Source organism: Silene latifolia, chromosome X (genome assembly GCF_048544455.1).
Source record: "Silene latifolia isolate original U9 population chromosome X, ASM4854445v1, whole genome shotgun sequence".
Taxonomy (NCBI): Eukaryota; Viridiplantae; Streptophyta; class Magnoliopsida; order Caryophyllales; family Caryophyllaceae; genus Silene; species Silene latifolia.
The window spans coordinates 325,597,224-325,668,842 of NC_133537.1; the positions used below are offsets into that span (position 1 = coordinate 325,597,224).

At 40.9% G+C, this 71,619-nt stretch overlaps 7 protein-coding genes across 9 annotated transcripts; 3 read left to right on the forward strand and 4 right to left on the reverse strand.

Annotated features, from left to right (window-relative positions):
• Positions 1-1,344: 1,344 nt before the first annotated feature.
• On the reverse strand, positions 1,345-1,839 carry LOC141620759 (uncharacterized). The gene has a single exon (XM_074437548.1). It carries the CDS (start codon positions 1,837-1,839, stop codon positions 1,345-1,347), a length of 495 nt encoding a protein of 164 aa, XP_074293649.1.
• A 69-nt stretch (positions 1,840-1,908) lies between these two features.
• On the reverse strand, positions 1,909-3,669 carry LOC141620760 (uncharacterized). Its single transcript, XM_074437549.1, has one exon. The coding sequence runs from the start codon at positions 3,667-3,669 to the stop codon at positions 1,909-1,911; it is 1,761 nt and encodes a 586-aa protein (XP_074293650.1).
• A 5,581-nt stretch (positions 3,670-9,250) lies between these two features.
• Positions 9,251-12,325, forward strand: LOC141618259 (uncharacterized). The gene is made up of 5 exons (XM_074435361.1): positions 9,251-9,569; positions 10,083-10,284; positions 10,925-10,993; positions 11,114-11,246; positions 11,355-12,325. Exons 1-5 carry the CDS (start codon positions 9,338-9,340, stop codon positions 12,021-12,023), a joined length of 1,305 nt encoding a protein of 434 aa, XP_074291462.1. The 5' UTR covers positions 9,251-9,337; the 3' UTR covers positions 12,024-12,325.
• Positions 12,326-12,501: 176 nt separating this feature from the next.
• Positions 12,502-14,157, reverse strand: LOC141618258 (flotillin-like protein 3). Its single transcript, XM_074435360.1, has one exon. The coding sequence runs from the start codon at positions 14,101-14,103 to the stop codon at positions 12,643-12,645; it is 1,461 nt and encodes a 486-aa protein (XP_074291461.1). The 5' UTR covers positions 14,104-14,157; the 3' UTR covers positions 12,502-12,642.
• A 738-nt stretch (positions 14,158-14,895) lies between these two features.
• Positions 14,896-19,720, reverse strand: LOC141618260 (cysteine and histidine-rich domain-containing protein RAR1). Of its 3 annotated transcripts, none has more exons than XM_074435362.1 (5): positions 19,461-19,720; positions 16,303-16,385; positions 15,999-16,159; positions 15,304-15,524; positions 14,896-15,216 (listed from the first exon to the last, which is right to left on the reverse strand). In XM_074435362.1, the coding sequence occupies exons 1-5, from the start codon at positions 19,542-19,544 to the stop codon at positions 15,127-15,129; spliced, it is 639 nt and encodes a 212-aa protein (XP_074291463.1). In that variant the 5' UTR covers positions 19,545-19,720; the 3' UTR covers positions 14,896-15,126. The 3 variants fall into 3 exon arrangements, with proteins under 3 accessions (XP_074291463.1, XP_074291464.1, XP_074291465.1); XM_074435363.1 differs by having other exon boundaries at positions 16,527-19,686; XM_074435364.1 differs by having other exon boundaries at positions 16,481-19,645.
• Positions 19,721-21,647: 1,927 nt separating this feature from the next.
• Positions 21,648-24,762, forward strand: LOC141618262 (iron-sulfur cluster assembly SufBD family protein ABCI8, chloroplastic). The gene is made up of 2 exons (XM_074435365.1): positions 21,648-23,383; positions 24,261-24,762. The coding sequence occupies exons 1-2, from the start codon at positions 21,932-21,934 to the stop codon at positions 24,477-24,479; spliced, it is 1,671 nt and encodes a 556-aa protein (XP_074291466.1). The 5' UTR covers positions 21,648-21,931; the 3' UTR covers positions 24,480-24,762.
• A 20,319-nt stretch (positions 24,763-45,081) lies between these two features.
• On the forward strand, positions 45,082-45,923 carry LOC141618267 (CDGSH iron-sulfur domain-containing protein NEET). The gene is made up of 2 exons (XM_074435369.1): positions 45,082-45,388; positions 45,597-45,923. The coding sequence occupies exons 1-2, from the start codon at positions 45,189-45,191 to the stop codon at positions 45,697-45,699; spliced, it is 303 nt and encodes a 100-aa protein (XP_074291470.1). The 5' UTR covers positions 45,082-45,188; the 3' UTR covers positions 45,700-45,923.
• The last annotated feature ends 25,696 nt before the right edge of the window (positions 45,924-71,619 follow it).

A 71,619-nucleotide genomic window follows, 5' to 3' on the forward strand; every position in this document is an offset into this window, starting at 1 on the left:
TGATCACATAAATAAAATGGGTCATTTAATTATAATTTACAACATCTTGTAATTATAATTAACCATTCATTCATATCTCTATTGTTTCTCAAACAATAAACAATTTTAGTAACACGTCTTTTCAATTACTAAAATAAATCTTATTTAATCCCATTACAATAAGATATCAATATTCTCTCTCACAAATGAATTGTTCAATTTTAAGGAATTGATCAACTTGTATCATCATACAATTAATCAACTTTACAGATAAGGGCATCATCCTTTAGGTGTGACCTTAAGGGATCAATGACCACCACCACCCCCCACGAAAGAACGTCAAACTCTAGCAAGCCAATCGTTACCGATTAATGTTGATCAGGTGACTATAAAATGAATCATCCCTTACGTATTCTTAAAATGAGATTTAAACATGTGATCAATATGATCGACAATTGTGATCGCATTATTGTCGGAGGACACATATTCCAACAATAGCATCCCACACCCATTTTGCAACACTACAATCACGGAATAAGTGTAAAGACGACTCAGAATGAGAATGACAAAAATAACAAAAAGAAGACTCACCTCTAGTTCGAGCTGCTATATTATCCAAAGTTGATAAGGCTCCGCTACACAGTTGCCAGAAGAATAGCTTAATGCGAGGCCAAACTCGAACCTTCCACAACCGGTTCCACAGCCACCTCTCCCTTTCCCAATTCGAAGGACCCCCGCGTCATCATCATCCCCAACCAAGCTCGCATACGCTGTTTTAACAGAGTACTCACCATCACGCTCCAAGCTCCAGAACCACGCGTCTCTCGGCCCATTAGAGCTGAGACGAATATTACGGATGCGTTGTGCCTCAAAAGGCAAAAAGAAGTGTGCAAGATCCTCCTCGTTCCAATCCTTGCCATTCGGTGTGATCAAATCCGCCACCCTCAAATTTTCATTACCCCGTCCGCATGGTGAGATCACCAACCCATTACTGCTCAAATCGACCCAAGCCTGCCCCCACACTCTCGTGTCACAACCGTCTCCAATTCTTCGCCTCAACCCACGCTCCAAAACATGCCGAGCCCCCACGATACTCCGCCAAGTATAACTTGGCCTCTGACCCACCTCCGCATCCATAAACGAACTCGACTTATAATATCTGGCCTTCATCACCCGTGCCCAAAGACATTCAGGCTTGACAACAAGACGCCATGCTTGTTTCCCAAGGAGTGCATCATTGAAGACCTCAAAGTCACGAAACCCAAGGCCCCCATTGCACTTAGGCCGGCACAACTGTTTCCAAGCAACCCACAAAATGCCCCTCTTCCCTTCCTCATGTCCCCACCAAAAATGCGAGACCATCGATCAGAGAACATTACAGAAATTCGTCGGAATTTTGAACATACTCATCACATAGGTAGGGAGTGAATTGGCCACAACCTTTATAAGAACCTCCCTACCAGCCCTCGACAATATTTTCCCGCACCATCCCTGTAAACGTTTGCTTAGCTTGTCACGAAGGATATCAGTAAGAACCTTTTTGGAACGACCCACAACCGTTGGCAAGCCTAAGTACTTCTCCTGTGTCTCAACCTCTCGCACACCAAGCTGGGCAAGCACCCTATCCCTCTTAGCTCGTGGGACCCCTCTACTAAAGGACATTGTTGTCTTCTCCAAGCTAATCGACTGGCCCGAAGCAGCTTCGTATCTTCGTAAGATGTTTGACACCTCCACTGCTTCATCCTCCTCTGCTCTCACAAAGAATATACTATCGTCTGCGAAAAACAGGTGAGAAATAGTTGGGGCAGTGCTCGATATTCGCAACCCATGAATAGACCTGTGCTCTATAGCTCGCCGCATTTGGTTTGATAAAGCTTCGGCACAATGAATAAATAGATACGACGATAGGGGATCACCCTGTCGTAACCCTCACTCTGGTCTAAACTCATCCGTCTGAACTCCATTAATTAACACCGAAAAGGATACAGAAGAAACACACGCCATAGCACGAGCAATCCAGCCGCGATCAAAGTTCATAATCTTGAGCACTCTCCTGAGAAACCTCCATTCGACCCTATCATAAGCCTTCGCCATATCCAGCTTAACCGCCATAAAGCCATCGACGTGCCTCAAATTCTTCATATGGTGAAACATTTCAAAAGCTATGAGCACATTATCAGTGATCAACCGTCCGGGAGTAAAAGCACTTTGGTTTTCAGAGACGATATCACCAAGAAAAACCTTCAGTCTATTAGCTAGGACTTTTGAGACGAGCTTATATACCACATTACATAAACTAATTGGTCTAAAATCCCTAATTTTATCCGGCTCTTTCTTTTTCGAGATTAAGACTATATTAGTTTTATTAAACTCCCCTGGGTCCAGTTCACCTCTCAGGATACCTAACACGGTTTTGACGACGTCAGTGCCGATAATATGCCAAAAGGATTGAAAGAATAATGCATTCATACCATCCGGTCCCGTCGCCTTCAGAGGGTGCATTTGATTTAAGACATCAACAACCTCCTCCTCATTATATTCGGACCGTAGGCCAACATTCATTCGGTCTTGTACCCGCCCCTCCATCCCCACTAGCACCTCGTCAAAATGAGACGGTTGTGACAATGTGAACAATTGTTGGAAATAAGTCGTAGCCACAGCCGCAACCTCGTCATGCCCAGCTCGCTCCACACCCGAATCATCAACAAGCCTCCCTATATAGTTCTTCCTCTTCCTTTCTCCCGCCCTTGTGTGAAAGAATTTAGTATTACGATCGCCCTCATGTAACCACAACGCTCTAGACCGTTGCCTCCAATACTGCTCTTCTTGGCGCCGTAAAGCCGCTATTTCAGACACAAGCTTCTTTCTTTTTCGAACCACTTCCTCTGATCGATCACCTTCAGCTAACTGGGTTAGCTGCTTGCCTTTGCGCTCAATCATGTAACCAATTTTCCTTATGCTAGTCTTCTTCCAAGCTTGCAACTCCCGAGCATAACATTTAATCGCTTCACCCAGCACCCCCCCGCCTTTACTAACCCCACATCTAACGGCATCCTCACATCCTTCTTCGCCAATCCATATCTGCTCGAACTTGAAATTCTTCTTTACCTCCACACCCGTTACTCTTTTGTCAAAAAGCAATTTGATGGGGGCATGGTCCGACCACTCCCGCGTTAGATGTATGAGCTTAGCATAAGGAAAAATATCAAACCACGAACTCTTACCCATTGCTCTATCGATCATTTTCTGCCTATTAGCCTCCCCTGCTTGTCCATTATCCCATGTGAATTGGTACCCCTCCCACCCCACATCTTTCAGCCCACAATCATCTACAGCTGATTGGAAATTGTTCATCTGCCATTGTGCTCTGCTTCCTCTTTTCATCTCGGTCGAAAAAAGAATCTCATTGAAATCACCCACGCACAACCATGGTAGCTCGGATTGCCCGCTAAGGAGGCGCAACAACTCCCACGATAAGTGCCTATCAGTGACCGCCGGCCACCCGTAGAACCCCGTCACTTTCCACTCCCTCTCACCCTCACGGACCACATCATCGATATGGTGGACTGAGGCCGATTTAAAATTGCAGTCAACTTCTTTCTTCCATAAAAGAGCAAGTCCTCCCGTTCTCCAAATGCTATCCACCTCAACCCCAAAATACCCATCCAATTTTTCCCGAACCCTCCGCATCTCATGACCACACAACTTCGTCTCACACAAGAAAAGTATGGCCGGGGCTTCCTTTCGCACCAAGGCACGAAGATTATTTACAGCGTCGGGGTTGCCCAAGCCCCGACAATTAAGGCTTAGAAGATTCATTGGGCCCGGCGGGGTTGAGTGTCCTCAACCTCTGCCTCGGATATAAAGACGTCCCCGTCAGTAGTAACCTTTAATTTCTTTCCTCCCACTGCCATAAGCTCCTCCTCACGTGCTCTTTTCCCTCCCTCCGGCATCACTTCCCCACGGTGCTTCTGTATTACCTCCCTTGCCATCCTAGTCCATTTTTTGGACCCTAATCCAGGGCCTTGAACCTCCCCCAACAAATTACCCCTACCGCCATCATCATAAACCCCGTGCTCAGATTGAGCAAGTCCCAGGTCAGAGCTCACTACCTCCTGCACCTCACTCACCATCCTCGCCCTTTCCCCCTCTCCCAACAGCTCCCCCTTCTGTCCCTGCTCAGCCTTATCCCCCTGGGAATTAGCATCATGGCACACCTCCTCTCCCTACAAGGAATTCATATTCATCATCCCCATAGCCAGCCCCTCCTCTTTAGTTCGATGCAACCCAGCAAGCCCCCCCCCCCCTTTCTTCATCTTCAAATCAATGGCGATAGCTTGCTTGGAGTTTATCAATCATAGCAGCAATATCCATCTCCCTATTGCTCCTCCCCTCCACCTCAAACACAGTGTTTAAGTCCCTCCTAGCACGCCCTGGTCCCTCAGCCGAAGGTTTAGTCACCTTCCACGGAGAGGCACGCAGCCATTCACCAAACCTCAACTCACCCTCGTCGTACGGTCCATCGTCACAGTCCTTCTCGCCATGCCCTATCAACCCACACCCGTAGCAATAAAGTGGTAATCTCTCGTATTTGACATCAAAGTTTACCACCCTTCCTCCCCTCATCTTAATAGGCACTGTAGATTTCAATGGTTCACGGACATCATGCAACACCCTTATTCGTACAGCTTCTATCGATCTCACTAATAGGCCCAACATCCCTCGCAATATAGGTTCCTAACTAACGACGCCCCTATCTTTTGTAAATTCGACTCACTTGACCGCCCAACAATTGGTAGGTCGTAGACCCGTGTCCAAATAGGGAAGAAGAAGAGAGGTACGTCAGTAAGTTTACCTTCCCGGTTCGGCTCGTTGAAGCACCATAGAAACTTATCGAAGTGCCATGGTTGACCCTCCAAAACCCTAGCTTTATCACGTTCCGTTCCAAATCGAAAAACAAATATTTTCTCCTTGATATCAATCGCATTCCCTATCATTGGCTTTGAGGGATTCCACAACCTAATCATTGATTCAATCGCAGCCTTCGCATGAATTGATTTAGTCGCCCAAATTTTTCCAACCAGGAGCAATTGTTCGTTCCCACGCCTCTCATCAAAACCTTCCTCCCACTCGGAACCCCTCCTTCATCTGAAATAAATTCCCCCACCGGTTGCTTCCCTGCTCGAATTTGGTCTCGCGTTGAACTACCTACCTGGCCCTGCATAGAAGAAAACAAAGCAAACAAAGAATACTAGCAAAAGAAAACAAACCCACGATCGAAATCGTGAGTAGAGCCTCGAACTAGAGGATCGACGCTATGAGGAAGATAGACGAAAAAACCCTAGGAGACTCTAGACTTTTTGTTTCAAACTTTCTGATAAACTTATGGGGTTGATTTGCTACATTTATAAGATAAACGTATAGGGGTGATTTGCTATATTACCCCTAATTTTCTATTGGTTGGGTTTCATGTCCTATGCCAATTATGTTTTTTCCTCATATATCATATTACAACAGCGAATTGAATTTCCTAATTAAAAAGCAATGCATTGTAGATTTGTAGTTGAAATGAATTGAACCGAACTGAATTGAATTATGGAATTTGAATTGATCGTAAAAACAAAAATAACTTAGAGGATCTAAATTGAATGAAACTAATTGAACTTATAGTATTTGAGTTGAACTGAACTTACATGAACCTAATTGGAAGTAAATTGGAAATAAGTCTAAAAGACCGAATCTAAGTTGTACAAAGCAAAACTTTAGACTAGGAAAATACGATCATGAGATGTGAATTTAAAAGTTTACGATAATTATAAAATCAATAAAAAAGGTTATGAGGAGAAATAAAACGGAAACCCTTTACTACCTTCATTATTGGTTTTAAACACGTAAACAGTGACAAAATAATAATGCCTAATAACTAGCCCAAAACTACCCCACCACCACCACCACCACCGTCAGCGCCACCACCCTTGCAACATCTTATAACCAATATCGACGACGATGAATGGGTGTTTTTGGTATATGGGGTGGTTGTGGATTTCAATGGGTGAGGGGGTCGATGGGGGAGAAGAGGGGTGACCCCGACTAGTAATGGATCGTGCAATGAACAACCTTATCAGACCGTTTCTCAAAAGAGTGAGACAAATACTTGAAATCCGATGCTAACTTAATAAGTTTTTTAGGTTTAGGAATCTTCACGAAATTTGAGATATTAATGAGTTATAATGAATCAGACCCCAAAATAATTAACTTGACACCATCTACCTTGCCATCGTCAACCCCAACACCACCACTTTCGGCCGTAGAGCATCAACAAACAATAACCCATTATTGCCTCATTCTTCTCCCAATATCACCTAGATGATCCTGAATTACCACAATTGCGGTCATCAAAAGTAGTTTTCTCAAACATGAAAACAATATACAATATATGATATGTGAAAAATCTCATTTTAAATTTTCAAAAATAAAGTGTGAGAAGTGTAAAAAATAAAACACAAATCATCCCCTTAAACTAAAAGAATAAGAAAACTGAAAATTTTTCCGCCTAAATGCTTTTAACTAGAAATTGGGCCTAACTTTATTTAGATATGTATTGGACCTAATATATAGTCTTTATGTGTCAAAGTATCTTATCAAACACCGTAACTTTTATAGTTGGGCCAAATTTATTTTATTCATTATTATCTCATTAGTCAAATATATGTATTTTAAATGTCGTAAATTTTCTATTTAAAACATATGCATATTTTACTCATATTATTAAAATCTGTGTGTGCTTTTCACTTTTTTATTCTTTAAATTTTTTTTACTCCGTTTAAATTGTTACTCTGTATATTGTAACAAAAGTTACAAAAATAGTTATATGCTTCAAATGCGTAAAAATAAGCATAAGTTTTTGTAATTAAACTAACAATCTTCTTTTTTTTTAATCATAAACTTATTCTGAGTAAAAATGTAAAATTCGTTCTATTTTAATTCTTAGTATTTTTACACATTAACAATTGTAGATAATTAAAAATAAAATTCAAAGTTTATTTATATATTATTATTAGCTTTAATTATTAAGTTCTCTACACATGACATTCTAAAATACCGTGCATTCGCACGGGCACTATACTAGTCTTATATATATATATATATATATATATATATATATATATATATAACTGGGTTGAAACGCTGTGGATGCGCCACGTGTCCTATATAGCCTTAATGACAAGCATTAATTACAGCGAATCATTCAATATGGGCATAATAAATGCTGTATAAATCTCAGCAAAATATTAGTTATAGTTTAATAAATTTATTATAAAATTACATAAAAAAAATTACGGTAATTTGACTCTAAATTTAGTAAAAAATTATTTTTGATAAAAATTATAAAATGTAAATAATTACGTTCATTGCGAAAAATGCTTTCAATTGAGTATAATTTTGATTATATTTACTGAAATATTTTGATATTTTACATTTACGTAAATTTTTTTTTAAGAAAGTTATAAAACTTAGACCATTAAATCTGGTAAGAAAAATATATTTGGGAGAGTCATTGTATTTATTAAAAATAGAACTTAAAGAAAACTACTAAGTTACAAGTTTTTATAGTGTGACAATGAAAAAAATTATATTGCGAGAAATTGAATACATGTGAGATTTTGATAGGTTTAAATAGTGTGATAAGGAGTATGTATGTACACAGTAACACATTGATCGCGGGTATATTTAAATAATCAAAATAAAAGTAATGATTATTAAGTAATATAGTATTATAAACGCCATGAAAAAGTAGAAAACACGTACATTTTTCTTTAATATCTTCAATAAAATATGTATGCGTCAACTCCGTCAAGTATAAAATATTGATTATGATTAACTAAATACTCCCTCCGTCTAGGTCAATTGTTGTTCTTTGATTTTGGCACAAAGACCAAGGAAAGAGGAGGGGACCAATAACTAAATGAAAAGTGGAACAAATTGAATGAGAATGATCAAATTACTCATCAAGTTCATTCTTAAAAGAGAAAGGACAACAAATGACTGAGATACCCCAAAATGGAAAAGGACAACAAATGACCGGGATAGAGGGAGTATTACTTTTAGTTAAATATTTTATTTGTTATCTTTTAAATACTTTGAAGTTAAACCTAAAAAAAATATTTGAGAAAGTTCAACCTATTTTATTTACAGGTAATTTATTAAACATCATTGTATAAAAATAATATAATTGATAGTTGTTTAAAAAACAAAAGGTGTAAATTTCTTATAGACGTGTTTGACACATAAGCACCTGCAGCACACAATCAAAAGAATTGAATAAGTTGAGTTTGGACGCTATATGTTTGATACATAAATATCACACGTTATACATAAAAAAATATAAATTGCATAAAATTATATTCACATCATTTTGAACAAATATTAACTGGTTCGGGACATAATGTATTGTTAAATAATATAATGTGAGAGCTTAATGTTCATCGTTGCGTTATTCAAGTTTAATTAGGTTCACCAATAAATGGCAATTTTTGTAAAATGAAAAAAATAGACAAGGACAATATGGTAATTTCACAACTAAAAAACTTACTGAAAATGGAAAGGGGGAAGAAAATCCACAAATACTATCTTACAACCAGTTGTATAGTAGCATTGTACAACCGCCTCAAAGTTGTTGAGCTCTCACACAAAGTTGTTGAGCTATTTTACAAGTTATTGAGCTATTTTACTAAGTTATTGAGCTTAATAATTATTCTGTTAAGTTCAATAATTTTGTACCACAACTCGACAATTTTGTTAATAGAACTCGACAACTTTATAATAAAGCTCAACTACATTAAATAGGTTGTATATACAACCAGTTGTATTAACTAAAGAAAATCCGACTAGCTTCGAAAATGAAAGAGGGAAGAAATAAGCGACTAGGAAGGAGTATGATATTAGATAAGTAACAAATTTATTTATAAAATATTTATCATGCATAATTAATTATCACTTATTAGTTTTAATAATTAAAATTGTATGTATTTTATTTTGAAACATTAAAGTTAAACCTAAAAAAAATTAATTTGAGAAAAATTAATTTATTTTTATTTCTAAGTAAAAATATTAAAGATTATATATGAATTATATTATTTTTCTTCAATTAAAATAATAAAATTTTAAAATAGGCCGCGCGGATTCTTGTATACAAGTACAATAAAACCGTGTTACAAAACACAAGTTAAATAAAAAGTCATAACCCTGCTCGGCAGCTATAAATAAGAAGTGAGAAATAACAAACTTCCATTCCAACATACACAAATACAATCACAACCCCGCCGCTCATTCACGCAATTCCACCATCAAAACCACCATGAGCTCCAAGGTAGAGTCTGATAATGGCGACAATACCAACACCAATACAAGCGAATTATGCGAAGAGTGTAAAACTGTAAAGTTCAAATACAAATGCCCTGCTTGCTCTCGCCGTACTTGTAGTCTCACCTGTGTCAAATCCCATAAAAAATCCTCTGGTTGTACCGGCAAAAGGGATGCTACTGTTTTCGTCCCGCTTTCTCAATTTGACGATTCTACCCTTGTCTCTGGTATTTTCCCCTCTTTTCTCTCTTAAAAAGTTTCAATCTTTTCATGTTTCATTGTTGTTGTTTTTCGAGTTAGTTTTGCTTAAGTCCGTCTTTTAACTTTACCACATAGTCGCTATAGACCCTTTTAAATTAGCTACATATCGTGGTGACATGTATAATTGTTTACCTTTGATTAGTATTCTCTCCGTCCCAATCATTTGTTTACCTTTGATTAAAAAAACCCTCACAGAGATTGAAAAAGGTAAACAAATGATTGGAACGGAGAGAGTATATTATTTGATTCTGCAATCAGTCTCTCTTGGCTGCTAACATATAGAAAAGGTCCTGTATGTTCTTTATCGTGCCATTTGCAGGAGCCTTTGAGACACTAGATTGATGTTATGTAGGAGCTGGATTTTGATTAGGTCCAAGGCAATTTGGCATTTGTGTACTGTCTCCTATGATACTATGATACTGTTGTTGGATTTGGTTTTCTGTTTTCGGGATAGTAGTGATTTACTGTGGTTGGTTCAGATTATAATTTGCTGGAAGATATTAAAAGAGTAGCCGAGTCTTCCCAGAGAATGCGCACGCAGCTATGTGCATATTATCAGCATAGGTTACCTAGGCATCTTCAAGCTCTTCAAAATGCTGCTACAAGAAGAAGAACAAGGATTCGGTTTTACCCTCCTGGGATGTCTAAGAGACAAAAGAATCAAACTCGCTTTATTTCAAAGTAATATTTTCTTCATTCTAAATGCATTAAACAGACGTATTTGGATACTTCTGTTTTTAATTATTTTATATGATTTTCATTCTGCATGCTTGTTAGAAGTTTAGAATGCGGTAGTTTTTGGTTATGTAATTAGGCCGTATATGCAACAGTGGTTGATTGCACAAATAAAGGCATACTACTATTCTAGTGGTGTTTGGAAAGCAGTTAGGATGTACGACACCTTAGGGCTTACGTTGATTGAGGGTAATTGTTAAAGCGATAATGGAGGCAAAAAACAAACGAAAGTGGGTGGTTGCGGTGGTGGTGTTAGTGGTGGATAGAGGAAGGAGATGAACGGAGGGTAATAGATATCTAAGGCAGTTTATAGTTCTCTTCTTCTTCCCTTTATTAACCCAATCAATTCCCTTCTTTTATCCTTTTATTTTGATTTGCCTTGCCTTAAAATAGTTATTCTATACTCAAGTGAACTATTTGTCATTTAATTTTATCTTAATGTCGTCTATCACCATACATAATCGGTCATGACTAGGTGTTATGATCAATTTGGTGAGTCATATAATTCCATGGTCTTTTCAGTTTCAGACGAGCGGTCTAAAATTGACTCTTGATTACTGTTTCTACGTCTTATCAATTTCTGCAGGCCCAAATCTATTAAATGGACTATAGAATGGCGATTTCATTCAACAGATATTTCTTTGCTCGAACACATGTGAGTGGCTTCTCCATCTTATCTTTATCAAAAAATACCAACAACATATGACTGCAGTTTGATAATGAATCCATCTTATGCAAAATGACTCAAACCCAAAGCTATTCCAACGTTCTTCAGGGTGAACGAAAACTCAACATTGCGCTCTGTAGTGGGAAAGCATTTACAACCTAGCCCATGGAGGAATAAGCTGAGGAGATTCGCTGAAGAAACAGTTGATAATCTCAAGTGTTACATTCGAATAAATCAACAGGTTTGGAATCTTTTATTTATCATAGTTGTCCTTGGATGATCTTTGTTGATAATCTCGAGTCATGATAATTTCTTGAAGCTCTTTTTTTACTTCTTTTTTTTATCACAGTACGCCAATTCGTCCTACCGTGAACTTGATTTGGATACTCCACTAAGGGAACTTTTTTCGGGTTTAGTCATCTTGGAATACCCTATTATTCACATTTTTCTTCCTGCGGACCCCTGCAATTTTAAAGTTGTACAAGATGTGAAGCGCACTTTAACAGAGGTCAAGTCTAAAGAACCGATCACAGAAGATACATCAAGCCCTTTGGTTATTTGCTCTAAGGAGGAAGAAATAGTAGAAGATGAATCTCCAGAGCCTAAGATTTTCGATTTTCTTGACAAATCAATTAAAGAATTATCCAAGAACTCTCCAACCAAGGAACATGTAACTGAAGCAAAAATAGTAGAAGATGAATTTCCAGAGCCTAAGATTTTCGATTTTCTTGACAAATCAATCAAAGAATTACCCAAGGATTCGCCAACCAAGGAACATGTACCTGAAGCAAAAGATGTTCAGCGCAGTACAGAAGTAGAAATGTTGGACTCGAGCATAGATGATTTTGATTTCGACCAAGAGTTGATCGATGCATATTCATTGCTCATGGAACAGGGTAACCCGGATAACTTTATTGATTACAACCGAGAAATTGATGCAGGGGAACGTTTAAATGCTGATGTATTCTTTGCGGATTTGGAGGAATTAGAGGAAGGGGAGATTCCTAGTTCTGATTAGTTACCCTCCATTGGTATTCCTTCTAAATTTTGTTCTGTAAGTTGTGGCTCTGAGATCTTCTATACGCAGTTTTGTTTCAAAAAAATTGGTAGATGTGAATGTAGTGCAGCGTTCTTCCCTAAACATTGTACTCAAATCATCTCACTTCCGTTGTTGAGATTTGGTCAGTATTCGAGACAGGCAAGACAAGGGTCAAGGGGTAAATCCCTTCCTCCCTAGACCTATTTGTAGGGAATCGACATAGATTTGATTAAGACAGATGAACCATATATGAACGAGTTGATTCTTTCGGTTTGAGTGATTACAAGCTTGGTCAGGATTTCATTCCCCTCAAATTTACGAAGTGTAAGCTTATAACAAATGAGGATTAGCTCTGTACTGTCTCATGGTACGAGATTATCTTTTCTGATTAATTGCAATAAATGATATTCGGAGTAATAAACTCGAAGTTGCTTGTTATCAAACCATTCCTACAAAATACTGTAGAACATACATACTCCGTACTAATTATTAAGCAAATTAAGTAGCAGAACATAGATACTCCAAACTCCAAATTAAAGACTTAATATCTAATTATTAACTAAAACTAGACTTATTAATATCCAACTATGTTAGCAACTTAAGCAGTATCAGTGTCGGTCAACGTGCCAAGCCAGGTTGGTGGGAGCATCCCAGTCTGCTCATTTACAGTCTTCATAAGTGGTGGTAGCATACTATATATCCCAGCTATGTCCTTCATTGAGCCACCAGAGCCGCTTCCTCCGCTCAAACCGGCCCCACCCAGTCCTGACGACCAGACACTGATCTTAGGCTGCAAACCCTGAACAGCATTAGCATTGATCTTAGCCATCTCTTGGTAAACACCAGAGTTGATCATCATGTAGTCCCTTAGAGCAGGGTAGTTTCCATCAAGAGACTTAAGAAGGGTAGAAACGTAAAATCCTTGCGCCTGAGCTAAGGCCACGATACCCTCTGCCTCCTTCTTTTTGGCATAGACTTCAGCATCGGCTTGTTGCTGACGCGAATAGAATGACGCTTCTGCTTCCGCCTTTGTTCCCTCAGCTTGCATCTGCTTCTCATATAAAACTGCATCTGATTCTTTCTGGTTGTTGTACAGATTCCTGTTCGCTTCCTGGACCTTGATGTCATATTCAACAGTAGCCTTACTGAGAAGCTCGGCCCTAAGTTTCTCGGTCCTAGAGATAGCATTCTTCTTCTCCACCTCACTCTGCAGCTCAGCCTCTCGAATGGCTACGGCCTTCATGGCCTCGACCTCTGCAAGCTGAGCAGACTGGGCCCACCCAGCCTTCTGAGCCAATAATGCAGCATTGGCTTTCGCCACGTCAGCTTCCTTTTGGTTCTCAAAAATCTTAACTTCACTTTGGACTTTGATTTCTTCCTTCTTTCCTTCTCCTTGCCTTTGTGTAGCAATAATCTTAGTCTCAGCATCGATTTTCGCAGCGTTTTGTGTTGTTTGGCCTTCCCTCAGCTTTGCTCCAATCTCTCCTTTCATTCTTGCTTCAGACACATCTATCTTAGCCTGATTAGCAGCATCCATCTGAGTCTTCTGACCCAAATAAGAAAAATATTCGTGACCCGGAACATCAACAAGCTGCTTAACATTAGCATTATAAATTTTCAAACCAAATTGGTTCAACTCCAACTGCACCTTATCAAAAACCTCCTTCTTAAATTCCTTAGTCCCTTTAAATATCTCCTCCATCGTCATGGAAGCAGCGAGTACACGGGTTTCACCCTCAATGATCCCCTGTACGAGTTCATTCACGTGCTTCGAGTGCATCTTGTGAGGGGACATGAGTTTTGCGTACAAGATAAGTGACGCGTCATCCTCGACTTTCGGTCCAATAGTGAAAACTGCAGGGAGCAGGAAGGGGAGTTTCTCCGCACTCATTGCTTGAACTTGAAACGTGTAGTTTTCAGGGGAGACGACTACGCGTACGTAGCGTTGGCCAGGGAGGATTAAGGCCTTTTTAGCGAGCTTAATGTCGGTGATTTTCCATCCTGTTATGGCTATATATTCTGACGGTCCTGCAACTACGTAATATGGTACTGGCGCCATTGTTGTTAATGGTTTTCTTCTGCTTGTTTTTTTGTGGGTAAATAATGAGAACACATGAGACGTATATTTATAGCCTAAGATAGACTCCTTACCTTCACCTAAATTAGGAGGAGACCATATTATTATCAAATACGGAGTACTACTCTCCTGATATCATAACAATAATCATACTGTATTATAGTAATAAGAGATAATATGAGACTCCATGGTTGATTGAATACCGACTACTCAAATTACTAATTATATTGAAAGACCGTCTCACACCGGTCATACTAAATAATCAAACGGGTACGCAGCAATAAAATTATAGTTTTATACAACCATTTCATCCCTGCCTATTAATTCAAATTTGTTCTACATTTTTTTTTTTTTTTGATAAGGTAAGAAAACTCAAATTTGTTCTAGACGATAGTCCTAGAATCTAACGGTTATTGCATACTAAAACAAAATGATAAGCTGTAGCCAAGTTTAAATACTAAAAACGTATTCATAGCAAATCAAAACCGGTAACCATGTAAATACTAAGGACGTAAACAAAATTGTTACTATATTGTCTCATACAGAGTTCAACATATTCCAGAAGCAAATAAAGCGGGCACAAAACCGTTTAGCTATATACTTCTGTATGCACACGATAAAAGTTTTGCTTGATCCAAATGTGACCACAAAGACGCTCTTTTTACGAGCTCTATTGTTATCAATTAACGTAATTATCATTATTATTTTTTCTCGTTAACCATTTTTCGTGACAAGACCAAATACAAACGAAAGTGAACGAAATCTAGCCGCCAGTTTAAAAGTGAACCTATACGCCATCAGCCATGAACAATTATTATTAGGAAGGCAAAAATAGGGAAATACAAGGTAGCAGTTTGACAGCAAGAGTCACGAAGATGCCTTTTCAGTCACAAGAAACACGAACAATCGTCTCTCGTATAACTTTTGTAATTGTATTTCCACTACCCCACATGATCAAAGTTTACTCATCAAGTCATCAATGAAACACCAAGTATCTGCCTAGGATTAAGGATCAGCATTGTGCCATCCCTTAGTGCAAGGTGGAATGCTCATGAACTCATCGAATTCCTTTACATGAACATCGCAACAGTTCCACTGCAAGCCAAGAAAGCCGCTCATTAGCATTTAAAATCAGCACAAACACAAAAGTATAGCACATCAAGGTGTATATAGGCATCTCACCCCTCTCATCCTGTCGTGAAAAACAGCAGGCCCTGGGTGGTAGTTGCATGCATTTTCATGATTATCGATCTCCTTAAAAGTTTGTCCACATCCTTTGTTCTTACATGTTTGAGGCTCATTTATACCGACTATTTTTCGTGGTGGAGCATTGACAATAACAGGCTCTTCAGAGACAACCGTAGTCACTTGCGTATCGACTGGCTTAGGGTTTGGATTTGACACTGAAATGGACATGTGGAACACACAGATCAAGATTAAAAAAATATGTTCCTTTTGCAATCCCAAACAGTAAGCTACACAAGTACACAACATGTTCATATTCCACAGCAACGTCAAACTAGTTACTAACGTGCTGCATGCTTAAGAAACAGGGGAAAGGCAAAAAAATAATACTACCTCCATTTAATTCTTTTTGTCCCGATATGATTTTGGCGGTCAATCAATGTGAACTTTGTCTATTAGTTTCTTTAAAAACAAAGTAATGCAAAAATACAAAGAAAAACTTGTCATAATTATTTTTGTTTTGATACAAATATTGTTGTATCATCATTTTATAAAAGGTGGTAACTATTGCATATTAGGATAAAATATTTGTCTAATAAGTTGATGTCTATTGACCAATACAGACTACTGGGGACAATATAAATGGGATGGATCATGGATGTAGATAACTAAGGGCAGAAAGATAGCAATACCATGGTCTGAGCAAAAGAATCCCTGTTTGCACCTTGAGCAAGTTTCTTTTGATGAGGCAGTTGTGGTATTGGTTATGACTGGAGTTGGGGCAGGAGTGGGGTTTCGCGGAGCTGCTTTCGTTATCACTGGCTTCTCAGTCGTGTGTTTACCAGTTTTGCATCTTCAGTGAGAAAACGGTATCAATAATTGGAAACCAAAATTAAGTAAAAACACTGCAAATAAAGTTAATGAGTTCTAAATTTACTTCTCTCTGATAATACTCCGCTTCAAAATAATTAGAGGTCGTGGAAACATTCAACATACCCTGGAATTTCTAAAAACAAGCTAAAGTCATGACTCCTTTTCTTGCAACAACTCCATTGTTTCATTCCATCATGAAATAGAGGCTGAAACACATTAAATATTAGGCTTATGAGTGGAAATATAATAAAAAGCAATCATGATAGAGCAGAGGAATAATCACTAGAAAAGAAAAACAAGCCTGAAACAGTATGAAGAAGGAAAAGGGTGGAAAGTTTGTGACATACTCCCTGATAGACAAAGGCCAATCCAATGCGTCCAATGTACATCATGCAACGACAAAGAAGAAACATCAATCAGCTTAAGTATAATTTACATGTCAAGCAATTGATAAAGTCAACTAAATTGAAATGAAAGCAGTGATAAATAAAATCTACAAAAGTAGTGCCGCAAGAATAAAGAAAGGCCATCATCTGATGCTTTTAACATCTCTGCGGCAATTAGAATTTGCAAGTCTGATGAGCAATATCAGCCAGCTAAACTACAATGTCTTTTATAGCATACAATTCCAGGATCATTTAGGACAAAGAAAAGGTAATAAGGAGGATATACAATCATGCTCTGAAGACACGTTAGAGGCTGAATGTGAAAGCAATTGAAGAAAGCAGCCTTCACCATAAACTCATAAAGAGTATTTATAGGTTTCCACTTCCAACATTCTAATGCACCCGTATACTTTAATTAGGCCAGTCCTATGCACTTGGAACATATACTAGTTTGTTGCTGGAGACGAAACCATTTCAACATCGTCAGTTCATGCCTAGTGTTACATGGATGTCACTGACACAAACACCATTCTTCAAGTGTTAAAACAAAGCATTAGCAAATGTAACAATTACTACGAAAGAATGATGTTAACTGAGTTTATGGGTGGTTGATAATTTAATCTCCTCATAAATATATAGGAGAACTATTCTTGGTGAGAGATTATCGATCAGCACCACATGATGATTCTTTACATCATCATACTTTTCCCATTCCTTCATAGTTTCTTGAGCTTCATTGGGTGTACAAGGGGAGCTAAACGCATTCAATTCATTACAACAATTCACACACATCCTACCATTCATTCCAAACGACTAACGTATTAATCACAGGCTCATACTCAAGTCCTAAGCTATCACTCAGCACTAGTACGGCAACCACCTTTTCTCAGTCACCTGCCTCTGATTTTCATACCACGGCCACCATCGTGGTAAACTGGTAAATGGTCGTGAATCGCAGTAGTGCATTTAATGGTGAGGCTTGTTTCTTATCTCCCACATAAACTTCATCAGTTAGTACCGATTTAGCGGTTTAATTAGCCTTGCGTAGGTCATGTATGCAACCAAATATCAGCTGTATTGCTCAAATATTGCACCTAATTTTATCCGTCAAAACTCAAATATCGACTATTTTAGAAGCCTATGCATAGCGGAAAACATCATCTAGTAGCAAATTTGAATTCAAATCATGGTTAATAAGACCCCACGAGAAACCGACAAAGCCGATATTCCTAACAACTAAATACAAATGCAAATTCCTCCCACACATCAAGAAGGCTCCAACATGTTCATTATCCTAGTTTATTCCTCTAAATCAAAACGTGGACACACGTAGGTGTTCCTTCAAGTAAGGCCACCAACATTCGCAATATTAACAACAGCGAAATTGCGAAAACAATGCTCAAACATTATCATCCTAGCTCAACCACGTGAATAATCCATAACTTAATCCTAAAAACGAACTACTACACAAGTCAAACAGATAATCAATCATATCTACAAGTTGATACGCTACATAGCATGAGTTATCGTATTTTCATAACAAGAGAAAACAGCGAATTGAAGGTTGAAATTAGGAGAAATTAAGCAGATCTATCAACAACAAAAGAAGATTAAGCAATAAATTAACAGCAAAATTGAAGAGTGAAGAGAGAAATATCGGCCAGCTAAACTACAATATCTTTTAAAGCATGCAATTCAAGGATCATTTAGGATAAGAAAGGTAATAGGATGGTCATACACTCATGCTCAGAAGAAAATATTTTGAGGCTACTAGTAAATAGAGATCTTTCTATCAAGAAAATGGCAGAATGTGAAGCACTTGAAGCAAGCAGCCTTCGCCATGAACTCATAAAGTATATTGATAGGTTATCCTATTTTCACAAGTAACCTTAGTAGAGATTATAGGCTTCCATTTCCAACTTTCTAAAATACACGGATACTTTAATTAGGCCAGTAACATGTTTTGAGTCCAATTCACTCGGAACATATACTAGTTAGATACTGGACACCAAACCATTGCAACATTGTTAGTTAGTGCCTAATGTTAAATGTATGTCACTAACACAAACATCATTGTTCGTGTCTAAAAACAAAGCATTAGCAATGACTATGAAAGAATGATGTGAACTGAATTTTATGGGTCGTTGATCATTTACTCTCACAAATAGATATGAGAAGTATTCTTGGTAGAATTTGATGATCACCGTCACTAGATGATTATTTTCATCACCATAGTTCTCCCCTCCGTTCATATCTTCTTGAGCTTAATGGAGTGCAATTGTGCAAAAGGGGAGCTAAACTTGTCCAATTCACTACGACAATTTACATACATACTACATTCATTACAGACGACTAGTATATTAATGTTAAATACTCTCCTGATCACATATCGCGCCCAATCTTATTCGATACATTTCAACTATTTTTAGAAGCTTTATACCTAACGAAACACATCATGTCGTAACAAAGTTGAGCTCAAAATGTTGAAGCCGATACTTTAACGCTAAAATTTCCTAACTAACTACAAATGCAAATTCCTCCAACACATTCAAGACGGCTCGAACATTTCCATTATTCTAGTTACTTCCTCTAAATCAAAATGTAGAACGAGACCACCAGCATTCGCAATACTAACAGCGAAATAGCAAAAACAATGCTCAAACCGTATCATCTTAGCTCAACGACATGATTAATTCATAACGGAGTCCTGAAAACGAACTACTGTATTACACAAGTCAAACAGATAATCAATCATATACAAAAGTTGATACACTACTTAAACCGCGAATTGAAGTTTGAAATTAGGATAAATTAAGCAGATCGATCAATAATAAACCTAATTAAACAAGAAATTAACAGCAAAATTGAAGAGCGAAGAGAAAAGAGAGAGATTACGGAGTCGTGAAAGCGGCAAGAACCTTCTGGATTATCGTCGAGAGTGAAGGTAGCGTCGCAACCGATTCTCTGACATCGAAGCATCGTTACTTGCTCTGTCTCTCTCTCTCTCTCTCTCTCTCTCTCTCTCTCTCTCTCTCTTTTCTTCACTCTTTCTCGATTGTTCTTTGCTTCGAATTCCTAGCGTAATCACAGTTTCTAATTTCTAAGCTTTTGAGCGGCGGTTGTGGCCTTGTGGCCTTGTGTGTAGACTGTCAATTGACAAACGGGGCTTTCGAGTTCCGGTATGGCCCGTATGGGTCACTCGGTATCTATGTACTCCCTCCATTCAACTCCACTCTGCAAATATTTTTTTTCGTCTATTCAACTTTACTTTGTATGTTTCCTTATTTGGCTAAGAAAATGATCATTCTATACTTATTGAAAATCTATATTTACAAAAAATGTCATCCATACCCCCACAATAATCAACATAAACTCCACATTTATATTTTTTAAATATTTTTAACCTCTCCATTCTCTTTCCCTATGTACTTTTAATAGTTTTTTTAATCCGCTCCTTAATACTCGTGCAAAAAGCAAACTTGCAAAGTGGAGTTGAATGAAGGGAGTAACTAATTGGCGTTTTTTTAAAGGTAAAAAAACTAGATTGATTCTTTGCGATGTGATTAACATATCTCATCCTTTCGGATGAGTGAGGTAAGTTGAAGCCATCGGCTTTCAAACCACCTCGAAAGAGTTGGGCATGAATGTCCAATAGAAGTCATAAAGTCAGCAATCTTATTGGCTTCAAAGAAACAATGTTTAGTTATTACTTCATCGAAACAATGAGTGTCTAGTTTCACATCTTTTATAATACTAGAGATTTCCCAAGGGATTTGCCAAGTACTTTGAGATTAATAATCCTCTACAATTAACTTTGAGATTCTTAAGAATGTAGCTGCTGAAATGTCTTTTTTTAAAGCGAGAGTTTCCGTAACAAGAATATTATTGGATCTGCACTTTTTTGTTCTTAACAAAATGACATTACCATTATGATCTCTTATACAATATCCTAAAGCAACTTTATTGCCTTCTATTCTCGACCCGTCAAAATTTAGCTTTAGGAAACTTTTTCTAGGTTTGTCCCACCAGATTTCTCCTTACTAGAATTGATTCTAGTTGAATTGTCTTTTTTGGGGTTGTTGAGGTCCTTATGTTCAGTCTCAATCCAGATCTTAATGCTATTATTACACAAAGTAATAAGTTTGCTGAAAGATAACATGCATTCCACCAAATAAAAATCTTAATGAAATCATCTTTTTTTTTTTTTTTTGAGAAATAATGAAATCATCTTTTGGAACTAAGTCTTTCAGATAATTGAGTTTCATTACAAAACTTTGACTTGCAATATTATTATAATTTGACAAAAAATTGTTATAACTAATAATGTTCATATCTTGAATAACAGACCCAATAAAGAGACATTTGTAAAAGAAATGATCTTTGTGTTTCGATAGGATAGTTGCATAAAACACAATGAGGTGGGACACTAATATGACTCTTGAGTAGCCTACCTTTCGTTGGGAGGCCATCAACACAAGCATTCCAAAGAAAAAAATTTAACTTTGGAGGAATATCCAGTTTCCAAATCTACTGAAATTCACATTTCTCAAGAGTTTGATCGAACAAACCTTGCGCTTCCATCCACGAACAACCCCCCAAAGGAGGGTATCTGGAATATCATTTTGTGGCAGTGGAATGTTAGTAATCTGATTTACAATATCATTATTCACTAAAGTGGATAATTTACAAACATCCCATTATTTATCAGCTGTTATAAGATCTTTAACCAAAAGATTAAGATCACGGTTACTGTCATCATCATCCATACTGCTAGTAAGTGGGTGAGAAAAAAACCCAATTATCAGACCAAAAGTTAATGTTGACACCATTATCTACCTGCCATCTCAGTCCTTTTCTAAAAAGAGTCCGAAGACTCATAAGTTTACATCATTGCTAAGAGGCTGAATTAGGCTTATGGTGAAAGAGTGAACAATTTTTCAAGTAGTTTTTAGTTGTCGCTTTAAGAATTTTTCATAAAAGTTTCATTTGAAGAGTTTCATTTGGTCCATCTATAACTATAGACGGATATATAGACGGATATCCCATCTATATTGAGATGCTTTCTTAAATTTGTGATCTAATGAAAATTTTGTTTCAAATCCAAAAGAAGACAATACATTTGGGCCAAGTGGCTACAAAGACCAAACAATGAATAACAAGCATGTGTCATCCACAAGACTAGTCAGTCACCTATGAGGGCTATTGACATAAACAATCTCCATTCATCTCCACAATTCTATCAACTTCATTCATCTTTGACCTCTTCTTATCATCACAATTCACAAATTTACCATATCCACATAAAATTTGCATAAACTCTACATCAAATTCCAGATAATTCCTCCACTTTGAGAAGAAGAAAAACAATGGCTTCTTTACTAGCGAATCGCATCTCAACAATCTCTCTAAAACCAACCTTTGATCAACAAAAAAACAATCAATTTCAAATATTTAAACCCTCAACAACAATACCCAGATGCTCAAAATTCCCCAAAATTAGAGCAGAAATTGGGTATAAATCAACAACCCTAAATCCTGAACAGGGTAAGTCTCTATCTCCTTCATTAATTCCTGAAAATTCATCAAAAAATGATGTTGACACAATTCAGGAAATCCTCAAAAATGGGTATAAATTCGGATTTAGTGAAAAAATTGATTCTGATACGATCCCGAAAGGTTTATCTGAGGAAACAATTAGGTTAATTTCTTTAAAAAAGGAAGAACCTGATTGGATGCTTGAATTTAGGTTAAATTCATATCATAAATTTCTGAAAATGGTTGAACCAAAATGGTCTGATAATAGATACCCACCTGTTGATTTACAGAATCTTTGTTATTATTCGGCACCCACAAAGAAACCAACTTTGAATAGTTTAGATGAAGCTGATCCTGAATTAATCAAGTATTTTGAAAAATTGGGTGTGCCTTTGAATGAAAGAAACCGTCTCGCGAATGTTAGTAATATTGCTGTTGATGCTGTGCTTGATAGTGTGTCAATTGCTACTACTCATAGAAAAACACTGGAGAAAGTTGGAGTGATTTTTTGCTCGATTTCGGATGCGGTTAAGGAGTATCCTGATTTGGTTAGGAAGTATTTAGGTAAGGTTGTGCCTACTGATGATAATTACTATGCTGCTTTGAACTCGGCCGTGTTTAGTGATGGATCCTTTGTTTATATTCCTAAGGGGACTAAATGTCCGATGCAGATTTCGACTTATTTTAGGATTAATGCTCTTGAAACTGGTCAGTTTGAGAGGACATTGATTGTTGCTGATGAGGGGAGTTTTGTGGAGTATTTGGAAGGGTGTACTGCGCCCTCTTATGATACGAATCAGCTGCACGCTGCTGTGGTTGAGTTGTATGCTGATACTGATGCTCAGATTAAGTATTCGACAGTTCAGAATTGGTATGCTGGCGATGAGGAAGGGGTAGGGGGGATTTACAATTTTGTTACGAAGAGAGGGTTGTGTGCTGGGGAGAGATCAAAGATATCATGGACACAAGTGGAGACGGGTTCAGCTATTACTTGGAAGTACCCGAGTGTTATTTTGGAAGGGGATGACTCGGTGGGGGAGTTTTATTCGGTTGCCTTGACGAATAACTACCAGCAAGCAGATACCGGGACAAAAATGATACATAAGGGTAAGAATACCAAAAGTAGAATCATTTCCAAGGGTATCTCAGCTGGGAATTCAAGGAATGTGTATAGGGGTCTGGTGCAGGTTATGTCGAAAGCAGATAATGCTCGGAATTCCTCACAGTGTGATTCTATGCTTATTGGTGATAAAGCTGCTGCCAATACGTATCCCTATATTCAGGTATTTAGTTCTAACATTCTTGAGTTGGAGTTATCAGTCTTTAATTCCTCGGAGTTCCTTATTAAAAATTTGCTTGTTTGCTTATGCTGCTGATAGCACTACATTACATATGCTGTTTTTGCCAGTTCTTTTTGGTCTTCCTCTCACGGTAGTACTATGTGTTAAAAGGGAAAAATTGTTTGATGTTTTCTGGCATTTTTTCATTCATCTGAAGGCTGGCAATATGCTTTGTTTGACAATCAGTGTGAAAATGCATCTATATTTCTCTCTTTATGGTTCGTGATGCTATGTACATGTTCAGGGAAGAATACTTGTAATTGCATTCACAATATCCGATATTGTTTCCAATACCTGACAATTCGAACCCGAGTAGTCATTATTTTCTCTCAGTCAGTTCAACTCAGCTTAAAACTTATAGTTGCACACTATATGTTCATTATTATCCGATATTGTTTCCAATATCTGTCATATTTTGGAGCATTTTAACTTGGAGACCCTCCCCCCTGGTCATTGGTTTCTGATAACCTTGGAGGAGTAATCTGTAGTCATGATTTTGCTTGAAGAACATGCTTAAACCCTTCATGTTCATATCATGTTTATTCGCTTCAATAGAATTGAAAATCAGGCGCAGCCCTTAAGATCGACTTCCAAAATGAATCGCCACATGTGCGACTATCTCATTTAAGTTTTTGTGTTCTTGTAACATTCAGTCTTGTATGAGAGGTCTCTCATGTGAGACCAACAAAATCTTTACGCGTTCTTTATTAAGATGTCGGGTTATTGGGTGGGGCCGAACTACCAGTTTTCAAGTGAACTAGATGGCTCTTTTCCTTTCTTTTTTTTCTCTTCCATTAACTACTGTCGAATTTCTCTACAGGTTAAGAACCCTAAAGCTCGAATTGAGCATGAAGCCAGTACAAGCAAGATTGGGGAAGACCAGCTCTTCTACTTCCAGCAAAGAGGCATTGATTACGAGAGGGCGATGGCAGCCATGATTTCAGGATTTTGCAGGGATGTCTTCAACGAGCTCCCTGATGAATTTGGCGCTGAGGTGAATCAACTCATGAGCATCAAATTAGAAGGATCAGTTGGTTAATGATGTTATTCTGCATATAACTCAAACGGCAAACAATCAAACCTCACATTCTTGTGAATATTTGTTAGCATACAGTTTCAGAGTTTTGTATGATGCTGGCTTGTTATTAGGTTAGAGTTCCCTCCTGTGTTTCGTATACACTACTGTTGTTGTGTTCACTATATTTACGTAGAAATGGATTCACACGGAGTATTTAGTAATTCACTGCCAATAAACTGAACTACTTTGTATACTATTTTCTTTGATCCTTGATGTATGCATCAAGTCTTTACGTATTGCTTAATGTTGTGATTCTGGAATCAGCTGGTTCGACTGACTCAGTCTTTCCGTATTGCTTCACGCCATAAAGTTTAGTTTTTGTGAGATAATGAATCTCTTCCAATTTGTGCCAACCGGTTTATTCAGCAGTCTTTTTTTTTTTTTTTTTGAGGGGAAAACCCGAAGGTCTCAATCTATTAATAATTGATCAAAAGCAGCAGCAGCTGTCGCAGTCGGTGGTAAACCATCCTCCCACACAACTCTACCAATTGTACGTGGAATACAATGAGCTAACGCATGTGCAACACAGTTATTAACTCGACTAACATGTAACCAACAAACGGAAAGGAAATTAGAACTAAACGACACAATATCATCAATAATAAGTGCGAAAATGCTTCTCCCATCGCTCCGCTTATGGATTGCTTCAATTACTTGTAAACAATCGCTCTCTACTTCCAGCTTTTGGATCCCTCTTCGCGCAGCTTCCTCCAAAGCATCCAACACAGCAACCGCCTCAGCTATATGGGGTTCCCACACTTGATTTCGCGCAATGGACATCCCCCAAAGCACCTCCCCCCTATCTCCACGACACACGGCCCCCGTATCAACCCCCTCACCCTCCTTTATACCCGCGTCAACGTTAATTTTGACGTACCCTTCCCTCGCCACTTTCCACCCTTCGGCCTCCTCGACATTCCCATTACTTCTTCTCCTTCCAGTCGTACCGCCACCATCCCCTACTCCCTCCCTGAGCACGTCACGCACCCTACCTGCTACCACACCCGGTTCCACCGCGACATTGTCAAATATGACTTTGTTTCGGTGCTCCCAAATGGCCCAGCAACCCACCATGAACTTAACGCATTCCTCTCGACACATATCATTCCAACAAGCCTCCACCCACTCTCGTATATCCCCACCCCTTGACTCCGTTACCTCTTCCATCTCCAGCTCCTCCCATACCCAAGCGGCCACCCCACAATCCCTGAAAAGGTGTATACTAGATTCATAGTTAGAATGACAAAAAGGACATAAAGAGTACTCACCTCCTATTCGGGCTGCGATGTTTGCTCGTGTTGCCAAAGCTTCACTACACATTTGCCAGAAGAAGAGTTTCACACGGGGCCAAACCGATACCTTCCAGAGCCGATTCCAGAGCCATTTATCACTAGTCCAGTTCGAACCACCCTCCATATCACCAGCTTCCCCCACGAGCATTTTATAAGCGCTCCGAACCGTATAGATCCCATCCTTTTCTCTGCCCCAGTACCACATGTCCCTCGGCCTATTTGGACTCAACCGAATGTTGCACACTCGTTCCTTCTCAAAAGGAAGGAGATGAAACTCCAACTTCCCCTCATCCCAACCCCTCCCATCCGCGGTCATTAACTCAGCCACCACCAACTCTTCACTCCCTTGCCTACATGGCGAAAGAACACGGCCCGTTTGGGTGCCTGGGATCCAAGCGTGACCCCAAATTTTAGTATCGTTCCCACCACCAATACGTCTTCTCAAGCCAGTCTCAAGAACACTCCGGGCTTCGAAAATACTCCTCCACGTGTAGCTCGGGTTATTACCCAGAGAAGCCGACATGAAATCACTATCGGGGAAGTATTTAGCTTGCATAAGGCGTGACCACAAGCTCGTAGAATTAGTAATCAACCTCCAACCTTGTTTGCCGAGGAGAGCAAGGTTAAACATGCGAAAATCGCGAAAACCCAGACCTCCAATTCCCTTTGGCCGAGCCAATTTGCTCCACGAGACCCAGCAAATCCCCCGCTTATTCTCATCATGACCCCACCAGAACTTCGATACAATCGACCGCAACTCATTACAAAAATTCGCAGGAATTTTAAAAACACTCATCACATAGGTAGGGAGAGAATTGGCAACTGCCTTTATGAGAATCTCCTTACCAGCCCTAGACAAAATTTTCCCGCGCCATCCTTGTAGTTTTTTGCACAGTTTATCACGAATAATATCCGTAATAACTTTTTTGGATCGACCTATCACCGTGGGTAATCCCAAATAGCGAGCCTGTTCCTCCACTTCAGTCACCCCCAGCCGAGCCGCTACTAACCTCCTCCTTCCTCCGTCCACCCCTTTACTAAATGAGACAGTAGTTTTATCCAAACTTACAAGCTGTCCCGAAGCCCCTTCATACTGGCGTAGAATATCGGTAATCACATCCGCCTCTTCCACATTTGCTTTCGCGAAGAAAATACTATCGTCTGCAAAGAGTAAATGAGAGATAGTCGGTGCATGAGGGGCCACCCGAATACCATGAAGAGAGCCATTCACAGCCGCCTTGCGTAACAAATTAGACAAAACTTCCGCACATAGAAGGAACAGATACGGGGATAACTGTAATACTCCGTATTTATGGTCTTGGGGGTACTCTATCGAGTAGCCCTTACTCTGTCGAGTAAGGGTATGTTGCAGAATAAAATAGTTTCTGACCTGTTGGGCACTCGATCGAGTAGCTGGGGCACTCGATCGAGTAGGGGGGTACTCGATCGAGTACCTTGGGTACTCGATCGAGTGTCCGGTTTTACGGGGGAGTTTTCTCGGGTTTTGTTAATTACGCGATTAAGGTATTTAAACCAATTCGTCTTTGTTCTAAATCACTTTTTACAAAACCTAAAACCTGTTTAAGAGAGAAAGCAACTTGTCTTCTTCCTAATCGCGTTCTTGACAATTCCCGGAGTTCAGACGGTCGGTTTGCATCGTAGTTTGTGTCGTTGGATTCCTTGCGTCGAGGGTAAGCTTTTAATGTAATTTATATAATGTTTTGTTAAGATTAGTGAAACCCTAATTTAGGAATTGGGGGTTTTTATGAATAGTAATTGAATAGTAGTATCTATGTGTTGTATGGTAGGAGGAGAGTTCATAGAAGAGGCGTTTTGAGACAGCTGTAGATACCGTCTGCGTGTTGTGCTTTCCAGGTAGGATTTCCTACTCAGTATTAGTCCCATAATGGGATATTGGTGATGTGCTGTAGTTAGTTGATTGATATGATAATTGTAATTGTAATTGTGATTGTGATTGTGGTTGTGTTTGTGATGGTACTCGAGATGCGTTCTCGGCTGAGTGGGGTCACTTGCGGGAGTGATCTCACGCCCTAGTTTCGCCCTTCGTGGAACCCGCCACGAAAGGGGATGTGCACATTAATGGACAGGGTTATCGCTCGTACGATGAGCGGGGCTTAGGTGGGAACGGCTGCGGTCCCCCATCGGTGGTGGGTCCAGTGGACGATCGGTATTGAGATGATGGGAGTTGGTGGTGTGTGTGTGTGTGTGTGTGTGTGTGTGTGACGGTTCAAATTGTCTGTTTGTCTTATTATTGTTATCTATATTGATTGTGTGATTAATCGACCCGTTTAAATGTTTTAAAAGCGTGGTGATCCATTCGGGGGTGGTGAGCGGTTGTTGAGCGGTATTGAGATGAGTACTTTGGGATAGCCTGGGATGCCACGACATGATGATAGGAGTCTTCCGCTGTAGCCTTAGTTTATTCTACATTTCAGTTAGAACAGTCATTTGAGAATCTTGTATCGTACTTTGGTTTGGTTTTGAGGATTGTACTTATTCATTAAATTACTTATAATAAATGTTGTTTCTGTTTTGTCTATTTGATTATCATGCCTCGGGCAACCGAGATGGTGATGTCTTCATACCTGAGTGGTCCTGGTAAGGCACTCGGAGTATGGGGGTGTTACAAATGGTATCGAGCGACGATCCCGAAACCGTAACCAATGAACTTAATGAACATAGGGAGTCAATTAAAATGAACCCGGGGTAAAAGTTGTAGGAGCTAGTGCAAAGGCTTGGGAGACGTCCTAAAGCCGCAAGGGGTCGCCCTACAACTTTGAACCGGTCACATGGGAAAGTGTTTGTCGAGTCGTATGTGTGTTTGGTTAACTGGTTTATGAATGTGATGGAATGTGTTAATTGTTGGATGTTGAAGTAGAAAGTTGAGCATGTGAAAGAAAATGGTGATATGAGGAAACTTGTTGATGAGATATATAGAACTGTGGTTGGAATGAGAAACATGATGGATGATTCATAATGTGACATAATAATAACATGCGAATAGAAATGTTGTGTTGTATACGTATATTTTGTCTGCATAGAGTTGTATGATAAGTTTATGTACTTGTCCACGATTGTTCATGGGTATATGTTGTAAGAAGTGTGTAGCTGTAATTGATGAATTAGTTGGAAGAGATTAAGTAAGTAATTGCATAAGAATATGAAATTCATGGGTGGAGCATGTTTATGTGGGTAAATCGTGATTGACAAGTTATATAACCTATGTGCATGATGAATGTTGTTGCTTGATTTTTGAAAATAGTAACGTATGATTACGAATACTGGTTTTATGAGTTTTGGACTGGTTTTGTTTGCTTGGTTGTTGTTTAAGTCGTTTGGGAAGTAAAAATCAATAGTTGTGTTTCTCGTTTATAAAGAGGTTGTCTTTAAACTGTTATAACTTGAGATGCATAAATGATTTTGATGTGATTCCAATTGGAGATGATAGCTTGTCCTTTTACGATTCTAACGATAGGTCACACGCCCAAATTGACCAAGTAATGAGTGAGTTATGACTGTTTTACGAAAACTGGACAGTGCTGAGAATTAGGGTACTCGATCGAGTATCCTTGGTACTCGATCGAGTAAGGGGGCACTCGATCGAGTACCTCAGTTACTCGATCGAGTAGCCCTGGTGATTTGTTTACGTGCTTCTGATCTTCACCTACTCGACCGAGTAAGTCACTTACTCGATCGAGTGAGTGGCGTACTCGATCTAGTGGCCCCTGTTTTGGGTCATATGCTTATCTTTTGACTTCGTTGCATATTATGTTTAATTCAAAGTTATTATTTTGCCTCTTTATGCATTGTTTTACATGTATGTTGGTCTTGACGCGTAAGTTACCCAATCTTGTGGTGTAGTGAGTGGCACCTGTGGTGAGTATGAGTTCGGTGAGAGGACATGAGTTATACGTGGTTGTAATAGATAGTGGAAAAAGAAAAGGAAGGTTGTTATGGCTTAATTGAGACATAGAGCATGTTTTCTGAGATGAAATGGGATGAGTGATATGTTTGTATGTTGAGTAACGTAAAAGTAAGTGAATGTGGGCAAAGTATGATGTGAGTCTAAGGAACGTGAGAATAAAAAGATTGGAAGTAAGGATGTGGATAGTGGCAGCTTGAGATGTGTAAAGAATTATGGAGGGAGATGGTTAGGAATCGTGTGAGTCAAGATTATATGTACTGAAAGTTCGTTTTAAAGAGGTTGAGAAGAGCGGTATATAGTGAACTTTATGGAGACATGTTGCGAGCTCGGTTTGTAGACAGTGAGTGAGTTTGGAAGATTTGGTTTATTAAGAGATGAAACTAATGTGTGATTTCCTTGGGCAATTAACGGTATAAAAAGAGAATTTTGATTTCTAGAGATGTAAAAAGGGAGATGCAATTGTTTAAACAGTGAACGTGGATTTTATGGATAGATTAGTGGCAAGTGTGAGTGATAGCATAATAAGAGAATATTTGTGGTAAGAAAGAGTGAGATGATATCGATATGAAATAATTAGATGTGAGTTTTGGAGCAGTGAGAACGTAACTGGATTTCTAAAGAGTTAGCTAGAAGGAATAAGGAGTTGAACTATTAATTGGTATTATTGAGTGTAAAGAGAAAAGAAGGATAAAAGTAAGCTGAGGAAAATATTCACCGGAGTCATGTGATATAAAGGTAAGGAATCATTGAAATGTGTGATAGCGTCACGAGGATGTTAGTTAATGGTTATAGAGGAGTTTTGGGACAACATGATTAGTAATGAGTTTCGAGGAATTAAGGAAAGTAAGAAGTTGGTAGAATATTTGCACGATACGAGATTTTTGGCGGAGAGTTAGATGATGATACAATTAAGGATAGTATTGGGAAGAATGTTGAGGTAATTTTGTTGATGGGTTTGTTGTTCGTTGTTTGGGATGTTAACCAAAGATAGGAAAGAAATCGTGATGTTTAGAGATGAGTGAAAAGGGTTCAATGCCCGGATAGTGGTAGTGTTATGGTTTTTGACTAATGGTTAAGAGTGATGGTATGTTAGAAAGATGGTAATTCTAAAGAATTTGATTTTGTAGAGACCGAATTGATAAGTATGGTTGTGAGGAAGTATAAGACATAGTCTTGGGAGGCGGTTTCTCATAGTGAGTGTTAGCTATATGGTTATGTATGGCAGAAGGTGTTGGGCATGCGAATGGAAGAATGTGATGAGGGGCATGCGATTTAAGCTCGGGTGACAGGTAACCTTGGTTGAGTGGTAACTTACGTGATCAGGATTGATTGGTTGGATGTGATTATGGGTCTATGTTATATATAAATGTTTGTGTGAGGTTCTGACCTCACAAGAAGTGGTATGGTGTGATAATTATAAAGTTGTTATATGATTGTTTTGTAAATTATGTTGGGTACGGTATACTAATTGAATGATGTCCAAAAAGGTAATAATTTGATTAATTTGACATGGCTAGTTATAATTTTATGTGTATTAATAACACATGTGTATTCCGTGAAATGGTAGAGATGATGTTCATGAGATGCTTATCTGTTTATCCATATAATATGTTGCGTGGTGAATTAATAAGTGGATTTGAGTAAGTTTTTCTTGTCTGAAAAGTTATGCTGAGTCAGTGTTTATGGGAATTGTATGCAGTTGTGATGTCTATCGGTGTATGTGGTTGTGATGCCTCGGGTGGTGATCCGGGCACGGTACATAGTGTTGTGATGCGGGTATTTTCGCACTACGGTGTGGCTGTTGGTGGCGGTGTTGTGATGCCGTCACCGGTTGTGGTGGAGTAGGCGGGATGATTATGATACGAGTTTTCAAAAGTACATACCAGTCATACATAGATTGTTGTTTTGTTTGTTGTTGCCTCCTGTGAGTTTCAGTTTGTACGGATAGACAGTTGTTTTGTTTATTGATGATTTCTTTACCAGGTTAAGTTTGAGAATGAGGGTATAGTATGATATGAAAGAGAATTGTACATGTTTTCGTTGTTATCATGGTATAGTGATGTTCTATTGATGGGACACGGTTGTGAGAGGTTGTTACAGTAATTTTGATCCTGTTCTAGTTAAGGTTTCAGTAGACATGGTAATGGCAAGTGAGTCGTAGAACATGTGTGGTAATGACCCGAAAGATGCAAGTGGTTCATAATCTTTTGTTGAGACAGTGAGTGTAGGGTATTGGGAATTAGTGTCATGTTAAGTTGTGTATGAGTTTTGCGGTAATGGAAGAAAGAACTGTGGGTTAATATCCGTATACTACCCCTTAAATTGCAGGACTATAACGTAAAATTTACATGCAATTTATAGTCATAAAACGATAAAAACAATAGAAACGATAAGTGTATAGAAATCAACCTCGGGTCCTTTTAATTGCGGCGTAAAGATCAGAAATCTAAGCAGATTCCCTCCTAATCGTTGCACCCAAGACTTTGTCCGAGATATGCCCTTGTGCTAGAACAGTGTTCTCCGATTGCCTTGCAATATAGGGAGAACTGATGTGTGTTTTGTCGAGATGAGAGATCTCAGTTTCAGAGAGAAAAATTAATCTCTGAAACCCTAATTCTTTCACTAATGATGATTATTTTAAACTCAAGGAGAAGGCTCTCCTTTTGTTCTCCTAGTTCGGCCAAGCCGAGTCCATGGGGAGGAAATGGGCTTTTCCATTTCCTCTTCTATTTGACTCGTAGTCCGAACCCAAATGGCTAAATGTATATGACGCGGTCGATTATAAATGTTATCGGTTATCGGAAATTAAGGCATCGCTAATAATTCGGGTTAGCTGAATTATTAATACGTGTCCGACAAAACAGTATTGTATAATTATTTTTAATATACATTTAATTAAATATAAATCACGTATATTTAATTTTACGAATTAACTGGTTAATTCGCCTTAGCCCATGATATTTAATCCGTATTAAATATAATATCTCAACATCACATATTTGACTAATTACTTAGTCAAATTACTCGGACTAATCGGTTAGTCAATATTTGGCATCTACATGACAAGTATTTTCATACCGTCACATCTCTCGAACGTATCCTATAGGTGTGACTTTTAGGGACCAGATGATCACCGCCATCAGTATGACAATAACGTCAAACTTATCTAGCAAGCCAACCGTTATTGATAAACGTGGATCAATTGATAATAATACCAAAGTATGCCCTTTGATCCTTTTAGAGGTTTATGAGTCCTTGCACTAACCGTTAAGGACACCAACCCCAACAAGCTCCCACTTGTCCGTACAAGTGTATGTGCAATGACGTTATCCGCACTAACTGGAGGACACAAGCTCCAACAAACTCCCACTTGTCCGAACAAGTGTAGGTGCGATAACCGATTCTCATATTCATTTAAAATTTCTCCCACTCAATGTAAAACAATTTGCAGATCCGGATCCACAAAGGTCGTATTTTACAATCGATCCGTATCTAGAGTGGTTTCCGACTAGAAAGTAACTTAACCGATAAAACGAATCCGTATCCGAGCATGGCCATGCATTTCGATTCTGACTCCTCGAGTGGCCCTGAGAAATATCGAGTACCCGATAAAGGCTGAATATTTCCTTCAACTCGACTCCTTCCGATCTAAGCACAGCATGAAATGACCCAGAAAAAATCTACTTGGCCCCCTGTTACGGATGACCGTGAGAAAGAAACCAAAGTCACCCAAAATCTGCCGTAGTCTCAAGAGACAGTCGATAGTCAAAGAATCGACTCTTAGGATCACCATGGAAGTCCTATCCACGACCGGGCAGCGAATGTTATAAAACATTTAGGACTCCACGTCGATGTCACAATTGTGTCCTACGAAATATCCGTATAAATCGCCTCTGTGATTGGTCAGTCAACCTGTTGACTTATGGCTCGTTGAACCCACCATCAACCAACGTCACAGAATAATTGCGAGTTATCGGTCCGCTCATGTGGGCAATTAAGGACTAACAAGATATGATGTTTGTTCGGTTCACTTTGTGGTGTTCAAAATTGTCGTACAATTCCACATGAAAAACAAAATATATATATAAAATATCAAAACGATGATGTCGTATAGAGTACAAAGGAGAATGAATCTGATCCATAAAAGAGTACTACAACTCAGGAACACGTTTGATTCCCATGGAATTTACGTGCCCTTCATGCTTATCTTGTCGTAATGCTTTAGTGAGAGGATCTGCTATGTTATCATCTGTAGCAATCTTTTCTATCACTACTATCTTTTGCTCCACGTAATCCCGGATTAGATGAGCTTTCCGTTGTACATGTCTAGATTTGTTACTAGACTTTGGCTCCTTAGCTTGGAAGATGGCACCACTATTGTCGCAATAGATGGTGATCGGGTCATTCGAACTAGGCACTACAGATAGTCCATGTAAGAATTGACGCATCCATATCGCTTCCTTTGTTGCTTCAGACGCGGCATAGTACTCGGACTCAGTCGTAGAATCAGAATAACAGTGATTTGTTTCGAACTCTTCCGTGACTGATCATAGCGCCATTAAGAGTAAAAACGAATCCAGACCGAGATTTCGAGTCATCTCGATCCGTTTGGAAGCTAGCATCTGCAGAATCGGTTGCGCATAGCTTTTGAGAGCCTCCATAAGTCAATACCCAATCTTTAGTCCTCCGGAGGTACTTAAGAATGTTCTTTGACCAACCAATGTGGTTCACCTGGTTCTTTGTTGGAATCGACTTGTCATACTCAATGCATATGCCACGTCCGGACGTGTGCATATCATGGCATACATGATTGATCCTATTGCCGAAGCATAAGGAATCCGTGTCATGCGCTCTTTCTCTTCCGGTGTCTCTGGTGCCTGAGACTTGCTCAAATGCACCCCTGGGGACATGGGAAGGAACCCCTTCTTGGAGTTAGTCATGCTGAATCTCTCAAGGACTTTGTCTATGTAAGACTCCTGACTGAGAGATAACATCCGTCGTGATCTATCTCGATAGATACGGATGCCTAGGATTCTCTGTGCCTCTCCCAGATCTTTCATCTGGAAATGGTTCTTCAACCATACTTTCACCGAAGTTAAGAGAGGTATGTCATTCCCAATCAGGAGTATGTCGTCAACATACAATATTAGGAAGACAATCTTGCTCCCACTCGACTTGATATATAGACATGGTTCCTCGACAGATCGAGTGAATCCATTGTCTTTTATCACTTGGTCGAAGCGATGATTCCAACTCCTTGATGCTTGCTTAAGTCCATAAATGGAACGCTTAAGCTTGCACACTTTCTTAGGATGTACTGGATCGATGAAACCTTCGGGTTGTACCATGTACAACTCTTCCTCCAAAAAGCCGTTTAAGAAGGCGGTTTTCACATCCATTTGCCAAATTTCATAGTCATGAAAAGCGGCGATCGCTAAGATAATCCGAATGGAACGCAGCATAACTACGGGTGCAAAAATCTCATCGTAGTGCAAACCTGGCACTTGGGTGAAACCTTTAGCAACTAGTCGTGCTTTGTAGATATCTTGTTGACCTTCCACAGAATGCTTTATCTTGTAAAGCCATTTGCATTGAAGGGGACGAACCTTAGCGGGTAAGTCAACAAGATCCCACACGTTGTTCTCATACATGGAGTCCATCTCGGATTGCATGGCCTCAAGCCATAGCTTTGAGTCGAACTGGTCATGGCACCTTTATATGTTGCGGGTTCACTACTCGTTAAGAGTAGAACGTCATCTATGTCATGTTCCTCGACCATACCGATGTATCCGTGGGAGGAATAGAGACTCTTCCCGACCTCCTAGGTTCCTCGGGAATATTCACGCATAGCGGGATTGAAGGAATTGATTCCTCCAATGGTTGCTCGGTGTTTGGTTCTGGAATCTCCGACAGGTCGAAGGTTCTATCACTCTTTGCATTCTCGAGAAATTCCTTCTCTAAGAATGTCGCACTAGCCGCAACAAAAACACGTTGTTCGGTTGGCGAGTAGAAGTAATGACCACGTGTTCCTTTAGGATAACCTATAAAGTATGTCTTGACCGATCGCGGGCCGAGCTTATCTTCGTGTCTCCACTTGACATAAGCCTCGCAGCCCCAAACCCGTATAAAGGACAAGTTAGGGACCGTTCCCTTCCATAGTTCATATGGAGTCTTGTCATGAGCTTTAGACGGACTTCGGTTAAGTATTAGAGCGGCTGACATAAGAGCATAACCCCACAATGAATCAGGTAAAACCGTGTGACTCATCATGGATCGAACCATATCAAGTAGTGTTCGATTTCTCCGTTCGGACACACCATTCAACCGAGGTGTTCCGGTGGAGTTAATCGTAGGGCAATCCCACGGTCCTTGGTGTTGATCAAACTCGTGAGAAAGATACTCGCCACCACGATCCGAACGCAGTGTTATTATCTTTCTACCCAACAGGTTCTGTACCCTATTTTGGTATTCCTTGAATTTCTCAAAGGATTCACTTTTGTGCTTCATTAAGTAGACATAGCCATATCTACTCAAATCGTCCGTGAAAGTGATGAAATATCTATAGCCTTCTCGTGCGGTGATTGACATAGGACCACATACATCCGTGTGTATGAGCCCTAATAGGTCAGCAGCGCGCATTCCAACACCTTTGAAGGAAATCCGAGTCATCTTACCGATGAGACATGATTCACACGTGCCAAATGATTGAAAATCAAAGGCCGAGATAGCTCCATGTTTGATGAGCTGTTTTACGCGTTTCTCATTAATGTGTCCCATACGGCAGTGCCATAGATACGTTTGATCTTTGTCACCAACCTTTAACTTTTTATTCATTATGTGTAATATTTCATTGGTCTGATCTAAAACATAAATTCCATTCATGGAAACTGCCTTGCCGTAAATCATATCGTGTAATGAGAAAATGCAAGCATTGTTTTCTATTACAAATGAAAAACCAAGTTTATCAAGCGCAGAAACAGAAATAATGTTTTTAGAGAGACTGGGTACATAATAGCAATCATATAATGATAACTCAAATCCGCTTAGGAAGTGGATCACATATGTCCCTTTGGAGATGGCAGCTACTCTTGCTCCATTCCCAACACGCAGGTCCACCTCACCCTTTACGAGGGGTTCGATGTTTCGGAGCCCCTGCACATGATTACACAGATGAGAACCACAACCAGTATCAAGTACCCAAGTTCCGTAACTTGCGTGGTTAATCTCAATCATATGAATAAAAGTAGAAGAGAGAGAAGACATACCAACAGGTTTAACACGACCTGCCTTTAAGTCCTCATGATAAACAGGACATGTGCGTCTCCAATGCCCAGTCTTGTGGCAATGATGGCATTCCATGTTATCACTCTTGCTCTTTGTCATGCTCGATGAGTTACTCGACTCACCAGGACCACTCTTCCCGAACCCGACTTCTTGAACTTCGCCTTACCATTGTTAGGTTTTTGCCGGAGCTTTGCCCTTACCTTTCCCTTTGTTTGACACAACGAGAACATCCTGTTTCGAACTCCCACTACACTTCATGTCCTTCTCGGTCTGTACGAGGAGGGAGTGCAGTTCATGGGGAGTTTTCTTCAAATCATTCATATAGTAATTCGCTCTGAATTGCGAATAACCATCGTGGAGTGAATGAAGAATACGGTCGATAACAATATTCTCGCCGATGTTACGATTAAAGGTCTCCGGTTTCTCGACATTCTCAATCATCTTTGAGAATGTGTGGGCTAACGGTTGGCCCTTTCGAGTCTCGCATCAAAGAAGCGAGTGGTATGCTCATAGGTCACGATTCTCGGTGCTTTCGAGAATTCCTTTGTGAGCGTGGTGAAAATCTTGTTTGCACCTTGGGCTATGAAGCGTTTCTGCAAATTGGGTTCCATTGCAAAAATGAGCACGTTTTTAATCGCACCCGCTTCCATGACGAAATCGTTATAAGTAGCGATCTCGTTAGCTCGGCCGTGGGAACCGGGTGTGGCGGCATGGGCTCAAGTAGATATTTGAGCTTTTCGTCGCCAGCGGCGGCAAAGATTCCGTAATGCCGCCTCCCATCCGCGAAGTTGGATCCATCATTCTTGATCGAGTAGACTGATTCATCTGATTCATGAAGATCCTAAGCCAGGACTCACGGTCCAATGTGGCACTTGGCATTGGGTTATCACTTGAACCAGCCATTTGATGTTTAGCAGTTTAAAACGTGATCTACACTGAAAAAGAAAGAAAAACAAAACGAAATAAGCAACTCATCGAGGTGATTTAAGTCTATTTTAAAATTCATTTTAAACATGTAGACTCTCGCACTTGCATAATTGATCTCCCTCAAGAATGATACAAGTGATCCCAAGACTCAATTTCAGTAAATTGATAAGCCAACTGTTTAGCTAATTCTTCTGGAAGAACTCTTGGTCGATAGATTTCCGTAAATCCTATCTATAGTCCACCATGATCACAGGATCGTACGAGTGACCATAGTGTTGAGATAAAATAGGTCAATCGGTTCCAACTTACCCGACGTAGAAGGGGTCATAGTATGCCTACCGACGAAGAAGGGACTCATTGGAGTTTGACCTATAAAGACCGTTCTCAATTTTTGTTTATACGAGGAAGATCCCATCAACTAAATTATAATTCATTTTTAAGTGAACGAATAACTAGCGTCTGTCGTGAATGAATTAATTTAGATGATGGCTTAAAACGTGTGACATGAGAATGTCAATGAAAACTAACTCGTGACCTCTATATGTGTCAGTTTTCATGCAATAAATTAGGTGGTTTGGTTTTTAGGCGGAATATGATGCATATTATCGTTGCGAAAAATAAATAAATGAACGCAAAAACGTAAATAAAAATGTCCTAGTGTGGCCTATCCTAGTAAAAGAACATAATACAACTTTGGAATCCACCGTTGGACCCGAAAAGCTTGTCTTGATGTTCCATCTTGATCCAAGTAGCGGGAGTGAGCATCCGGTCTCCATCTTTGGTCTTCTCAAAAATTACAATTAAAATTACAAATATAAACCTATTTACATTCTAATTAAAACTGTAATTACAAGTGAAAAATCCAAAACGGAGATACGAGATCTCAAAATACAACCAAGACCGTGTTCCATCATTACGGTAACACGTTCTACTAAGGCCACACTAAGTTACAATCGCTTGTAAAATTAAATACGTAATTAAAAGGCATTCACGGCATTCAACAAGACGATAAATAAAAATGCATCAACTAAAACAAATTCATTCGTGACATAATTCTGTAATTATGTTAAATTTATCCAAACCACCTTTTAATGATTAAAATTCGTGTGATAAAACCGCTTCTATCATTTAATTTTAATCTATTATAATCCGTCATTTTAAAGACACTTTAAAACAACTATATGGTACGTGAGTGAACCGATTCACTATTAAGCGAGTGTACTATATCCGGATAAAGTACATATTAAAGCCAAAGGAAAATTTAAATCAAAAGAAACAAATTTTCAAAGTCGCTAAAGACGAAATCCCTCGATCCAGGGACATAAGTGCTCGATCGAGGGACAGGGGAGCTCGATTGATCGAACCGCAAGTTGATCGAGAGGAATGCTAATCGGGAGGTGCTCGATCGACTAAACGGTGGTCGATCGAGTACCTATATCAAGAACACTACTCGATCGAGTACGAGGACAACTCGATCGAGCAAACAGGTTTAGAAAGGGGGTCGATCGAGTACAACAGGGGACTCGATCGAGAAAAGGTTTTTGACACAGGTCGATCGAGTACATCGGGGACTCGATCGAACAAAAACAAGCAGAAAAAACACTCGATCGATTGAAACTTTATTCGATCAAGTACAAAAATTTCTGAAAAATCCCAAACCCTCGTGAAAACGATTTGAGACAAAATCAATTGCAAATATGATCAAAAACGCATTAAAACAAATTTGACAATTGACAAAAACTTGACATGTTGCTATAATCTCTGTATAAAATAACAACATGTAAAAACAACATGAAATTTGAAGCAAAACAGCCGTGTAAAACATGACACGGTTTGGTTTTCGAGACAAAACAACAACAAGAGCAACCGTGTAAACAAGACACGGTTCCCAAAGCAACCAAAAACGCAGCAAATTAAAAAAAATTTCTGCCGAGTTAAAAGGATGGCTGCCGAGACAAAATTTTTAACCAAAATACATCGTTTCAAAAATCGTTTTATGAAAAACACATATAAAATTCACGTGGCCTCGCTCTGATACCACTTGTGGGTTAATATCCGTATACTACCCCTTAAATTGCAGGACTATAACGTAAAATTTACATGCAATTTATAGTCATAAAACGATAAAAACAATAGAAACGATAAGTGTATAGAAATCAACCTCGGGTCCTTTTAATTGCGGCGTAAAGATCAGAAATCTAAGCAGATTCCCTCCTAATCGTTGCACCCAAGACTTTGTCCGAGATATGCCCTTGTGCTAGAACAGTGTTCTCCGATTGCCTTGCAATATAGGGAGAACTGATGTGTGTTTTGTCGAGATGAGAGATCTCAGTTTCAGAGAGAAAAATTAATCTCTGAAACCCTAATTCTTTCACTAATGATGATTATTTTAAACTCAAGGAGAAGGCTCTCCTTTTGTTCTCCTAGTTCGGCCAAGCCGAGTCCATGGGGAGGAAATGGGCTTTTCCATTTCCTCTTCTATTTGACTCGTAGTCCGAACCCAAATGGCTAAATGTATATGACGTGTCCGATTATAAATCGTTATCGGTTATCGGAAATTAAGGCATCGGCTAATAATTCGGGTTATTTGAATTATTAATACGTGTCCGACAAAAAAAAGTATTGTATAATTATTTTTAATATACATTTAATTAAATATAAATCACGTATATTTAATTTTACGAATTAATCAAGTTAATTCGCCTTAGCCCATGATATTTAATCCGTATTAAATATAATATCTCAACATCACATATTTGACTAATTACTTAGTCAAATTACTCTGACTAATGGTTAGTCAATATTTGGCATCTACATGACAAGTATTTTCATACCGTCACATCTCTCGAACGTATCCTATAGGTGTGACTTTTAGGGACCAGTTGATCACCGCCATCTGTATGACAATAACGTCAAACTTATCTAGCAAGCCAACCGTTATTGATAAACGTGGATCAACTGATAATAATACCAAAGTATGCCCTTTGATCCTTTTAGAGGTTTATTAGTCCTTGCACTAACTGTTAAGGACACCAACCCCAACAAGAACTTGATGATCTAGTGTGCGTGTACATAACGAGTGTGGATCGTGAGTTATGCTTCTGGGAGATAAGTGCCTTACATAGAGAGGTATGTTGTTTTGCAGAAATAATGGAGAGTTAGTATGGTGATTTTGCTACGAGTTTTATGGTATAGGTTAGGTGGTATGCCAAATGAGTTGAGTTATGAGAAATGTTTAAGTAAGAGAGCCTTGGATATATGCATGGTAAGTGTTTGGTTTATAAACGGTTATCTTACACATGTGGTGGTAAAGAGAGTAATGAGATGTATCTAGGATTTAGTATTAGTGAGTTACGAGGACGTAACATTTATCTTAAGAGGAGTAGGATGTGATAAAAGAGATTTTGATGGGTGTGCATATGGTAATATATTTGGAAGAAGAGTGTTGGTGTAGAATAAGATATAGATTTGTATATGTTGTGGTTGATAGTGTTAAAAGGCCACGGACGTGCTTGTAGTAGTTTGATGTTAGGAATGCGAGTTGACAGTTGGATGATGAGATTATGAGTGTGAGTAAACTTCGAGGACGAAGTTCCTTTTAAGGGTGGCAGAATGTAACATCCCGTTTGATGTCTATGAGTGTCTTGATTTTGGACTTGATAGTGGATGATATTATGGAGCTAGCAGCGTTAGAGGATGGTAGTTGGTTATGTATGGAGTTGGTGTCGTGAGAGATATATATATGTGGAGTTGATACGATATCGTGAGCCATGTTGTGGAGATAGGAATAGTTAGTGGAGTTGGTGTTACGAGTTCATGTTTGGGTTGGAGTTTTGTTTCGAGTTCTTAGTTACGTTGTTGTGTCTTGATCGAGTTAGCATGTTTGTTTTTATGTATGGGTTGAACTTCGGGGACGAAGTTCCTTTTAAGGAGGGAAGACTGTAATACTCCGTATTTATGGTCTTGGGGGTACTCTATCGAGTAGCCCTTACTCTGTCGAGTAAGGGTATGTTGCGAGAATAAAATAGTTTCGACTGTTGGGCACTCGATCGAGTAGTGGGGCACTCGATCGAGTAGGTACTCGATCGAGTACCTTGGGTACTCGATCGAGTGTCCGGTTTACGGGGAGTTTTCTCGGGTTTTGTTAATTACGCGATTAAGGTATTTAAACCAATTCGTCTTTGTTCTAAATCACTTTTTACAAAACCTAAAACCTGTTTAAGAGAGAAAGCAACTTGTCTTCTTCCTAATCGCGTTCTTGACAATTCCGGAGTTCGACGGTCGGTTTGCATCGTAGTTTGTGTCGTTGGATTCCTTGCGTCGAGGGTAAGCTTTTAATGTAATTTATATAATGTTTTGTTAAGATTAGTGAAACCCTAATTTAGGAATTGGGGGTTTTATGAATAGTAATTGAATAGTAGTATCTATGTGTTGTATGGTAGGAGGAGAGTTCATAGAAGAGGCGTTTTGAGACATCTGTAGATACCGTCTGCGTGTTGTGCTTTCCAGGTAGGATTTCCTACTCGGTATTAGTCCCATAATGGGATATTGGTGATGTCTTTGTAGTTAGTTGATTGATATGATAATTGTAATTGTAATTGTGATTGTGATTGTGGTTGTGTTTGTGATGGTACTCGAGATGCGTTCTCGGCTGAGTGGGGTCACTTGCGGGAGTGATCTCACGCCCTAGTTTCGCCCTTCGTGGAACCCGCCACGAAAGGGGATGTGCACATTAATGGACGGGGTTATCGCTCGTACGATGAGCGGGGCTTAGGTGGGAACGGCTGCGGTCCCCCATCGCGTGGGCGGGTCCGGTGGACGATCAAGATTGAGATGATGGGAGTTGGTGGTGTGTGTGTGTGTGTGTGTGTGATTCAAATTGTCTGTTTGTCTTATTATTGTTATCTATATTGATTGTGTGATTAGTCTCGACCCGTTTAAATGTTTTAAAACTGTGGTGATCCATTCGGGGATGGTGAGCGGTTGTTGAGCGAGGTATTGAGATGAGTCTTTGGGATAGCTGGGATGCCACGACATGATGATAGGAGTCTTCCGCTGTAGCCTTAGTTTATTCTACATTTCAGTTAGAACAGTCATTTGAGAATCTTGTATCGTACTTTGGTTTGGTTTTGAGGATTGTACTTATTCATTAAATTACTTATAATAAATGTTGTTTCTGTTTTGTCTATTTGATTATCATGCCTCGGGCAACCGAGATGGTGATGTCTTCATACCTGAGTGGTCCTGGTAAGGCACTCGGAGTATGGGGGTGTTACAATAACGGGTCACCTTGACGGAGACCCCTAGCCGGCTGAAATTCCTCCGAGGGCGAGCCATTAATCAAAACCGAGAACGTCACTGTCGAAACGCAAGCCATAACCCGCTGCACCCAAAGAGAATCGAAGCCCATCCGGATAAGAACACGACGCAGGAACCCCCATTCTACCCTATCATATGCCTTCGCCATATCCAATTTGAGTGCCATGTAACCCTCCGTCTGTCTGTTATTCTTCATATGGTGGAAAAGCTCAAAAGCGATCAAAATATTATCAGAAATTAATCGACCCGGCGTAAAAGCGCTTTGATTCTCCGAAATAATGTCTCCAAGAAAAACTTTCAGACGGTTTGCTAACACTTTCGAGACCAGCTTATAGGCCACATTACAGAGACTAATGGGCCTGAAATCGCGAATTTTGTCCGGCGCCTTCTTCTTAGGAATTAGAACAATATTGGTTTTATTAATGCTAGCAGGGGACATATTTCCGCGGAGAATATTAAGAACAGTACTCATCACCTCCGGTCCAATTATCTGCCAATAAGATTGGTAAAAGAGCCCATTCATACCGTCTGGTCCTGGAGCCTTCAAAGGGTGCATCTGATTCAGAGCTTCTATAATCTCTGCCTCGCTATACTCCGCCCGCAGGCCACGGTTCATCTCCTCCGTGACTCTTCCCTCTATCCCATCCAAAACATGCTCGAAATTAGCAGGTTCAGCCGAGGTAAACAAACCCCGAAAATACTCATTAGCCACCACCGCGACCTCATGCTCCCCCTCTCTCACACGGCCTGAATCATCAACAAGTTTCCCAATAAAATTCTTTCGTTTCCTTTCCCCGGCTCGTGAATGAAAAAATTTTGTATTTCGGTCACCATCCTTGAGCCAGAGAGCACGCGACCGTTGCCTCCAATACTGCTCCTCCTGTTTGTATAAGCTTGCTATCTCAGCGATAAGTTTCTTTTGGATATGTTAAGTTTAGCTCAATCATGCTTATATTCACGGTGAATCAGTTTTGGAACCCAACTCAGGTCATTAATATCTGGCGTGTAATTTGATACTCCCTTCGTCCCGATCAATTGTTGTTCTTTCGTTTTGGCACAGAAACCAATGAATGAGGAAAAGGCCAATAACTGAATGACAAGTGGAACAAATTGAATGAAAATGATCAAATTACTCATCAAATTCATTCTTAAAATAGAAAGGACAACAAATGATTAAAACACCTCAAAATGAAAAATGACAACAAATGATCGGGACAAAGGGAGTATTAGTTTGAATTTATTAGGATCGGTTTTACGAGGTTGAATTTGTTATGTAAAATCTAAACCCGTCTTGAAATCTAGCAGCGATGGCATGGGAAATGAATAAAGTCTTTATTATAAAGCCTCGTGACTCAAATTTAATGTCAAAAATTTGTGGCTATGACTTTGTAACCTCACAAATTCTCATTATAGACGGCGCATATCCGTCTATAGCTATAGATAAGCCAAATATCCACCCACTTTAAGCAAAACGGGTCAACTGTCACCACATTAACGTCAAATGTCATCAATGTTATTTTCTAAGCTACAACATGTAGTTTATCACATGGAAATGGTACTGGTGACATTTGGCGTTAAGGTGGTGACATTTGGCCCGTTTTACTTAATGGGTGGATATTTGACATGTCTATAGCTATAGAGGAGATATTCCCGTCTATAATACGCACATTTATTTCATTCAACCTGAAAAACAAAACAAAATCAACCTTAGCCTCGGAAAAAAGTGGCAAAAACTCAACCACAAGATGTTACACAGAAAATCAGTCCAGATAAGTGTGGTAACCACACGTTCAAATACTTGTCATCCGCTTCATATATTTCCACCTAACCATTTCTCAAAAAACAGAACTCTTCTGAAACTGACCAAAATAAACTTGAGTTCAGTATTATTTGGTGGAAACAATGGCTTGTACTATTAGTATTGTGGGTAGCATTAATGGTGTATGGGGTAACAAGCCGTCATTCGGGTCGGTTCAGAATAATAGAAGGATGGTTGTGGTGAAGGCAGAGACTATTAACCCTGAAATTAGGAAAACTGAGGATAAAGTTGTTGATTCTGTTGTTGTTACTGAACTTTCTAAGAACATCACTGCTTACTGCAGGTTCTTTTCTTCTTCTTCTCTTGTACCCTCAGTATTATTTTAATTCGCTCTTGTTTAACAACTCGTTGTTCTTTTACTTTAAAATACGATCAAATGAAGTGTATTCAGGTGAGACGGTCCTTTTATATAATGTAGATGTATGCAACAATGAATGTAAAAAACGTCTTATTCTATAATTTGCGTGAATTAATGGTATATGTAAGTGCAGGTGCTGGAGATCAGGGACATTTCCACTGTGTGATGGAAGCCACATGAAGCATAACAAAGCTACCGGCGACAACGTTGGACCTTTGTTGTTGAAGAAGCAGTAATATAATTACTCCATTTTGGTGCTGAATTACCACCAAGTTATTGTGCTTATAGAGACTGTTATTTACCTCTTTCACTTCAGAATAAATCCAATATTTTTCTCATTTATCTGTAGTTACTTCATGTGTGTTTAGAAATAATGCTTTTTTCTAGCTCTATGTACTACAAGCTGCTGAACTACATGTGATGCTAATTAATTATCATCCTCTTCAATTTGTATTTTTCACTCTGTTGTAAACCACTTAAACATATAGGCCCTCTTAAATCAATTAGTCGGTTCTGGCAACCTCGCAACTATATACTCCCTCCTATTCTTAATAACCCTCCTCTTTCATGGAGGGCACGGGAATTAAGGTAAGGGAGTATATTAGGGCCGGCTTATTAAGCTATGTAAACCCGGCCCTTGTTATGTATAAATACCGTTTATCGATTAATGAGAAGTCAACACAAACCAATTACACAAATATACTCTTTGACATGGTATCAGTGTCAGGGAAACCCTACCCTCGTGTATTCTCTGCCGCCTGATCGAACCTCCACCTCTCACCCTAAACCGTCTTCCTCTTCTCGACAATGACAATAGGAACGGAAGACTCTAACAATTCCAAACAAAAAATCGATCCCTTATCCCCGTTCTCCCTTCATAATCAGGAAGGACCCGGCCAATCCATTACCCATATCAAACTCCGTAGCGACAATTACGAAGAATGGAGTCGTTCAATGCGTCGATCTTTGAAATCAAGGCTCAAGTTCGGTTTTTGTGATGGGTCAATTGCCAAACCAACGAATGATTTTATGCTCGGGCAATGGGAAGTTGTCCCATTTGTCATCGTAGTTCGGTGGATTCTTAATTCCATTGATCCGTCAATTTTGGACAAGTGTTTGATATCGAAGATGCTCGGGTTTTATGGTCGGAATTAGCCGATCAATACTCTGTTGTCGATGGGGCGAAAATTCATGATTTAAAAACACGATTACATGAATGTCGTCAATCTAAAGGTATGACCGTCACAACATATTATGGAAATTTAAAAACCTTGTGGGATGCTCTCGGCTAACGCAGAACCGCCTTTCTCGTGCAACAACACCTGTTGGTTGCGATTGTGGTGTCACTAAAGCCGCTCTTGCTAGACAAGATACGGAGCGGCTCCATCAATTTCTTATGGGATTAGACAAATCCCTCTATGGGACTATTCGAAATCACCAACTTGCTCTTGACCCGCTTCCGACTCTTAGCCGCGCCTATCACGCGGTATTACAGGAGGAACGACTCCTCGTGGGTCCGGTCGTTCAGCGAGTAAATCCCAGAGGTTATGGCATTCACCGTACGAGGCCCCTCTGCCCACGGCCGCCTCGTCAGTGCCCCCGATTGGCGCGCGCTACGTGACGTGAAAGCGACAAGAAAAATTGAAATTGAAGTGCTCGTTTTGTACCGCACCAGGACATGAAGTAAATAATTGTTACATAAAGACTCAAAAATTTCCGGAATGGTGGGAGACCGCCCCCATTTTGTTGAAGAAGTTAAGGCCGGGCGTGAGCGATATGCCTCGCGTACTTCCTCGGCCGCGTGAATTTTCTTGGTGGCTCGCGGGTGGTCGGTCCTCCTCTCGGGATCGTCTTAGTGGTATGTCTCCTCATTGGATCATTGACACGGGTGCTTCTCATCACGTAACCGGCGATGATACGTGGTTAGCCGATCCACATCCCATTCCGTCATTCCCGGTTACGCTTCCCAATGGTCAAAGTGTCTCGGCTAATTTAGCCGGCACCGTTCGATTAAATGAATTTCTAGTTTTACGAGATGTTTTATATATTCCTTCTCTTGCTTGTAATCTTTTATCAGTCTCTCAACTGGTAGCTGCAACGGATTGTGTTATCAGTTTTACTAACACTTCTTGTCATATTCAGCACCGTTTTTTGAGGACGAGGATTGGAGTCGGTGAGCAACGAGATGGACTGTATCTGCTCCGTGCGGTGGTTAAACCAACAATACATCGGGTTAGCGTTGATTCTTTTGATTTGTGGCATCGACGGCTTGGTCACCCTTCAAATAAAGTAGTACAATTATTGCCTTGTGTTGGTAATTTACCTTTCAATTCCAATACTGTTTGTGATGTTTGCCATGAAGCAAAACATAGTCGTCATAGTTTTGATTCGAATAATAATAAGGCCTCGACATTTTTTGAATTAATACATTGTGATTTATGGGGTCCATATCGATCTCCGTCTTCCTGTGGCGCAAAGTATTTTTTAACCATTGTGGATGATTATTCTCGAACTGTTTGGGTTTATTTACTCCTCGATAAAAAGGAGGTTACCGATATGTTTTTACAATTCTTTGCTATGGTCAAAACGCAATTCTCAGCCGTAGTAAAGCAAGTACAATCAGATAATGGGACGGAATTCTTTAATATGGCCAGTTTTTTTCGGCAACATGGAATTTTATTTCGTACCTCATGCGTTGGTACTCCTCAGCAGAATGGGCGGGTTGAGAGGAAACACCGTCACATCTTGAATGTTGCTCGGGCCTTAATGTTTCAGGCTCATTTACCAATTACTTTTTGGGGGGAATGTATTTTAACTGCGGCATATTTGATCAATCGTACTCCTACTCCCTTGTTGTAAAATAAGACTCCCTATGAGCTTTTATTTGGTTCCGCTCCAACTTATACCCATATTCGGATTTTTGGCTGTTTATGTTTCGCTCATAATTTACATACTAAGGGCGATAAATTTGCTAAACGAAGCCGGAAGTGTGTGTTTATTGGCTATCCTCAAAATAAAAAAGGGTGGAAGGTTCTTGATTTGGCTACTCGGGAAATTTTTGTGAGCCGTGATGTGCATTTTTATGAACACAATTTTCCTTATTTTAGGATGATACAACTACTCCACCTTTGGGCCGATTCGACCCCCCGAGCTCGACCTTTCTTCCGCTTACCGATGATATGGGTTCCTCGATTCGGGTTCGGATACGACTCCCTCTCTTTGGGCCGATTCGGCCTCTCCCTCGATGAGCCTGATTCGGCTTCTCCCCTTGTGGGCACGATCGATCCGCTCTGTTTGCTCCCTCTGTTACTTCGTCTCTTCTTGAACTGGACATGATATGGGGCAGGGTAAGCGGGCCAAGTTTCCGTCCTCTCGGCTTTACGGTTATATTGTTGGTACCACTTTGAGATACGTCCTCGATTCCGCTCCTCTCCCGACTCTCCTCGCTCCTCGGGTACACCTTATGCTCTAGCTAATTATTTGTCTTGTCAAAATTTTTCTTCGCGCCACCGGAATTTTATTGCAGCTATTACATCGGGTGTTGAGCCCCTAACTTTTTTGCTCTTGCTAGCAGGATTGGTGCCAAGCTATGAAAGATGAGATTACGGCCCTTGAGAATAATGCTACTTGGGAAATTTCGGACCTTCCGTCTGGTAAGAAGGCTCTTGGTTGCCGTTGGGTTTACAAAATTAAATATAAATCCGACGGTACTGTTGAATGACATAAGGCTCGTTTAGTTATCTTTGGTAATCATCAGGTCGAAGGTATTGATTATGGTGAAACTTTCGCTCCAGTTATTAAAATGGTTACGGTTCGCTCTCTTTTGGCGATTCGGCTAGACTATTAAAAATTGGGAACTCTATCAAATGGATGTTCATAATGCCTTTTTACACGGTGATCTTGATGAAGAGGTCTACATGAAGTCGCCCCGGGTTTTGGGCGGGCGTGAGGGTAAGGTATGTCGCCTTAAAAAATCTCTTTATGGGCTTAAACAAGCTCCGCGTTGTTGGTTTGCCAAATTGGCCGCTGCTTTGCGCAAATATGGTTTCACACAATCGTATTCTGATTATTCTCTTTTTAGTTATACCCGTGATGCAACTTGTATGCATGTTTTGGTCTATGTGGATGACCTTGTGATTTCGGGTAATAACTCCCTTGCTATCTCGACATTTAAGAATTATCTTGGGAAATGTTTTCATATGAAGGACTTGGGTCCCTTGAAGTATTTTCTTGGCATTGAGGTGGCGCGTAGTTCCGAAGGTCTTTTCTTAAATCAACGGAAATACGCTCTTGATATTATTTCTGAGACTGGATTGTTAGGCGCTAAACCCGCTCCTACTCCCCTTGAGCAAAATCACACGCTCGGGAATGCTAAGGGGGAGCTCTTGGACGACGTCGAGTCCTATCGTCGTCTTGTTGGGCGATTGGTGTATCTTTTGTTACTCGCCTTAGGATCTTTCCTACTCTGTTCATGTTCATCACGTTTTTGAGTGCTCCTCGTAAAGAGCATTTAGAGGTCGCACTTTGCGCGTTGTTCGTTATCTAAAAAGGGTGTCCGGGTCAAGGTATTTTGTTACGGGCCGATAGCAAGCTCGACTTATCTGGGTGGTGTGACTCGGATTGGGGTGGTTGTTTGACTACCCGTAAGTCGATCTCGGGTGGGTTGTCTTTCTTGGACACTCGCCCATTTCGTGGAAGACCAAGCAACAACACATGGTCTCTCTTTCCTCCGCCGGCGAGTATCGTGCCATGGCTACTCTCTGTGCGAAGTTAAGTGGATTCGAGGCACATTCAAGAGTCTCGGTTTTGAGCTAAAGTGTCCTATTCCCATTTATTCCGACGATGATTCGCAATTCAACTTTCTCGAACCCGGTCTTCCATGAACGGACCAAGCATATTGAGATTGATTTGCCATTTTATTCGTGATGCCATTATTGACGGCTTAATTACTCCTATCCATGTTTCGACGCAAAATCGGTTAGTGATATTTTTACTAAGGCTTTAGCTTCGTCTTCTTTTTCTTTTCTCCTTTCCAAACTGGGCATTCTTGACCTTCATGCTCCGATTTGAGGGGGTATTAGGGCGGCTTATTAAGCTATGTAAACCGGCCCTTGTTATGTATAAATACCGTTTATCGATTAATGAGAAGTCAACACAAACCAATTACACAAATATACTCTTTGACAGAGTATTATATGGTAAAATATTGTAGTGGGGTAGGAGATTGGAGAGATGGAAGATATTGTGTGATTAAAATAAGTATTGTTGTGGGGTAAGGTGATTAAAATAAGTATTGTTGTGGGGGTAAGGTGATTAAAATAACATAAAGTATGAGTTTGGTGGGGTATTGTTGTGGGGTGAGGTGATTAAAATAAGTATAAAAGTTTGCCAAATAAAGAAATAGGGAGAGTATTGTGAATAGACGAAAAAGGAAATAGGGAGAGTTATTTAGAATAGGAGGGAGTATCATTTTTTAAAAGTTAGGGGAAACACTCGCTACCATAGTCATATTTGGCTCAAATAACCATCAATTGGTCTTGCTTGTGACGGGTTACCATTTGTGACGGATATTTTGTGAGATAAAATGGTAACAAAATGGGTTAGTGGAGAAAGGGGACCACATGAATAGTATTGCAGAGAGAGAAAAAGTGGGTACATTGTGAGGTAAAATGGTATCCGTCTTCAGCTTGTGACGGATATGTCATGTCTTCAATGAGAATTTGTGAATAACCATATAATAAGAGGATTAGGAGTCTATATATCGAACATAGACATATTGTGTGATTAGGAAAGTGATGACACTCTACCTTAGTACCTTGTCTAACGTAATACGAATACGGGCGAACATATATACAAATACCATGTGAATAACACATACTGACATACAAACGACAATGTTTCCCGGCTCTGGATTCTAATACCGTACAAAATTATTTCTAGGAACCATTACTCCGGAAGTTATGATGGGGTATAGCTTAGGTTTTTCTAATGTACGATGTTAAGAGTATTTAGGTGTAAGAGTTATAGAGAAGACTTAAAGTGAGTTTAATGGCATTAAGGGAGCGGCATGTGCATACTAGATTACTAGTGAATAAATTAATGAAAGCTTAATTAAACCGGCCACCGACCCATAATAATTATTCCGTGTTAGTCAACTTAAAGTCTTGTAATTTAAATACGACATAACCTCAAAACTGGTTATGAATTAAGAGTGGTCTGCATGTATGTCTACACGTACTCGATCGATCTTACTTGTTGGCGGTGACTTGGTGTAAGGGCAATCCCACATTATTAAGTCATTAGGATTTAGGTCAAGGGATAATTATGCCATAGCTATGTAATCACGCATTTCTTTAGCATAATTAAATTTGATTAACTACATCGATGATAAGTTTAATGCTCAATTTGCTCGGTTGGAAAGCGTCAAATAATATATACTCCTCTGTCCCAATTATTTGTTGTCTTATTCCATTTTTTGGTGACCTCGTTATAGGAGACGGGTCCGCTCTTCCGATTACGCACCATGGTTCATTTTCTACTCTTTCTACCTCTCGTTCAATTTTCTTTAACAATGTGCTTGTAGTACCATCGATTTCTCAAAATCTTTTATCCGTCTCACAATTTTGTGTTGATAATAATGCCATCGCTTGTTTCTCACCCAATTCATATTGTTTTAAGGATCGCTTGACGGGTGAAATTATCATCCAAGGACCGTTTCAAGATGGCGTTTATCAATGGCAACCACCCACCTCCAAACCGAGTGCCTTCACTAGTCTTCGTTTGTCTCCCGGCAGCCTGTGGCATGCTCGTCTGGGATACCCTTCCAATGCTACTCTTCGTATTTAAATTCCATTTACAATTTTCGTATTTCCAATTATTTGCATTGTAACTCATGCTTAGTTAATAAAAGCCACAAATTACCATTTGCGACATCCACTTTAAATTCCGCTGCCCCCTTTGATTTAGTCTTTTTAGACGTGTGGACATCACCGGTCCCCTCAATCGACTCCTACAAATACTACGTGATTTTCCTCGATTATTATTCTCATTATTTTTGGCTATATCCAATTAAACACAAATCTGACACATTAATTACCTTTACTCGTTTCAAAAATATTATTGAAAATTATTTTCAAAAACCTATTAAACAATTTTATTCCGATAATGGAGGTGAATAAAAGCTCAACCCTCGGCTCCTTGATGCCGGTATTACCCACCTCACATCCCCACCACACACACCCGAGCACAATGATTTTGCCGAAAGACGTCATCGCCACATTGTTGAAACTGGTCTCGCGCTTCTCACCCATGCTCAAATGCCCAATCAATTATGGCCTTATGCATTTGCGACGGCTACATATTTAATTAACCGTCTGCCAACAACCACTCTTCAAAATAAAACACCCTATCAAATAATCTTTAATCAAGACCCAAACTACAAAAAATTAAGACCATTTGGTTGCCTTTGCTATCCATGGCTCAAACCATATACCACTCACAAACTCGATCCCAAATCCGCTCCTTGTGTTTTTGTTGGTTACTCAAATACTCAAAGTGTATATCTTTGCTATGAACCCGTCAACCAAAAACTATATACCTCCCGACATGTCCGCTTCATTGAGCATATATTTCCATACACTGACCTTGCTAAAACCAAACCTTCATCCCTTCCTTCTACTGATGAATGGTGCGAATTAGCTCTCCCTCTACTAGACCCATCCTTCCCTATTCCTCACACCCCTGCTGCCACTCACCCTCCTACCCCCAATCGACCTCCCTCCCCTAACCCGCAACCTGGCTCCCCACCCGTGCCTCCCTCCAGCTCTTCCTCCCTCACCCCGCCATCAACTCCCTCTGATCCTACACCCACCACCGCAACCCGTATCCCCACCCCTAATCCTTCTACAACATCCTCGCCCTCTCCTCCTCCCCCTCCACCCCCACCTCCACCTCCTTTCACCTCTCGGCCTACAACCCGCCTTTGTAACAACATTGTAAAACCGAACCCGAAATATGCTAAAACTGCCATCATACCCAGCTCTCATGTCACCCCCACTACAACTAAACAAGCCTTAGTTGATCCTCGATGGCGCAATGCCATGATTGATGAAAATCAAGCTCTTCTCCGTAACGAAACCTGGACCCTTGTTCCTCGCTCCCAAGCCCAAAACATTATTGGTTGCAAGTGGGTATTGTAACACCCCCATACTCCAAGTGCCTTACCAGGACCACTCAGGTATGAAGATATTACCATCTCGGTTACCCGAGGCAATGATAATCAAATAAACAATGAAGAAACAACGTTTAAATATAAATACTTAGTGAAGAGTTACAATTCTCAAAACCAAACCAACAGTGTAATACATGTTCTCAAACTGACTGTTCTAACTGAAATGTAAATAAACTAATAAGCTACAGCGGAAGACTCCTATCATCATGTCGTGGCAATCCCAGCTATCCCAGTACTCATCTCATACATGCTCAATATTTGCTCACCATCCCCGAATGGATCACCGCAGGTTTACAAAACAACAACCGGGGTCAGTACTAATCACACAACTCAATATATATGTCAACAATAAAATAAAGCAGACATGACTTAAGCTAATCATCACATACACACAACCAACCAATTCCAATCATCTCAATCATCGACCGTCCACTAGACCCACCACTGCCCGGTGGGGGACCGCAGCCGTACCCACCAAATCCCCGCTCCACATAGTGAGCGATAACCCTGTCCATTAATGTGCACATCCCTTCGTGGCGGGTTCCATGGCGAGGCGAAACTAGGGCGTGAAGCCACTCCCGCAAGTGACCCACTCAGCCGAGGACACGCCTCGAGAACCATAGACAACAATCACAATCACAATCACAACCGTCACAATACAATTACTATATCAAACAATCAATCTCAACACATCAACAAACTTCCCATTATGGGACTAATGCGAGTAGGAAATCCTACCCGGAAAGCACAAGTGTCGACGGTCTCTATCTGGCTTTGTATCAAAAAGCTTCCTCTATGAACCCTCCTCCTATCATACAACATATAAATGCTACCAAATCACATACTACTCAAAAACCCCCAAATCCCTATATTAGGGTTTAACCAAATTAAAGGAAAGACAATAAAAAGGGTACATAGATCTTACCTCGACGCAAGGAACTCAACGGTATAACCAACGATGAGAACCGACCTCCCAAACTCCGGGAATTGCTAACAATGCGATTAAGATGGTGAACTTGCTTGCTTTCTCTCTTAAACAGTAAATTAGGTTTTGCAAAAGTGATTTAGAAACAATGACGGAAGGTTATATATCTTAATCGCATAATTAACAAAACCCGAGAAAACTCCCCAGAAACCTGGCTACTCGATCGAGTACCCAAGGTACTCGATCGAGTACCCCTACTCGATCGAGTGCCCTGCCTACTCGATCGAGTACCCAACAGTCGAAACTTTTCTAAAACGCAACTTACCCTTACTCGACGAGTAAGGCCTACTCGATAGAGTACCCAAAGACTCATAAATACGGAGTATTACAGTCTTCCCTCCTTAAAAAGAACTTCGTCCACGAAGTTCAAACCACTACTAAACAAAGGTACTCCCATAACACTCCCGACTCAACAATCGAAACAAAATTCAACATAAAATATGTTACTAACCCAACTCATCCCGACAAACATACCGACGCAACATACAAAAAGGGGTATAAAAACTCTTAAAAGCGCTCGCGATCATCTCCTACCCCCTAAAAGAAACAAGGTTACGTCCCCGTAACCATACATACCTCAAAAAGGAAAGGGTAACGCTCTTTCATAGCTTCCTCTGGCTCCCATGTAGCTTCCTCGGTCTCGTGGTTAGACCAAAGGATCTTAAGCAAAACTGTCTCACCACTCCTAGTCTTTCTAACCTTTCGGTCAAGAATCTGCTTAGGCACCTCAAGATATGATAAGGACTCATCTAGCTCTAAGCTCTCTGCCTCTAACACATGTGACGGGTCACTCACATACTTCCGCAGCTGCGATACATGAAACACATTATGCACTCTCTCTAATGCAGCTGGTAAAGCCAGACGATATGCAACTTCCCCAACTCGCTCTAAGATTTCATAAAGCCCTATAAACTTCTGACTTAGCTTGCCTTTCTTCCCAAATCTCATAACCCCACGCATAGGAGACACTTTCAAAAGAACCTTGTCCCCAACTTGAAACTCTATGTCTCGGCGATGTAGATCTGCATAACTCTTTTGCCTATCCTGAGCTGCTCTCATCCGTTCCTTGATCATCTTAATCTGTTCCACCATCTCATGCACCATCTCTGGTCCTAAAACCACTTTGCCTCAAAGACTATCGTCCCAACAGATTGGACTCCTACATCTCCTCCCATACAAAGCCTCAAACGGTGCCATACCAATACTAGTGTGATAGCTGTTATTATAAGAAAATTCTATCAAGTCCAACCTCTGTTCCCAGCTACCACCAAAATCCATCACACAAGCTCGCAACATATCCTCAAGAGTCTTGATTGTTCTCTCAGTCTGCCCGTCTGTCGCAGGATGAAATGCTGTACTCATCTTCAAAGTTGTTCCCAACGATTCCTGCAACTCTTTCCAAAACCTCGATATAAATCTCGCATCTCTGTCAGACACTATGTCCTTAGGGACTCCATGTAACTTAAGCACGTTCTTTCGATAGGCCATAGCCAATTGTGCCTTAGTCCATGTATCTTTCATTGGAACAAAGTGAGCTGACTTGGTCAGTCGATCCACTATTACCCAAATCATGTTGTTACCTTGTTGACTCTTTGGCAAACCCACAATAAAATCCATGGAAATGGATTCCCACTTCCACTCAGGTACCTCTAAAGACTGAATCTTACCTTGTGGTCGTCGCTGTTCCCCTTTAACTCTCTGGCATGTCAAACAACGGGACACAAACTCAGCTGTCTCTTTCTTCATCCTGTGCCACCAAAACGTTTTATTCAAATCCTTGTATAGCTTGTCACCACCCGGATGTACTGAGTATGGTGTACAATGCGCCTCTGTCATGATTGTCTTTTTCAACTCCTCATCATTAGGAACACACCACCTACCATCAAACCTTAAACTACCATCTGTATGAATAGAAAATCGGGACACTGTCCCTTTCTCTACTCCAGCTCTCCACTCCACTATCTTAGGATCCAACGCCTGCTTACCTCGAATGTCATCATAAAACTCAGTCAGATCTTTGTCATATCACCCATGGCATCTCCTTTCGCATCATATGTATCCCAAACCTCGCTACCTCATCTCTCAGCCTCATCAAAGATAGAGTTTACACCAGAGAATGTACACTCTTCCTACTCAAAGCATCAACAACAACATTGGCCTTCCCTTCATGGTAGATAATTTCCATGTCATAATCGCCAATCAGCTCCATCCACCTCCTCTGTCTCATGTTCAACTCCTTTTGAGTGAAGATGTACTTGAGACTCTTGTGATCAGAAAATACCTTAAAGATTGCTCCATAAAGGTAATGTCTCCAAATCTTGAGAGCAAACACCACCGCGCCCTACTCCAGATCATGAGTAGGGTAGTTCTCCTCATAAGGCTTCAATTGCCTAGAAGTATAGGCAATCACTTTACCATTCTGCATCAACACACATCCCAACCCATTCTTCGAGGCATCTGTATAAACCTCAAAGTTCTCGCTCCCTTAAGGCAATGCTAAGACAGGAGCTGTGGTCAAACGCTCCTTTAATGTTTGGAACGCCGTCTCACAACTCTCATCCCAACGAAACCTGTTCTCTTTTCTCATCAACGCTAGCATAGGTCTAGCTATCTTGGAGAAATCTTTCACGAACCGTCTGTAGTATCCAGCTAAACCCAGAAAACTCCTGATTTCAGCAACATTCTTTGGTGCTTCCCACTTTGTCACCGCCTCAATCTTCAGGATCCACTGACCACTCCCTCCTTAGAGATCACATGCCCAGAAAAGCAACTTTCTCTAACTAGAACTCACACTTGGACAGCTTAGCATACAACTCATGCTCCCTCAACGTTTGCAACACGATCCTCAGATGCTCCTCATGCTCCTCCTTAGTCTTAGAGTAGACTAAGATATCATCGATAAATACCACTACAAACTGGTCCAAGAACTGTCTGAAGATCCTATTTATCAAATCCATGAACACTACCGGTGCATTAGACAACCCAAACGGCATCAGCACATACTCATAATGGCCATACCTTGACGTGAAAGCTGTCTTTGGTATGTCCACCTCTCTAATCTTCACCTGATGGTACCCCGACCTCAAATCAATCTTAGAAAAGACTGATGCACCACTCAACTGATCAAACAGGTCATCTATCCTTGGCAAAGAATACTTGTTCTTTATCGTCACTCGGTTCAGCTCCCTGTAATCTATGCACAACCTCAAACTCCAATCTTTCTTCTTCACGAAAAGAACTGGTGCTCCCTACGGCGATACACTTGGTCTAATGTATCCCTTCTCTATCAAATCATCCAACTGCTTCCTGAGCTCCTCCATCTCTTTAGGACCCATACGGTACGGTGCCTTAGAGATTGGCCCCGTCCCTGGCTTCAACTCAACGGTGAAATCTATCTCCCTCTTTGGTGGCAACCCCGAAATCTCATCAGGAAAAACGTCGGCAAACTCTCCTACTAATGGTATCTCATCAACTGTCGGACTCTCTATCCGGTCATCTCTCACATGGCACAAGATCAAAGGACATCCCTTCCTCAGATAAGACTTCAAGGTGACAGCTGCAATCAACTTAATTTTGGGTTTGACTAGAAACCCACGATAAGACACACTAACACCCTTAGGACCTCTTAAAGACACTTTCCTTTGATGACAGTCTATCTTAGCTTTATACTTTCCTAACCAATCCATCCCAACTATCATCTCAAAACCGTCGAAAGGAAACTCTAGCAAGTCTACAGGTAGATCAACTTGCCCAACTATCATAGAAACATCTCTAAACAACCTCCCACATGATACAGACTCACCCGAAGGTATAAAAACTTGTTCACTAATAGACTCATATACCCTCAAACCCAACCGTTTAACATGACTTGAAGATACAAACGGCTGAGAAGCCCCCGAATCAAACAAAACAAAGGTAGGAATACCATTAACAAGGAAAGTACCGATGATAACGTGTGCATCCTCCTCAGCTACTTTCTTCTCCATCATGAATAACTTTCCACTGGTCTTCTGTCCACCTCCCTGGACAGTACTAGCTGAAGTGGTCGGCTTAGCACCCGACCCTTGATTGTTGTTGTTGTTGTTCGTTGGTGGTTTCTGATAAGAATTACCGCCGTTGCGGTTGCCTCCACACTGTAACTCGACTTCCCGGTTTGGCCATGACCCGGCCAGTGGTCATGTTGCTCGCATAGCTCTGCGCTGGTCTCGGAAAGATCCGGTGCACTTGTGCACTCATGTCTCTTGTGGCCTATACCACCACAGCTATAGCAGGTCACTCCCCAACTACCACTAACACTTCCACGGCCGCGCCCAAAGGAAGCCCCAGCACTGAACCCTGACCCAGAAGAAAACCCCTTAGACTGATTGTGGTTGCCTTTCTTGTGATTAGATTGGCCACCACCCTCGCTCTCAGACTTCCTCTTCTCACCACCTGACCTCTCCTGAGCCATCTCCACCAACCTCTCAGCTCTCCCAGCCCTCTCATAAGCTTCCTTAACATCAGTAAGGATTCCCACGGGTAACTTATCCATAATCTTAGGGGTCAACCCCCTCTCAAACCTCAACGCCAGATTCTCCTCACTCAAACCCATATCCTCAGCATACCTAGACTTCTCATTGAACTGCCTGTAGTACTCGGTTAAAACTGTCAAACTCTTCCCTCAACTTACTCCTCACATGCTCCGGTACGAACTCCTTTCTCACAGCCCTACGAAACTCCTCCCAAGGTATAGCAGGTAAACCTTGGTTTGTATATATCTCCTTAGCACTCACTTTCACTGTATCCCACCACTTACCATTTTTGCCTCCCTCAGATAGAACGCAGCTTGTTCCACTCTCATCTCCTCAGGACAGTGAACCAAATCTAATATGTTCTCCATCTCTCTCAGCCAACTATCAAGAAGGTTAGGCTCCCCAACTCCCTTGTACTCTTTCGGGTTAAACCTCGCTATATAGAGGCTGATTTTAGACTGATCAACCTCCTTCTCCTTATCCTTATCCTTATCTTTCCCCACAGTCTTTAAAGCCTCAGTAAGAGCATCCTGATGCTCCAACATCTTAACGATGTCATCCATGGTCATAAGCTCAGCTCTCGCATACAAAGCATTCTTCTTGGGCGGCATCTTGAAACTATATATAAGAAAGGGTAGACATAAACACACGTACTAAACCTCCAAAACATGAAAACACGCTGCCCAGAACCTACTCGATCGAGTGCCCAAACATACTCGATCGAGTAACGGGCTACTCGATCGAGTGCCCTCCATACTCGATCGAGTGCCCCAACATCAGACCCCAAACAGACCTTCTGATCTCTAACATACTCGACCTTCTGATCTCTAACATACTCTGATCTCTAACATACTCGACCTTCTGATCTCTAACATCAGACCCCCTACTCGATCGAGTGCCCCAGGTACTCGATCGAGTGCCCAAAAACACGATTCTGGACTCGAAATCATCAAAAACCCACCCGATCAAGTCAGTCCCACTCGATCGAGTCATGCTAACTCAAAAACGCTACCCGCATGCTATATCATATGCTAACATGCTAAAAACTTTATAAAACCACATATTATATCATAACTAAACATATAATGCTACGCATCTTTTCACACGATCTACGAGATCATTATATCATGTTATTAAACGCCACCTTGTAAACATCCAACATGTTATCATTCCAACAACAAGTTTCCATATATCCTCAACCTTTCTTTCACATTCTCAAATTTCTACTTCAAACATCCAACAATTACACACACTTCATCACATTCACACACAAGTTAACCAAACAACACATACGACTTGACAAACACTCCCCCCATGTGACCGGTTCAAAATTGTAGGGCAAGTTCGCGACCTTAGGACGTCTCCCAAGCCTTTGCATTAGCTCCTACAACTTTTACCCCGGGTTCATTTTAATTGACTCCCTATGTTCATTAGGTTCATTGGTTACAGGTTTCAGGATCGTCGCTCTGATACCATTTGTAACACCCCCATACTCCAAGTGCCTTACCAGGACTACTCAGGTATGAAGATATTACCATCTCGGTTATCCGAGGCAATGATAATCAAATAAACAATGAAGAAACAACGTTTAAATATAAATACTTAGTGAAGAGTTACAATTCTCAAAACCAAACCAACAGTGTAATACATGTTCTCAAACCGACTATTCTAATCGAAATGTAAATAAACTAATAAGCTACGGCGGAAGACTCCTATCATCATGTCGTGGCAATCCCAGCTATCCCAATACTCATCTCATACCGCTCAATATCTCGCTCACCATCCCCGAATGGATCACCGCAGTTTACAAAACAACAACCGGGTCGATACTAATCACACAACTCAATATATATGTCAACAATAAAATAAAAGCAGATGACTTTAATCGTCACATACACACAACCAATCAATTCCAATCATCTCAATCATCGATCGTCCACTTTGGACCACCGCCGATGTGGGGGACCGCAGCCGTACCCACCAAATCCCAGCTCCACATAGTGAGCGATAACCCTGTCCATTAATGTACACATCCTTTCTGTGGCGGGTTCCACAGAAGGCGAAACTAGGGCGTGAAGCCACTCCCGCAAGTGACCCCACTCAGCCGAGGACACGCCTCGAGAACCATAGACAACAATCACAATCACAACCGTCACAATACAATTACTATATCAAACAATCAATCTCAACACATCAACAGACTTCCCATTATGGGACTAATACTGAGTAGGAAATCCTACCTGGAAAGCACAGTGTCAGACGGTCTCTACTGCTGTATCAAAAAGCTTCCTCTATGAACCCTCCTCCTATCATACAACATATAAATGCTACCAAATCACATACTACTCAAAAACCCCCAAATCCCTATATTAGGGTTTAACCAAATTAAAGGAAAGACAATAAAAAGGGTACATAGATCTTACCCTCGACGCAAGGAACTCAACGGTATAACCAACGATGAGAACCGACCTCCCAAACTCCAGGAATTGCTAACAATGCGATTAAGATGGTGAACTTGCTTGCTTTCTCTCTTAAACAGTAAATTAGGTTTTGCAAAAGTGATTTAGAAACAATGACGGAAGGTTATATATCTTAATCGTATAATTAACAAAACCCGAGAAAACTCCCCGTAAAACCGGCTACTCGATCGAGTACCCAAGGTACTCGATCGAGTACCCCCCTACTCGATCGAGTGCCCCAGCTACTCGATCGAGTACCCAACAGGTCAGAAACTTTTCTAAAACGCAACTTACCCTTACTCGACAGAGTAAGGCCTACTCGATAGAGTACCCAAAGACTCATAAATACGGAGTATTATAGGTATACCGCGTGAAGTACAACCCGGATGGCACTCTAAAACAATACAAAGCCCGCCTCGTTGCAAAAGGTTTCCATCAGCGGCCTGGGATTGACTACTCCGAAACCTTTAGTCCTGTTATTAAACCCGCCACCATTCGTCTTGTCCTCTCAATTGCTGTTGCCAAACGATGGTCTCTCCATCAACTTGATGTCAATAATGCTTTTCTTCAAGGTAAACTGACTGATTCCGTCTTTATGGACCAACCACCCGGGTTTGTAGACACGGATAGACCTGACCATGTATGTCATCTTCGGAAAGCAATTTACGGCCTAAAACAAGCTCCCTGAGCTTGGTACACCGAGCTTAAAACATATCTTTTAAGCCTCAATTTTAAAAACTCCGTCACTGACCCATCGCTATTTATTTTAAATACCAACCAAATTGTTTTATTTGTTCTCGTATATGTTGACGACATAGTCGTAACCGGCCCAAACCCGTCACACATTCGCACTTTCATTGATGAAATTTCCCGTAAATTTTCATTAAAGGATCTCGGTCCTTTAACATTTTTCCTTGGCATTGAGGTCACCCCGACCAAGACTAGCCTTCACCTTAATCAAACCAAATATATTTCCGACCTACTTCACAAATTCAAAATGGATGAATGAAAACCCGCGACTACACCCATGTTAGCCCACTCTCAGCTTGTTAAAGAACCCAACGAACCCATTGAAAACATTGCTGATTATAGAGCAATTGTTGGGAGTTTACAATATTTATCCTTAACCCGACCGGACATTGCCTTTCCCGTAAAAAAGCTCGCACAATTCCTCACCCATCCAACTTCCTCCCATTGGCTCGCCCTAAAACGTGTTCTACGCTATCTCAAGGGCACACTCCACCTAGGTCTTCACCTTCACCACTCTACACCCCTTAACCTCCATGCCTACTGTGATGCGGACTTTGCCGGAGATTCCGAAGATTATGTCTCAACCACTGGTTACATAGTATATCTCGGCAAAAACCCTATTTCGTGGTCTTCGAAGAAACAGCGGGCATTATCGTGCTCGACTACTGAAGCAGAGTTCAGAGCCGTTGCAGCCACCTCCTCGGAAATTTTATGGCTCGTCTCTGTCCTACATGAGCTCGGTGTAGCTCACCCCTCGTCCCCCGTTATCTAATGTGACAATCTTTCAGCAACACACTATTCGGCGAACCCCGTGTTTCACTCACGCATGAAGCATTTGGCCATATCATTTCACTTTGTAAAAGAACAAGTTCGAAAGGGTTCAATTCGTATCCAACACATTAATGGGGATGATCAGTTAGCTGATACGTTAACAAAGCCGTTGCACAAACCGCGTTTCCTCACTCTTTAATCCAAGATTGGTCTCCGTCTCCGACCGTCCATCTTGCGGGGGAGTGTTGATGTGGACAGCGGGCCGCCCACGGGGGCGCTTGGGAGGAAGAGAACAAGCGTTTGCATTTTTGTATGGAGTCGCCACCAATTTTTATGGGAAATTGGAACCGTTCGAATACCTCGTGTCATGTCAAGACACAAAGTAAAGACATGAACACTAAGCAATCGTTACCCTTAGCATTCTATGTCTAGAATGACTCTCGTGGATGCAAATGAACACGGGTGTTCACGGAGATCTGGAGTAAGGGGTGAGGGTACGTATTAGGAAGCTCTTTTGATCGAACACCTAATCCCGCCCGCCTCGATAGCGGCCTCTGCTAATGATTAGGGAAGTTATTCGTACGTGATATATCGTCGATTATATGCATGCAATGCAACATCCAAGTTTTAATCCTAACATGTGAGAATTAATACTAAGTCGGTTAACAATTAATTAGCATACAATTAGGTTGAAGTTGGATTTTATATTCAATTACATGTGGAAGCATACAAATGATACAAGAAATAATAAATAAAAGAAATTACAATAATAAAAAATTGCAATAATGAAAATTACATTAATTACAATGGGAAAGGCGATTTATGTCGAAAATACCTTTAAAACGGATAATTTGAGAAAACGAATAAAAGAATAAAATAACGAATAGATCAGAAGGTGATAATACGATTAATAGTTAATTATACGTAAGCTAAATAACTAAGTCAAGACAAAACGGAGTTCAGGGACAGAACTCAGCCAGGAACAGGCGCAGCAGAGCTGCGTCCTTTGGAATAGGCGCAGCGGCCCGATTCTTGCGCGTTCCTTGGCCTTTCGGCCCGCCGTGAAGCCGTAATTGCAAGCCGTTAATGTTAATTGGTGATTTTAAAGATCGATTAAATTATTTACTCGGATGAAAGTGATTAATAGGTTATTTAACATATGAATGGGTCATGAAAGCAATAAAATATGAGTGAGACGGAATTAAGATGGATTAATTACAGGAGTGAAAGATATTAACAAATGAAACAAATTAATTGGATGAACTAAACATGATGAATGAACATATCAATGACGAATATGTGAATAAACAGATGAAAAATATATCAGAGATGAATTCCAGAAACCCAATATTGATGAATTGAATCTCTATAACCCGGAATTGAATTTAATGGCGAAAACCCGCAAATATTGGATTATTTGGGATTTAAGTCGGATTTGTGATGAGTAAAACATATTAATGATGATGATTATAATATACATATGAATTATATGCTATCGCGATGAAGAATTAACGAACAAACGAAACAAAAACAAGAAACTTGACGAATAACAAAGGACGAATGAAGAAGAAAGGAAGCAGGAACTACGGCAGCCTCACGAAGAGGCGCAGCAGGAACTGCGCTCCTTCGAAGAGGCGCAACAGTTGCTGCGTCCTTTCTCGACGGTTATCTACTGGAAATCCGTAAAAAGAGGTTTTAAAGCATGGTTTTAGAAATCGGTTTTAATGATATTTTCGACATAAACCTTATAATTGTGATACAATAATTAAAATACAATAAATAAAAGAGATTATACACCCTCAGACTTACATGTTGACGAAACGAGAAGGACTAAGATATCGATTAGTGATGCTCGACGCGAATGCAAAGAAAGTGCCCTCGTAAGAGGAAAACGATTAGATTAATTAAGTTGATTGATTGTGGAGTTGGTCAAATTGGTCGGTCATGCAAACAAGGCTGGTACTCAGAAAGATCCGAGCTTACGTGGTCGAATGTTCAAGCACGTAGACGCCAAAAAGTAGGAACAAAGGTCTAGAATGCAAAGGGAGAAGAGAAGGGCGGACACTCGCGTGAGAAATATGAGGAACGAAGGCTCCTATTTATACTAATCACGTGGAGGAATTAGGGTTTCAGAGACTCTTTGGAAGTGAATCTCGGAAAGATATAAAAAGGATACGAAAATTACGCAGAAAAGGGTCTGGGAAGAGGCGCAGCAGCCACTGCGTCTCTTGGAAGAGGCGCAGCACCTGCTGCGTCTGTTCCCAAGTGGTTTCCTCCTGCGGAAGAAAGATTTCCGTGTTTAAGTTATGGTAGGACGGAAATAATTCGGTTTTCCTTAATATCTAATGTGAATATTACGGGAAATTGTTTACTAAAAGATAAAAATTATGAAATATGGAATAGAAATATCCGGAACATTCCAGAACATCCTGACTCGGGATTTAACGGTTATCAGAAAATGGAGACGGTTTTAGGCCCGGACTTCGAATGTACTCTAATTACTGTCAAAACGACCGTATCGGGACGTAGATGACAACTAAGAGGTAGATATTAATATTTGAGCAATCACTTGACGATAATCTTACGAATTGTCACAAATCGTTCCGCGTACCAAACATGCGGCCCAATCATCACCGGGTGGTTTGCGGGAGGTGCAGAAATGAGGTATCTACAGAGCCCCCACTTTGACTGAGGCTTGGACAAGGCGAAAGTCAAAGTATAGCCATCAGGTCAATCGAAGATTACAACCTGACGACTATGGCGACGCGAGGCGACTCAAGGGGTCTGAGCCAAGGACTTGTCGTCGGGAACATTTTAGAGAGTCGTCGACTATCGGGTAGGGTCGTTTAAAGTCCATTAGACTACGTAAGGAGGCTCGCCAGCCATAAGAAGAGACCATACCTGAGACTTCTTCTCGAGATGCTTCCGGGGTTGCATAGGAGCTAAAGGTAAGCGTAGGAGCTAAGGTTAAGACCTAAAGGATATATAAGGATTGGTGCTAGGGTGTGGGGCCCTAAAGGAAAGCATTGACGGGAAGGAGGCCAAAAGTAAGTTCAACTTAAGGGATAACTAAAGCTTGGGTATAAGAACTCTATTGGTTTGGGAACTTCTGGAGAACGACTTCTTTGTCGAACTCCGCGGGGAAACACGAAATATTGTGAGTAGCAGGACACAGGCGGGAACTGCTGAGAGAAAACTGCTCAGGTAGTCTTCGGGAAACAATTGCGAGTAGCAGGACACAGGCGGGAACTGCTGAGGGGAAATCTACTTAGGTAGATGTCAATCCTCATGTCTTGAGAGGGACAGTACGTCCGCTTACTCTCGCTGGAGACATGATTGGGAATTATTCTTCTTGTCATGAGAGGGAAAGTATATCCGCTTACTCTCGCTGGAGACATAATGAAGGTGTGTCGAATTCTGTGAAGGAATAAATGTTCGTTGCGACAAGCAAAAGGTCTTGGAATGAATAAATAACGTGCGACAGTCTTCTGCTGGCTTGGAAATGCGGGCCGGAACGAAAGAAAATCGTCAAACGGACCAAAAGAATAAAAATAGCATCGGGGAAGAGGCGCACCAAAGATGGGCCCACAAATAACGAATTCATAACGAATTTTTGAAAATCCGTATGGAGGGAACACAAGGAAGAGGCGCAGCAAGAGCTGCGTCTCTTGGAAGAGGCGCAACGCCTGCTGCGTCTATTCCCCAAAGTGTTATTTCTGCGTAAAAACGCGATAATCAGAGGTTTTATGTTCATTATTTCGAAACACAAATCACACAATTTCTCTCTCAAATCTTCACCATTTCCGCCAAGGTTTGATCCAAAAGCTTGCATTAATCATGACTAATCGAGGTATGTGTCTCATTCTTGCATTAATCGTCTATATTTGTCCAATTTTGAGCCGAAAAAATTAGGGTTTATGACCCATTTGATCGAAATTTTGGGGCTTTTCCCCCAAATGCATTTGCCTTGTCAAATTGACATTAGAAATGGATAATAGGTAATATTAGGAACATAACCATGTATTTGTCTCGAATTTTCGTCGAGTTTTGAGCCTTTGAGTGAAATTTGAGACGGTTTCAAGCCTAAATCAGTAAATCGCTTCGAAAATAGCCTTAGGATTGCCTATTTGCGATGAAACTTGATATTTGGGATCCTTAAATGATGGGTAAAATTTCTACCATCTCGGAATTTTGGTTTGTGACGGCTTTTTTAGGGCACTTTTCTGGGGCATAATCGCCATTATAACGAAATGCTGCCGGAATTTCTACTCGAACCCGGAACTAGGCTTCAAATTAGACTTGACTTGACCCAAATTACCACATGAGTGATCGGGTAGGTGGGAATATGGCCAAGGATGGCAAGAAAAGAGTGATTTCAGGGCTTCCGAAGGCTCGAAAATCCCTTAACCAAGGCTTGTCGTCACGTGACGCGGCCTAAATTTGCTTTAATGTTGCAGGTGATGAGGCTTCTACTTCTGGGAGAGCTCCTATGGAGATAGACGCTGTTACTGTCGAGGAGGCTTTGGAGCAGGTCTTCACCGCTGCGGTGATGGCTGCTGGGGACGAGGTCCATGAGGAGGAGGCTGTCGAGGAGGAGGAGGCCCCGAGACGGGCCAACGTTGGGCGAGGAGGTCGTCAGCTGAGAGGAGCTCCTGCGTGGGCTGAGGCTTGGGAGAGCAGGCACCTGCTGTGGGCTGCAGAGGGTCACCTGTCCTACAGGACGGTGAAGAGCTTGGTAAATAGGAATTCACTACTCATCACCCCTCTTTCATTCATTTGTTCAAATCTCTTTCGAATTTCATTCAAAACTAAAGATAGCTTTTGTTTCAAATCACAATGGGAGGCCGGGAACATCAGGTCATTCTCGGGTTACACGACAGCGATGGAGCACTACGGAGGAGCGGGCCATGATCGAGCGTGGAGCGTTCGGTCCTTTGGTGCAGGTCTGGAGGGACATCGTGAAGAGGAAGCTGCGGGCTAACCTTAGCCTGGTCCGCGCTTTCTTGGACCGATCCTGGGATACGACTTCCACGTTTTACATGCCTTTCGGTGAGGTGGGAGTCACTCTGGAGGACTACGGCATGATTTCGGTCCGCGTGCGGGGACCGAGGAGGTGGAGTGGCGGAGAGCGCCATGTGGGTGGACTCGGCCGAGGCGAGGAGATTGATCGGCTGGAACTTGTCGCCGAAGGTCACATTCTGATCCGGGTTTGATACCCAGTTCCTACGTTCGAGACTACTTTGCGGGGAAGACTCGTGGCGGCCGGTGACGATTGACGGAGGGAGACGACTCCTCCTCCCTGTACACCGAGCAGAGGGCTCGTTTGTGGCTCGGTGGTTTCGTCTTCGATTTACCTTGGAGACAAGGGCGAGAGGTGTCGACGAAGCTTCTTCCCTTCCTTTTCGACCCGAGTTCCCTAGGGCGTTAGGGACTGGTCAGTCCTTTGCTGGTTTCGCGGTCCTCATCCTCTTCATGAGGGCCATGGTTCGTCCGGAGTTGATGGAGAAGGGGACTTCTCCCGGTGGTCTTTGTCGGACCTGGACTATCACCGGAGGTATGAATCTTCCTTTAGACCAAAGTAAATTCCTTTCTTTATCAAATCACGAAAGATCGTCATTGATTATTTTGCTTTACAGGCGTGGGTGTACTCCTACTTCTCGAGCCTCGCGCCCAAGAGGACGGAGCCGCTGGAGAAGGCCTATCCCGTGGTGATGGATTGGGTGATGTGCCGGACGAAGAGCAAGCGTTCTTCTCACAACGTCTATCGGCGGGACGTGAACGCTCTTCAGCTGGACAGCGTGAGTATCTCACTTATATTCACTCGTGCTTCTTATATTTGCTTTTAATTGATCATAGGAATGATCCCTTCTTTTTTATCTTGTCACAGTGGGTGCCCAGACCTTGAGCGGAGTACGCTGGAGCGCCTCCTTTTGTGGCTGAGGTCCTTCGGCCTAGGAGCCCGAGCCGACTACTGTTGAGGACGTCGATGGGTCATGTGTGGTACTTGGGCGAGCGCTTGGATCGTCAGTGTTTTCGGGACGTGTTGACGGTTCCCGTTGATCCTCCCAGGACGATGTTTAGGGAGCCTTCTGAGGCTGAGAGGGAGGCGGACTTGGCTGGTGCCAGTGGTGACGCCCTTCTTCTTCCTGGTGAGGACTACTCGGCGTTCCTTTACGGGAGGTTGGCGTACTGGCCGGTAGTGGTGAGCATCTTTTATTTTTCCTCTTGATTTGATTTTGAGAATTATGACGAAAGATCATCAATTAATGAGAACCATTTGTCTTTGCAGGAGGTCGAGGCGGCGGGCATCGAGCCCCCAGAGTACCCCGCGACCCTCGAGTACACTGACGCGACCGGGAGGACGACGATTTCCGAGCTGCGTGACTTTGACGTAGCTGTGACGGATGCTGGCCTGGACGATTGGCAGCATCTGATTCGGAGGGTAAAGCCTCTAACTTGTATAACTTTTGTGTAAGAACACATTCGATTGAGTTTGTTTAATTGTTGAGAATTTCTTTTTGAAAGTGCAGGTTGCGCCGTCTCGGTTTGTGGCGTTGTGGAGGGTGGCCAACCGGCTGCGAGCTACTGCCGTCGAGGCACTTGTCGGCGGTCGAGGTCGTCAGGTATGAACCTTATGTCTATTTCATTTTTGATTTTCCGATTTTGCTTGAAACGATTGACATGAGCCAATTTATTGTTTACAGAGTGACCGCGAGCTGGAGCGAAAGTTGACCCAGTCTCGGGAGGAGACAGCTCGCTTGTTGAGGGAGCTCGAGGTTCGGGACGCCGAGATCGCCGTTCTTGTGGCGAGAGTTGCAGAGTTGGAGGGCGCCCAACAGTAGTTTTGTGTAGCTTTTTTGTCGTATTTTGTACATTTGGACATTTGGACACTGATTTTGAACATTTTTGGACTTTGTTTGGGGCTCGAGCCCCCAGTTTGTACATTTCCTTCGTTTGGTGTATATAAGATGGCCTGAGAGCCTTTGTTGTTGGGTTGTGTTGCTTGTATCTGCAGGTTAGTTTTGAACAGGTTTGGTAGATGACGGTTTATGCCGTCATGCTGCCGAAATTTACATAGAAAACACGCAAAGCATACATTTGTATATACATATGGCCTCAATTAGCACAGAGCGAGTGACTCAAAAGAATGCCAAAAATGCAAAATTTTTGCCGGAAATGACCGGACGGTAGGGAGGGTTACCCCCTAAAAAAAGAAAAAAATAGAAATCTATAAGTTAGAAATGTAGAAATGAAATTAAGAAATTGAAATTAATATATATACATGTTGAAATTCGGTAAATAAATGAATTAAATGAGAAATGTAAAATTAAATGAAAAAGAAAATATTCCCTAAAATGATGAATTAAAATAAAAACTATTTCCTAAAATGAAAATATACAAGTGTGATAAAATGGCAAAAATATCGATGTCGCCTCGAAATGCGTGCCCGCGAAATTAGGAAACCTGAAACATGGTAATCTTCCCGTATTTACCAAAATAATAACCCGTAGGAATAGGAAATTATTCGTCATGGAATAAGGAAAGATCTAACGCGGAAAATCACAGAAGTGAAGCTGAGGAAGAGGCGCAGCATGAGCTGCGTCCCTTTGAAGAGGCGCAGCAGGTGCTGCGCCTGTTCCCAAGGTGTGCTGCTCTGACGGATTTTTGGAAACATAAATTAGTATAAATAGAAATGTCGATGGAGCTTTTATTCACACAAATCTTCCGTCTCTTCTTTGTCTACTTGCATAAAATTCTCAAAATAAATTCTTTCGTCATGAATACTTTGGAGATCCGCTTGAAGGAATGGACCAACGAATTTTCGAATATGGAGAAGCATGATATGGGTGCTTATAATTTTGGGTCTTTGTTGAGTTTAAAGCTCATCAAGGTTGTTAAACCGTTCTTGGATGCTTGCCTTGACTATTGGGACCCGAACTACCATGTTTTTGCGTTCCCTGGAGGTGATATTTGCCCATTTCCTGAAAAAATTGCTGCTATTGGTGGGTGGAATCCCAAACATTTGCCTGCCATTCCTTCTACTTCGCAGGGGTACAAGAGCAAATTTAGAGACTTGCTTGGATTGACTAGACTTGAGGTGGACCGTCTAGTTACCTCGAAAGGCGTGAGAATGTTGGACTTTATAGATCGATTCATCAACAGGGCCGACCCCACCGTTTCCCATGTTGCTAGGCGGAGGGCATTTGGCTTTTGCTTGTTGCATGTGTATGTCTTCCAAGGGCATGTTGATGAAGACTTGAGAGGTGATCTCCGTCTTCTGGGCCTTGTTGAGCAGATGGAGCTGCGCAGGAACCCAGCTTGCTTATGCTTAGGAGAGATTCTTTTGGGCTTGGATAATAGGAAATCCAACCGTGATCTGCCGTACTTGGGAAGTCCCGTCATTCTGCAGGTAAAAGACATCCTTTTTCTTTTTTTTTTTTTGTTTCGTT

Excerpts from the sequence above, each read along its gene's own strand:
- LOC141620759 (XM_074437548.1), bottom strand. The coding sequence starts at position 1,839 with ATGCGGCGAGCTATAGAGCACAGGTCTATTCATGGGTTGCGAATATCG.
- LOC141620760 (XM_074437549.1), bottom strand. The coding sequence starts at position 3,669 with ATGCGGAGGGTTCGGGAAAAATTGGATGGGTATTTTGGGGTTGAGGTG.
- LOC141618259 (XM_074435361.1), top strand. The coding sequence starts at position 9,338 with ATGAGCTCCAAGGTAGAGTCTGATAATGGCGACAATACCAACACCAAT. Across the intron at positions 10,285-10,924 it reads CAAACTCGCTTTATTTCAAA|GCCCAAATCTATTAAATGGA; the intron begins GTAATATTTTCT and ends CAATTTCTGCAG. Across the intron at positions 10,994-11,113 it reads ATTTCTTTGCTCGAACACAT|GGTGAACGAAAACTCAACAT; the intron begins GTGAGTGGCTTC and ends AACGTTCTTCAG.
- LOC141618258 (XM_074435360.1), bottom strand. The coding sequence starts at position 14,103 with ATGGCGCCAGTACCATATTACGTAGTTGCAGGACCGTCAGAATATATA.
- LOC141618260 (XM_074435362.1), bottom strand. The coding sequence starts at position 19,544 with ATGCTTCGATGTCAGAGAATCGGTTGCGACGCTACCTTCACTCTCGAC. Across the intron at positions 16,386-19,460 it reads CTTGCCGCTTTCACGACTCC|CCTCTATTTCATGATGGAAT; the intron begins GTAATCTCTCTC and ends AATGTGTTTCAG. Across the intron at positions 15,217-15,303 it reads TTCACGACAGGATGAGAGGG|TGGAACTGTTGCGATGTTCA; the intron begins GTGAGATGCCTA and ends CTTGGCTTGCAG.
- LOC141618262 (XM_074435365.1), top strand. The coding sequence starts at position 21,932 with ATGGCTTCTTTACTAGCGAATCGCATCTCAACAATCTCTCTAAAACCA. Across the intron at positions 23,384-24,260 it reads ATACGTATCCCTATATTCAG|GTTAAGAACCCTAAAGCTCG; the intron begins GTATTTAGTTCT and ends ATTTCTCTACAG.
- LOC141618267 (XM_074435369.1), top strand. The coding sequence starts at position 45,189 with ATGGCTTGTACTATTAGTATTGTGGGTAGCATTAATGGTGTATGGGGT. Across the intron at positions 45,389-45,596 it reads AACATCACTGCTTACTGCAG|GTGCTGGAGATCAGGGACAT; the intron begins GTTCTTTTCTTC and ends ATGTAAGTGCAG.